The sequence below is a fragment of the Lissotriton helveticus genome, chromosome 3_1, assembly GCF_964261635.1.
Source record: "Lissotriton helveticus chromosome 3_1, aLisHel1.1, whole genome shotgun sequence".
Taxonomy (NCBI): Eukaryota; Metazoa; Chordata; class Amphibia; order Caudata; family Salamandridae; genus Lissotriton; species Lissotriton helveticus.
The window spans coordinates 1,656,656,738-1,656,728,141 of record NC_136061.1 but is presented as its reverse complement, the minus strand read 5'-3'; the positions used below and the strand labels follow the sequence as shown (position 1 = coordinate 1,656,728,141).

The 71,404-nt window shown below is 45.9% G+C and overlaps 1 pseudogene; it reads right to left on the bottom strand.

The window, feature by feature from the left end:
- Positions 1 to 23,653: 23,653 nt before the first annotated feature.
- LOC144824289 (uncharacterized) lies at positions 23,654 to 40,267 on the bottom strand (annotated as a pseudogene).
- Positions 40,268 to 71,404: the final 31,137 nt, after the last annotated feature.

The window sequence follows — 71,404 nt, the reverse complement described above, 5'->3', positions numbered from 1 at the left end:
TGATAGCGCTTCAGAAATTACATGAGACCGACCCCACTGTAGAGACAGCCCATAATCTACGCCTCAAACAATGTGAGGAAACCGAATTCCAAAAGACGCAGGTCAAGCTGCGACTTCAGACCCCTAGGTATACTATTTATGAGCAGGGTGATAAGACGGGCAGACTTCTAGCATGGCTAGATAAGAAAGAAAGGGCACAGAGGACGATTGCACAACTTCGTACTCCGACAGATGAAATAGTCACGACTCCATCAGACATCTCAGACACTTTAGCAGACTATTACGAACAGGTCGATACATCCACCTCGCAAATAACAACGGAGGAGGCCCAGACCTACATTAAAGACATACGAATGCCCTCCATGTCAGATGAGGAAGCCCTGCTCCTGGAATCTGACTTTACAAAGGACGAGGTTTTGGCGGCAGTCCACTCACTGCAATCGGGTAAGGCCATGGGACCCAACGGGATCCCTATTGAATTGTATAAACGTGTCTCTGATTTAACTGTTCCATATCTCCATGCAATGTTCCAAGACAGTCTGAATAGGGGAAAGCTGCCACTAGATCAAAGAATAGCTACTATAATTACTATTCCTAAGCCGGGCAAACCCCCGGACGAATGTACGTCATATCGTCCGATATCCCTACTCAAAGCAGAAGCCAAGATCCTGGCCAAAATGATTGCAAATCGACTGACTCCTCATCTCGAGACACTGATACACCCGGATCAATCTGGGTTCATGCCCAACAGAAGTACTGCTCTAAATTTGCGCCGGATACACGCAGTGTTGGGCCAAATACCGAGTCTCCCAGAGCCCGCAGTTATCCTGTCATTGGATGCTCGGATGGTGGTTGACATGGTGGAATGGCCATATTTATTTGCGGTCCTCCGACACCTCGGCTTTGGGCCTAGGTTTTGTGCGTGGGTGGAGCTACTCTACGCTGAGCCATTGGCGCACGTGGTGGGCAATGGACATATTTCCAGGAATTTTCCACTGAGCCGTGGCACGCGCCAGGGATGCCCGTTGTCGCCCTTGCTCTTTGCGCTGGTTTTGGAGCCGTTGGCTGCTTGGGTCCGATGGGACCCCATGGTTAAGAGCCTCAGTTGGACAGCAACGTGGGAAGACCGCATATCGTTGTATGCGGATGATATCCTTCTCTATTTGACCCTCCCCAGGCGCTCCATAATAGTGCTCCTTAACATTTTTGAGATTTTCGGGCGGGTTTCGGGATACAATATCAATTGGTTTAAGTCGGTCCTGTTTATCCTCAAGGGTCCTCCACCTCGGCTTCCAACGGATTGTCCCTTGAAAATTACTGACGAACCCTTTAAGTATTTAAGAATCTGGGTAACACCTAATCAAAATGCCTTCTTCCGTCATAATCTGGAACCCCCGCTTGATCGTTTTTGGGCAGACGTTAGACATTGGCACTCTCTGCCCCTGACCCTTCTGGGTAGAGCGGCTTTGTACAAAATGATGACTCTACCCCGATTATTGTATGTCCTCGAGAATACCCCTTACCTTGTCGCCCCGAAATATTTTAAGTCATTGATTTCGGGCCTCCTATGGGGCAATAAACCGGCCCATATATCTCGACAAAAACTGGTCAAGAGCTGGTATGATGGGGGGATTGCCCTCCCAGATATCCAGTTGTACTATTGGGCGGCCCAACTAAAGATTATAAATCATTGGCTGCATGCCCCTGAGGGAGAACCGGCATTTAAGGCGGATAGATATGATATAGGTGAGGCGGGTGTGCTTGGCGCACTCTATGATAAAAGAGGCGCCTCAGCCCTGATCGGCCCAACGGCACACACAGTCAAGCTATGGTATGTGGCTCAGGCCCGTCTTAAATGTACGGACATACTTACTCAAATGACGCCGCTTTGGTCGTCGCGTCGGCTGGGCTACCTGCGTAATACTAAAGGCTTTGGAGCATGGGACATGATTGGGATTTCAACCGTTGGGGATCTATGGATACAGGGCAACATTCTGACATTTGAGCAACTTCAGACCCAGTATGACTTAGCCCCCACGGAGCGATTTCGCTATCTGCAAATACACCACGCCCTGGGGTCACTCATCCGGCCTGGTGATGTTGTGCCCGAGTCTACTCCACTTGAGGATAGGCTCCTCAAGGAACACATGCCCAAATAATTGACCTCCTTTGTATATCGTAAGTTAATTAATAATCTACCCGACCCCACCTTGAAACTAAAAGACTCATGGGCCCGTGAGATGGGAGAGTTTGATGAAGCGGATTGGCAGACTGCGCTTTCCTCCCCCTGGGAGGTGGCTATACCCTCCAGACTTAGGCTTGTACAATTGAAAACATTGCATTGTGTCTATTATACTAGGATTACTTTATATACGATTGGGAGAGCCACACACAAATATTGTTTAAGGGGATGTGGGGAGGAGGGGTCATTTTTTTACACCATCTGGGACTGCCCTTTAGTGGCCCCGTATTGGGCGAAGGGCATGAGGACTATGTCACAGGTGGCAAAGGTATCGGTGACTCCGGATCCCAGGTGCTGTTTATTGAATATCTGGGAACCAAATGACTTAACGCACTCTACACAGGATTGGATGACACTGGGCATAATGTATGCTAAAAGGAACCTAGCCAAATTTTGGGGATCCCCAGCGGTGTCTACGGTCAAGGATTGGTGCAGCGATTTAGATTTTGCAATGATGGCGGAATGGGCTGTGTATCTGAACCGGAAGTGTCCACGGAAGTGGGTCCGACTGTGGGGTGCATGGAATGAATACCGGGGTTTTTTGTGTGAGCCGCCAGTGCTGGATAGTGAGGATGATTCGGAGTGAGGGTGGCACGGAACACTGACTCCTTAATATTTTGCTTGGTATTTTTGTTCTCATGATTGTATGTATATTTCTCAGTTATATTCTCGATTTGCATGTTCCAAATGCTGATCATTGCACGCACTTTGTATGATCAATGTATGCCCTTTCTTTTCTTTATAAAATAATAAAAATGGTTTAAAAAAAAAAACTTGAATATATGGTAGGAGAAGGGGGTGTCATCACCCAGACTGGACAGATGAATGTTGTTTGCTGTGAATGTCACTATTAGGATGTTAGATGTACTCTGCGTACAAGCTCATTTTCGTCTCCTTAAAAGGCAGTGCTATCATAGCCTATCAAGTTTCCCCTACCGACAAGCAGGCCGGGTGATAGCATGAGTGGATAGAGCCTGCCCCCCACTGAGTGGTTGTGTGATTAGTAGGGTGGATGTTATGTTATCAATATTTGTACAGTGCACATACACCATAATGGTTTCTTGGTGCTAGGGTAACAGAAGTAGTGCGTGATTGCTACTGGCAGTATATTAATCAAGTTTTTTCCCTTCCAATTGGACTGCAGCAACAGATGACCATCAGACAACATCAGACAAGCTGTCAGATGCAATAAGACCGCCATGAGAGCAACCCCTCAAGTACTTACAAACTTAAAAGGAAGAATTAGCATTACCTTTTAATGTTAGCATTAGTATGCCCATCTAAACCATTTGTCTGTGGATGATAGGCTGCACTTACAGAACGTTCTATTTCTAAGAGCTTTGATAACTCTGAATTAACCTGAAAAAAAAAAATATCTATATATTATATTCTGAAATCTTGGTGAAATATACCTTCCAAATGTGACTGATTAAAAAAAAGATACTATATATGTATAAATATATTTGGCAAGCAAAACAGAAAATATCATCCTTGCATTACCAAAATGTTAGGCCGAGATTAGTCACTCACTTCCTTCACAAACTCCCGGCCTTGATCTGATAGAACCCTTTTCGGACTTCCATGGTGTAGGTACATTTGCAACAGTCTTGAAGCAACCTCAGCTGCAGTCTTTGATTTTAGAGGAAATGCTTTAACCCATTTAGAAAAATAATCTGTTGCAGAGTAGACCAAGAAATTAGTATTTCGGTACTAGCCCAAGACAAAAAGCTGGTGGTGGTTTTCCTGACTATTTTAAAGAATGGAGAGGCCAGTGATCTGTTGCCAACATGGTGCCTTGCTTTCTGGCAGGAAAATTGCCTTTATGAGGTGGACCAAAACCAACAAAAAGTTAATATTTTTAGTTTTCCTAAAAGGTTTTATTCTTTCTTAGAAGCCCATTTCTAAAACAACTCACCAGCGATTGAAGAACAGAGAACAACTGCACTATTGTCCAAATAGATTTCTAAGTGAAGCCTGTCCAACCTGAGCATGTTGTCTAAGTAGGTGTATGAGCATCAGAACAACTGGGATTTATATTTGGACCATGCATTGTTCGATTTACCATCAAAGCCACATGATTGAGTTTTATGTTTCCTTTATTAGCTTCAGTTTGTACAACCAACTGAAAGCGAATATGCAGGCATTATCGCAGAATTTTATTTTAGAAAAGCTGAGTTGCAGAAGCAGAATATTGAGGTTGCCCAGGAAAAGCAGAAAGAAAAATATAAAAAGAGAGTTTCCAAGAAATATAAGCCATGCACCCTCAGAGAAGGAGAGTTAGTGCTTCTGAAAAATTGCAGGCGAACAACCAGAAAAGGAGGCATTTTGGAGCATAACTTTACTGGACCGTACAGTATTGCCGAAATGCAAGGAAAGCGTGTAAAATTACTCAATGCTAGCAACCACCCGTTACGTAGAACTTATAATCTCGACATGTTGAGGCCTTATAAGTCGAGCGTGAAAGGTAATGTATTCAAGGGTATCTATTTTTTAATTAATGAAGACATAGTCAGCCACGGCAAAATTCCGTGATTTGCCCAGAAAAAGAGGCTTGCAGCTGAAAGGAACCAATCCTTCATAACTAGTTTGTTAAATAATCGATTTGCCACATCTAATTATTAGAGATGCACGTGACGCAGCAGTTACCATTCAAAAACACAAAGAGACGCACATGCCGCGTTGCTTAATATTGAGGTTGCCCAGGAAAAGCAGAAAGAAAAATTTAAAAAGAGAGTTTCCAAGAAATATAAACCGTGCACCCTCAGAGAAGGAGAGTTAGTGCTTCTGAAAAATTGCATGCGAACAACGAGAAAAGGAAGCATTTTGGAGCATAACTTTACTGGACCGTACTGTATTGCCGAAATGCAAGGAAAGCGTGTAAAGTTACTCAATGCTAGCAACCACTCGTTACGTAGAACTTATAATCCCGACATGTTGAGGCCTTATAAGTCGAGCGTGAAAGGTACGCTATTCAAGGGTACCTATTTTTTAATTAATTGGACAAAATTGGATGTGTATTGGAATAATGTTCCATTATTATTATGCATGCATTGTTCGCTATGATAGAAGCCACATACCACAACAAAAGGTTCCCCATTCCAACTTATGTACGGCCGAGAAGCAGGATTTCCAAGTGAGGTGGCTGATGATCTTGTATGAAATTGAGATTTTTTTTCGAATTTAAAGAATTGTTAAAATGTTGTTTTTTGTTTTCACAGTCATTACTCCAACCTGAGCATCAGCCCTAGCATCAGTATCAAGGCAGAAGTGCTTAGTAAATGTGTGGTCTGACTTCCAAGTAGCAGCCTTACAGATTTCAGAAACAGGGACATTGTGAAGTGAAGCCACTGTGAAGTGAAGCCAGAGTAGCTGCTTTACTTATAGTAGAGTGCGTCCTAGGCTTACCAAAATAAAGGTTTGTTTGCTTTTTGATAACAAAGCTGAATACATGAAACAATTCACCTAGAAATGGATTGTTTAGAGGTAGATAGACCAGTTTGTCTGAGTCGTTTGTTGCGGTACGTTGGTCTGGTGTTTTGCAGTGTCTTGTGTGCGTGGGTGAGGAGCTTGAAGGTTATCCTCTAGTTGACCGGGAGCCAGTGCAGGTCTCTCAGGTGGCGTGTGATGTAGCTGAGGCGAGGGATGTCGAGGATCAGGCATGCAGAGGTGTTCTGGATGCGTTGGAGCCGTCTTAGGAGTTTGGCCGAGGCTCCTGCGTAGCGGGCGTTTCCATAATCCAACCTGCTGCTGATGAAGGGCCTGGTGGACCGTTCCTCTCGTTTCGGTGGGGATCCACTTGTAGATCCTGCAGAGCATGCAGTAGGTGTTGAAGCAGGAGGAGGAGACGGCGTCGACCTGTTTAGTCATGGAGAGGGTGGAGTTGAGGATGACCCCTAGGTTGCGTGCGTGGTCAGTGGGTGTTTGAGCGGTTCAGTGCGGTCGGCCACCAGGAGTCGTCCCAGGCCGAAGGGGTGGTTCCCAGGATGAGGAACTCCGTCTTATCCGAGTTCAGCTTCAGTCGTCTGTTCCTCATCGATTCAGCGACCGCCTTCATTGCTTCGTGAAGGTTTGTTTTGATGGTGTGGGGGTCCTTGGTGAGGGAGATGATCAGCTGGGTGTCATCGGCGTAGGAGATGATGTTGAGGTCGTAGATGTTAAACAGAGTTAGGCTGAGGGATGAGCCCTGGGGTACGCCGCAGATGATCTCGGTGGCTTCGGAGTGGAAGAGGGAAGAAGGACGCTCTGTGTTCTGCCGGAGAGGTAAGGAGGTGGTCCAGTCCAGGGCCTTCTCTTGGATCTTGGCATTTTATAGGCGTGTTTGTAGTGTAGGCAAGAAAACAAGTACAGGCACAGGGGAATAAAACAAGTCTGGGCAAGAAAGCAAGTTAGGCACAGGGGAAAAATACAAGATTAGCAAAAACAATGCAGGCAGAGCCATGCAGCAGTGTGGGGAGCGACCTGCCTGCGAGCAGGGTCAGAGGTCGCTTCAGAGTATAGATTCCAAAACACTTCTTTAGCTTTCTCCTTATTGTTTTGTAAATTGATGGGAGCTTGTTCTACACTGGTAAAGAAAAGAACACAAAAGTTGTCATTGGTGCTGAAGCTGCCCACATTTTTTTTTGTGAAATTCATTTGTCTCTTTTTGATGGGCATTCCGAAATCCCCTGGTAGGCCTCTGTGGTACCTATGCCCTTAGTACCTAACGTACCATATACAAGGGACTCACAAGGGTAACCGAGTAACCAATCTGGATTGTACCTAATGTACTTGCAATCAATTTAGAGAGGAAGCAGCTCAAGAAATAGTGAAACTCCAGCAAAAAGTGGGGGTAACCATAGTAAGCAGATCCTACTCTCCTGCATAGGTGTCCTGTAATTCAATAGTGGATAGAAAGTCGCCTTGCTGAAGTAGTGGGAACACCTGTTGGAGTGTGACCATGTGATAGTGGTCCGACTGTATGTATAGATTCAGCTGTCTGAATGCACCCACCCAGCAGCAGGTGGTCAGACCTGCATTTATGGATGCAGCATCTATTTTGTGATGCTACGGCTCTTTTAAACTATTACTGGTTAAGTCAGTGTGTACATGTATTCTGCCTGTAGATGGGTGGAATTCTATCCCTGCTGCCAGGACTGGCGGGTGGGGGGGGGGTTGCATTCCAAAGTGTTTGACAGCAAACACAACCATGTTTCCATGCAGCCATTCTAAAGTTAGCATGATCCGCGAGGTTATAATGTGCTTAAGAGTATATGGTCTGGCTGCATCACAGAACAGCATCAGAGAATAGATTCCGAAAGCGGCTGAGGGGTCCTGCTCATGCATGGGCACCCTGTCACAGACAACCAAGCACTTGGCCTTCAGGAATGTTAACCCCTTCGACGCTCATGACGAGCTCAGCTCGTCATGGAGTTTCCATTGACTTCAATGGAAATTACATTGGAGCACAAGCACAGGCTCAGCATCCAAGTGGTTAAGCCCTGCCATAGGTGTGACTGGTGAGTTTATATGTGTCAGTGATAATATGAAACCAGTGAAAGTACACTCGTTTTAAATTATGTTTTTCACGTATGTATCTACAGACTGTAACGATTATGCATCTAAAACCATGAAAAAACTTATGGCTGTATGGAAGAGAAACCAGTGAAAGGACGCCTGGAAGCAATAGTGTTGAGCATAAAAACGTATGATTCTTCTTTTTGTTCACTCAAAATGCACTAGCAAATGTGCACGGTGTCCTGGACTTCCGGGTCCACGTCACTCGTGAGGGCTGTGAGTTTCAGCTTTGCTGGGATGTCGTGTCGGCCTTTTGAGAAGTCTGTGTCCTGAGTTGCAAATACTTTGGTGTCCGGTGGGAGCTTTTGGAAATGCAGTCTGGCGAGATGCTTCTTTGGTGAACGTTTGAACAGGGGAGGTCACTCCTTGACCCCAAGGGAGATTCTTCCGTCTTCTAATCGAAATAGAATGTCGGCGTTCCAGGATTTATGGTGCAGAGCTTCATCCAGGTGTAATCTAAAGTCCTAAGGACTGGGCTCCCATACTTGTACTAAGATAGGGGATTGGATATACTCTGGGGACTCACCGATGGGAGGGTCTTGAGAGAGGGGTGGTCACACCCCTTTCCCTTTGTCCAGTTTCGTGTAAGAGCAGGGGCTGAGTGCACCTGCAACCGGTTTGAAGTGGGGTATGCACAGGGACACCATACAATAAAAATAGTTTGGTGAATTTTTTAGACAGTCTACGCAATCCATGCTTCTGGACTTTACTGAAACCTTCAGGATACACATTACGGCTTACATAATCCAGAAGCTCTCGGTATCCATTTCTATTTTCTGTAGAAGGGTGGAATTCTACCTCCGCCGCTAGGACTGGTGCGGGGAGGGAGGAGCATCCAAAGTGTTTGACAGCAAACACTACATGTTTCCATGCAGCCAAACTAAAGTTAGCATGAACCGCGAGGTTATAATGCACTTCAGAGTATATGGTTTGGCTGCATCACAGAACAGCATCAAAGAATACATTCCGAACGCTGCAGAGGGGTCCTGCTCATGCATGGGTACCCTGTCACAGAAAACCAAGCACTCTGCCTTCAGGATTGGTAAGGCCTTCCATAGGAGTGACTGATTGGTTTATATGTGTCAGTGATAAAATCAAACCAGTGAAAGAACGCTTGTTTTAAATTACGTTTTTCACCTATGTATCTCCAGACTTTAACGATTATGCATCTAAAACCATGAAAAAACTTATCGCTGTATGGAAGAAACCAGTGAAAGACGCTTGGAAGCAATAGCGTAGAGTATAACATTGTATGATTCTTCTTTTTGTTCACTCAAAATGCACCAATCGATAGTTGATGAGCTTGGTTCTAATAACATCTATACTCGGTATAGTATGACTGATGGCATAGGATGTACATGGTTCTTCCTCTTCTAAAGGTCACGGTGCTTTCCAAAAAGGCACCTAATTGGAAAATGCCTCACAATGTTGTAGTGTAGTTCCTATATTCCCAATAGGCTCTGCGCATTGGAATAATATAAACAGCAGTGTAGACGTATGACTGAGGTCGACTAGGTCTCTACTGACTATATTAGACTTAATTAGTTTTGCCAGCTAGCTCAGAGGTCACTAGAAACTTTCTCGAGTAAACAAGGAGGAGTTTAACTTCCCTGGATAGACAAGAAGGGATTAGCTTCTGACAACCATAAACATGACAACTTTGCTCCCTCAGAATAAGAGCGTATCTCTAGAGTCGTGTGAAAACAATAGACAGCTATTTTACTCAGTCAATCGTGCATACTTAGTTTCACCAGAGTGCAGAGAAATAGAGAGACGGGCGTTTTCAATAAAAAGGTGTTATTTATTGAGCAGTCTTCTTTCTCATGCAGGAGAAATGAATTGCCACAATTGCAATACTTATCATAAAGTAAAGTGCGTACAGTAAAAGGCGTATTATAAAATAATACTGTAAAAGCATTGATATGGTTTCTTAGCCATATGATACTTTAAAATGGATAAAATATATACATACATATATACATTGACTAACGAACTCAACTGGTGCTTCTAAATACGCCTACCCCGGTGTACCTGACCTAAGCCTAATACGTGGGAAGGAGTAAGTAAGTTGCAGTTTAAGTTAAGTTGGTTTTGCCAAGAATCTGAGTCAAGAATTCTCTTTAAGGGTTTAGTCAGCTCCGTACCTGGGTAATAGAAAGCAGGAGGTCTGGTATCTCTCTCTCAGGACTCGATATCCCAGCAACCCGTAAGGGCGGCTGAGAACACCGGAGCTGGATTTCTCGGCAGGAGAAAAGACAGCGTCTCTCTCAGTGCGTCAAAAGGGAGGGGCGGCGTCCGTGGGCTCTCGCATCAGCTGGGCTCTCGGGCAAGTAGATAGCCGCTCTGCTCCAAACCACTGTGTGTTTGCTTAAGGCAACGTTGGTATATTTATACCTGAAAGGTGCCGGGTTTGACGTAAGGTTGGACATAAGACGTCAATAAAGATGTCACTAAGAACTGGCCGTTCTTACAGTGCTCACAGGAGTTCTAGGACAAATCAAAACAACAGCATGGGGAATTCCCAGGTTGCTGGAGGTTTGGTTTGTTTAGAGAACTCGTTGTACTTTCTAGGAGTCTGGGGAAGTAGCCTTGCTTAATTTGGACTGCATGGGCTGCGACTAAATATGGATATAATTCTTATGCCTTTATAAGGATATTATTTATTATAACCACATACGGGCATAAATCAGGAATATCGAATTAGGGTCCTAGATAGAAATACAACACCCACTCAACGATCTAATGTCCCTCATTACTTAAAACTAAGCAATAGTAAACATATAATGGTGCATGTGTTTTCCAACCCACCCCAAAATACATAATTTTGCATTTGAAATGGTATATGGTAAATACACGAAAATGAGTGTTGGTACTGTACGCTTTTCAAGCAGTGGTATCATTCAGTTAAAAAAAATGCATATATATAGTAGCTGAATGAATTGCAAAAATTACACATGAAATGGCTCTGAATACAGAAGAGAAGGTCGAGACCATTCCATCACATAATAATACAAAATGCTGTACATGTGCTAGAGGCTGAGGATAAATATTGTCTCTAGAGTTCCTAAAATAGAAGCTCTGTTCTCTAAGAATAGTTCTACTTTAAGCAGAGTACATGTGCCAGAAAAAAGGTAAATATTTTGAAAGGGAAAAAAAAAAAATTCTCTTTCAGGGGAAAAAATAGTTCCAAATGTTTTCAGTAGCTTTTCTTTATCAAAACTGAAGGCCGAATTCAGAGTTCAGGGAACGCTGTGTGCTCGTTTGTTTAGAAAGTTATTCTTTCTGTTCAGGGGAGAACATCATTTCAGACAGACTCGCAAAAAATTGGTCTGCAGCATCAGGTGAAAGTTCGACCAAGTTTGAAAATGCTGTAACAGTGCAGTCGTGAGAATGATTGCTATCATCGATGTCAGGATCAGCAATGCTCACTGAAGGTTGTACCTGTGTGATGCTGCTCTCATCTCGTACTCCACTGCCACATACTCGTAGTAGTGAAGTCTCAACGAATGCCGTCATTAGAATGGGTATCCGCTGGGGACAACACGATGCATGATTCGTTACCGGACCTAGCAAGGTATCTGTATCCATTGGTACTGCTGATGGTAGTGTAAGACAGACGTCCAACACGCATTCTTCTCTGCATAGCATACATCGAAGCACAGGTAAGATGCAATTTTGCCAGATTGGTCTGAATGAAAGAAACCAGGTCATATTCAGATCTCTTAGCCGGGCTAATCCGAGGACTTTAGTTATGCGGTCCCGATAGCGTATAGCTAAGATCGTTTCTTACATCGTTGCTGGAGTCTTGTCTGCGACTTGACTTGCCATATCGGAGCAGAAGAATCAAAAATAAAATTCCTGCTACGAGTCCCAAAAATAGAGGTAGGCCGCCAAAGACAGAATGGACAAAATTGGGAAAAATGCCCAGAACTGTTTCAAATAGTGTTAACAGTCCCGAAAAAATTGTCTTAAATACATGTGCGATGCCACTGGTATCTGACATATTTAGGATTTGGCTCAGCATTTCTACGAAATGCACGGGGCAATTTGTTGATAAAAGGGTATGTATCCCTGCCGTTGTCCTTGCAACTTGCAGATCATACGTTTCTCTGGACGAGGTCAAAGGCACGGTTGTCTGTAAAAGAATAGACTTCATTCTGCTTAAAGTATCAATTCGAATAGAAGAGATATTCAAACGAGGCCATATTGCCGCCTCCATATCAGGATTGCTGTTTGGATACAATACTTGCATACAGCAAGTGACCATGGAACTAACGCTGACGAGATAGGCTTTCCCTGGCACCATGCCACAACAGCTGTGGTTATTTACTAGAATATAGCTCCCGTTAGAAAGCTGTCTAAAGAATGGCTCGATCTGTGTTGCAGGAGTGCCGTGCAGGTGACATGAAAGGTTATTCGAAGACCCTTCGCAGGCTCCATGCAAGTTAATACCTTGACACAGAAGTGTACCGCTTTGTGATCGTTTACAATTTTTACCACTAAGAAATACATTCTTTTTCTTTTCCCTGTAACATCTGTGTGTATAAGGTAATTTCCATGTTGACTTGATGTACCCTTTAAACAACCTTTCATACTGGCCCGCTGGTATATATTCTTGGCAACATTTAAACTGGAAAGCTGTTATCGGAATTGTGATTATTCCGTGTATTATCCATTCAATGACAGGTCTTTCTGACATTGTCAATGGTAATCTCTCAAGTTTTTCAATGCTCAGAATCGTATAGTCTGCTCCTTTTTGTGCCAAACTGATTTGTTTATCGGTAAGGTTAAAGATAGAGAATAATGACGTTGTGTTGATTAAACGCCATGGCACGTAGCCTGAACGCAGATTTTGCAACGTCCAGCCAAGCTGTACAATAGAACGTAATTGGGACTGACCATGTTGTAACATTAGTAAGTCCTGCTCTATTATATCAATAGCAGATGATACAATATTGTCCAGTGAATATATTCTGGAGGACAGAGTCGTTAACCCATTGTCCACAACAGAAAGTGATTTTTCCAAATTAATACGATCAATTTCTCGTATTTTTTCTGCTGTTTCAATTTGCATTACTTTACAAGCTTCGTTGTACGCAGCGTATATACCGGCCGCTATGAAACGTTTTTGACGCTGTTTGCGTGGTCCCAATATGAAATCACGCAAGTCAGCACGGTCTTTAAGTAAAGTCAAGTGTTGCTTAATTTCAGCCAGTGTGGATTTCTGTAGCCATTCGAGTCATAGTTTCCCTACACTGTATGTTGTAACTATCCCTGGATGTTGTCTCTGGGAGTATCTTGGGTCTGGCCTGGTCATTTTGAACCCCTGTATTTTGTTCAGGAATCTATCTTGACAGTTATTTGTGTCTGTGGGCCAGATCAACCATTTGTTCCAATCAGGATGTGTTCTGTTTTGGTATAAAATATGGGATACGTCTATCTCCATATCAGTAGTGCTATTACTATCAGGTATGGGCTTTGGTATAGACGGTTTGTTTAAGTCCTTAATTTTGGCTAGGCCAAGACAGGTAGTCTGTTGAATGGTGTCATTCAAGAATATTAATTGTTCTGGGATCATGCAGGCTCTAAACAATGCTTCTAAACCTTGGACCTGCCATTCTTTTGTACCCCAGATGGTTTTTGTTTCAATGTTATTTTTCCAGAATTTAAAACCAAATGTAATCATTTTTTCATAAAATGTTTCAGAATAAATCAATTTAGTATTTGTCAACATTGTTTTCATTCCTGTCCTATTTAACATTTTAAAATAAAACGTTTCTGCATCACTTGTGTTAAACCCTGAGAAGTATGGGAATTTCTCATAAAACGTTTTTAGCTGCTTTTAGGCTGTGTTGCACAATGTTCCCATTGGTTATAATTAAAAACATTTCTAGGTTGAGCTGATTTATGCAAATAGTGATGTCCAAAGTGATTATAACAGTACATTTCTTCATAATTTGATGAACCCTGTAAGTAAGCATGTTCTGTAAATTTTGCTGACATTACTAAATCTGACATCATATTATTAATATTTTCAAAGTCCCAATCATCAGAGAAAGTACTTGGTTTTACAAAGTCACTTAATGAAACCTTAAACTGGTGTGGCTATTTCAAGAGCTCATAGATTTCATAATACGTTTTGTCCCATGCTACCCCACCGGGTATTGGATTGGCTGTGACGTTCACTGATGATAGTTCTCTTTTCTCGATGTGAGATGACTTGTGAGGCTTTAGGACCAAGTTGATGTTCTGACTTGCTGTGTCCATTGTACTTTATTTTCCTTCAATGAATTCTCCCAAACAAAGAACCATGATGAGCCAAAGCAGGAGGAAAAGTACACCTAACACAATCCAAAATTCAATCCATGGAGAAATCAGATAGGTTTCTTTGAGTTGATGAAAGAGTTCTGTTACTTTTTCTTTGAAAGTTTTTGTTGCTGGCGTTTCTTCAGGCTCGCTTGGATCTTCAGAAAAGTCATCGAAATCGATGAAGTAGCCAGATGCAGTTCTGTCAATTGTTGGAATTGCTTCAGAATTTTCATTTGCTTTTGGATTTTTCTTTGTTTCATTAGCATAGTCTGAGGCTACATCGTTGTAGACTGGTGTTTCTTGACGAACTGTTGCAATTTGGGTTTCAAGAGGCACAAGTTCCATGTCTTTGTTGCATAGTCCTTTTTATTCACTGCAGGTTTATCGAATGTGATTAGTCTCTCAGTTTGTACCTCTTGTATTGTAGCAAATTTTGGTACTCTGCTATTTCTTGGGAGTCCACTGGGCCTACTACTTATTATTGGCCACATGATTGTGGTTTTACCAGGTCGATGGATACAACTCGGTTCTCCTTTTTACCAGCAAGGGGCGGTAGTACAACTGATCTTGTTCCGCTGACAGCTAAAACAGGTACTGCTTTTCTGTAAGAAGGCCCAAATTCCTTCTTTACCGCGATCTTCTCTCTGACCAGATCCCCAATCTTTGTAATCCAGACAGGTCTTGCTGGGACAGGTGGTTTTTCTTCAGTGGCTGTTGGCTGTTGCTTTAACTTTATGTTGCTCAGGCTTTTTCTTGTTTCATTTAAGTCCTGTAAAACAGCCAAACGGTCTTTGATATCAAAGCATTTTTCTTCTACCACTGAAGTCTGACTATCAAGGTCCTGAATATGCATTCTAGTACCGAACAATAGTTCCTACGGACTGAGACATTTTAGAGAATTTCTTGGCAGATTAATAAGACTACGTTGGACACTTGTTAAATGTTGGACCCACCCATCACCTGAACCTAATACCCTCGCCGTTATAGATTGCTTTATGTCCCGGTTTTTTCTTCCCACTACCTCATTTCCCTCAGGATGGAAGGGACAAGAGTACCACAATGCAATGCCCATGCTGGCCATGGCCTCCTTATAAGCCCTAGAGCTAAAAACAGGACCCTGGTCAGAATGTAGCATGCCAATTGCGTATGTGCCGATAAAGACTCGCAAATCTTTTATAAAAGTTCTGGCGTCAGCTGAGCGCTGTGGCCACATCCAAAGGAATCTCGTGCAGAATCCACTGCGACCATGATGTATTTATAGTTGCCATCCCCTTGTAAGGAACCACAGTGGTCCAGGTAAACACAAGCTAATGGTTTATCTGAGATTAGAAGAAGCGTCTGCGCTGGTCGTTTCACTGTTGATACTTTCATTTTTTGGCAAATTTCACATTCTAGAACATAGTTGCTAGTTTGTTTTCTCATGCGCGGCCATCAATATCTCTGTTTTAATAACGATATTGTGGCAGAAACACCAGCATGTGCAGAAGCTAGCCCTTCGTGTGCCGCTATAATTAGTCCTAACCTGTGTTCCATGTTTGGAATTGCCCTATCCCCCACTCCAGGAATTCGAGCAAAAGGAACATTATTCGCATCAGTTATGTATGAGTACTTTACTGGAAAGCCTTTTGGGAGTGATTTTCTATCATCTTTTACTGAAGCACTGACAGCTTGCATTACATCGCTGTCTATTTTTGTTTTTGACTGGGTGATAGCAGCTACGGAAGCCGTTTGCACAGCTGCCTTCGCGGCTTCATCAGCCAATGAATTCTCCGCAACGTGAACGCCATCACGTTGATGACTCAGTGTGTGTATCACATGAGTCTTTTGTAGTTCTTTCTGCAAAAGAACTACTTGTTCCCAAAGCATTTTATGCTTGATTGTGCCACCTTTTGCATCTTTGAAGCCGTTTTGAACCCAGTTCTGCAAGTATTCATTATAAGACTGAAGGCAGTATTATGAATCGCACACTATTAGTGTGGGGAATTTGCGATCGGTATTTTCAAGCGCCATCTTAAATGCTAACAGTTCAGCTCGCTGAGCTGTACAATCTCCTAGAGATTGGGTTTTAGTGACCAGTGGTCTAAATTTTCCTTTGTGCCAACAACCTTTAACAATTGCGCACGCAGCACTATAAGCTTGCTTACCCCCAACTGCGGGTTGTGCTGATCGTCTGTATAAATTATACATCCGTAATGTTCTAGAGGCAGGATTTCGGTCGGCAGAGGACATTCATATTCATATTGGAGAAATTCTTGTGTTTTTAAATTAGGATCAAATTTGTATACTACGTCTGTTGCAGCAAGAGAACTAACCCATTGTATCCATCTAGGATGTAGTGCTTTAGCATTTGGAATGCTTGCCTTTGTCACTGCTTCTAGGGCAGGTATTGGTGTAACGATTATTATTCGTTTACCTTGTGCGAGGGCTCTTTCTTTTGCTACAGCAGTCTGAACCGCAGTTCGAATTTTTTCAGTAGAACTGAATTTAATTTCAACTTGTGTGTACAAGTGTAATTTGGAAGCTATTGGTACCGTTTCTCCCTCATTAGAGGTCAGGTACGTGAATCCGCATCTTCCTGGGATGACTCGGATTAGAAGGTTGCGTATGTTTTCGCGAGTTTGCAATTTAGTTTTGGCTAACATGTCTGTTTGCAATTATCTCAAAATTTCTGTGTGTTTCTGAGTCCAATTGATTGGTTTGAAATCAGGTTTTATTAATTCATAGAGAGGTTTAACCCTCTCTGCATAATTTAGAATGTATGTTCTTCCGAAATTCAGGAAACCTAGTATTGATTGTAAGTTCCTCAGCGTTTTAGGTGCTTGGAGTACAGCACACTTCTCTAAGAAGTTGTCTGCTAGGCTTTTGCCTTCACTTGATAATTCATATCCTAAAAATAGGACAGTTAGATGGGCAATTTGTGACTTTTTAAAGTTGAATTTGTAACCCTCAGCTGCGAACCTAAGTATTATGGTGTTCACCCTTTTTAAGTGAGTATCCAGGTCATCATCTGTGAGATAGATGTCATCGACATAGGATAATGCTTCATCATCATATATTTGTAGTAACTCTGTTACTCTTGCTGAGAATTATCCTGGGCTATTCTTGAATCCCTGTGGGAGTCAACAGAAGTTTTTTTTGACCCCATTATTGAGAACGCGGTCAAATACCTGCTCTCAGTTGCAATGTTTTGACAAAAGAATCCATTAGAGATGTCTAATGTCGTTTTGTATTTTTTGCGCACGATGTTATTCATTAGTGCTGCACTGTGTGAGTTTTGTACTGCAAATGTTTTGCAACATGAGTTAAGGTGTCTGTAGTCCAATACTAGACGATATGAACCATCTGGCTTGGAGACAGGAAACAAAGGATTGTTCATTTGTGAGGTGCATGTTTCAATCACCCCCTGGTATTCGCGTTGATCTAAGATCTCCCTGACTTGCTTTTTAGCTTCTTGTTTAATTGGGTACTGCCTTTGTGCAGTGGGTTGACATTTTAACTGGATTTTGTGAGGAGGAGAGTCCTCATCCCATCCTACATGATTTTTATATAATGCAGGAGCTTGGGCCACTGCCCATTTTCTTGCATATAAGGATTTTTTAAGAATTGAAATATTATTTGAGAAGACAGGCATAATCATTTCTTCGCCATGAGGGCACTCCCTGACAAACTCTGGTGGCCAGTCTTTCTCAGCTAAAAGGATGTCATAGCCTTTCGAAAGGTTATCCCAAAAGAGACCCCTTACTTTCCTAGTCTTATCTCCCTCTATATGCAGTGTTATTTCGTATATTTTATGAGGTTTGCTAACTCTGGTATCTGCAGTTTCCACTTGAATGTATTCATTCGTGTCTACTGTCTCCAGAAGATTCATCAGGATCTTGCGAGCTATGGTCACTTCTGCTGCGCTGTCTAGCATTGTCTGAGCCCATCTCCGTTTTTCAGTTGTGTCCTCAGTATCCTCGGCATGTTTAATTATTTTAATACTGGCTACCTTCTTTCTTGGAAATTGTAATTCTTTACTTTGATGAGCAGGTTCTTTGTCTTTGGACTTGACGTGCTCTTCCTTGTGTTCTGACCGTCCTCTTCTTTCCGATTTCTGTGAGGAAGTCTGAAAAGATCGAGAGGGACGTGTATCAATATCTTGATATCTATCAGGTTTTCTCGGATTATCCCTATTTCTAAGGTTGTATCTTTTCTCAGAGGGCTCCCTCTGGGGAGACTTGTTTCCTCGGTCTGGAGATCTTTCTCTCCATTGAGGAGACCTTCCTCTGGACTGGAATCGTTTTTCTCTGGGAGTGGAATGTTTATTACCATCCCAACTCTTTTTCGGAGTGTTTAGATTATTTTTAATAAACGTTTTTTCAGGATTTTCAGTTAGTTGGGGTTTTACTGGTTTCCCACCCAAACTGTCTCTACCTAGTTCTTCATAGGATTTTTCTATGATTCTGGCAAGTTCAAATTGTTGTTCTGCTATATCTGTTTCTTTCAATTTCTGGAGGTAAGTTATATCCTCCATTGCCAATTGAACTAACTCTCTATATGCCTTTGTTAATTCTTTTATTTTAACTAAGAGTTCTTTGTTTGACATTTTATCAATGTCTGGATGTGGTGTGTAGCTGGCTAGAACCGGCCACGTTGCTCCTGGTCTACCTAGTGGACCGAGCCTGGTGATGTGATTTTTATGTTTTAGGGCGCCTTTAAACCAGAGCAGGTGCTCTTGGTAATTTAATGGGATTTCAACCTCCTCGAAAGGAGTGTATTCATCCGGAGGTTCCTCTATTTTGTAATAGTGGAAGTCGGGTGTCACAGCATTTGCTGCTGGAAAATGTATCCATGAATAGAATACCTCTGTCTGCCGATATTCATGGGCCTCTACCACGAATATGACTGTACCACCTCGCGATGTCAGTCCATTTTCTATAAGTTTAATAGTTATAGTTCTTCTTATGTTGACCGGAATGAATATAGCATTCGGGTCATTTTCTTGGAGACTTATGTCATCCGCTAGGAGTTGAGCTGCTATTCTAGCTCTCTCCGCTTCATCGTCACTTTCTACCATTTTACTGACAGAAAGTTTTGTTGCAGATCAAGTTTCAAGGAAACAAAGATTAGGTGCACAATATTTTGGAACACTGTATCCTTCAACGTTGACTAAACCAAAAACTATACATAGGAATCTCTTCCTACTAAGTTCCGGCGGATTTTAACCTTTTACCCACTCCAGACGTCTTTTGGAGTATTTACGGGAAAAAGGGTTCTGTGTGAAAAAGCACGACTGAGTTACTCTAGTGTCTTGCGTTAGATTATCGCCTTACCAAACGTTGGGCGCCATGTAGTGTAGTTCCTATATTCCCAATAGGCTCTGCGCATTGGAATAATATAAACAGCAGTGTAGACGTAGGACTGAGGTCGACTAAGTCTCTACTGACTATATTAGACTTAATTAATTTTGCCAGCTAGCTCAGATGTCACTAGAAACTTTCTCGAGTAAATAAGGAGGAGTTTAACTTCCCTGGATAGACAAGAAGGGATTAGCTTCTGACAACCATAAACATGACAACTTTTCTCCCTCAGAATAAGAGTGTATCTCTAGAGTCGTGTGAAAACAATAGACAGCTATTTTACTCAGTCAATCGTGCATACTTAGTTTCACCAGAGTGCAGAGAAATAGAGAGACGGGCGTTTTCAATAAAAAGGTGTTATTTATTGAGCAGTCTTCTTTCTCATGCAAGATAAATGAATTGCCACAATTGCAATACTTCTCATAAAGTAAAGTGCGTACAGTAAAAGGAGTATTATAAAATAATACTGTAAAAGCATTGATATGGTTTTTTAGCCATATGATACTTTAAAATGGATAAAATATATACATACATATATACATTGACTAACAAACTCAACTTGTGCTTCTAAATACGCCTACCCCGGTGTACCTGACCTAAGCCTAATACGTGGGAAGGAGTAAGTAAGTTGCAGTTTAGGTTAAGTTGGTTTTGCCAAGAATCTGAGTCAAGAATTCTCTTTAAGGGTTTAGTCAGCTCCGTACCTGGGTAATAGAAAGCAGGAGGTCTGGTATCTCTCTCTCAGGACTCGATATCCCAACAACCCGCAAGGGCGTCTGAGAACACCGGAGCTGGATTTCTCGGCAGGAGAAAAGACAGCGTCTCTCTCAGTGCGTCAAAAGGGAGGGGCGGCGTCCGTGGGCTCTCGCATCAGCTGGGCTCTCGGGCAAGAAGATAGCTGCTCTGCTCCAAACCACTGTGTGTTTGCTTTAGGCAACATTGGTATATTTATACCTGAAAGGTGCCGGGTTTGACGTAAGGTTGGACATAAGACGTCAATAAAGATGTCACTAAGAACTGGCCGTTCTTACAGTGCTCACAGGAGTTCTATGACAAATCAAAACAAAAGCATGGGGAATTCCCAGGTTGCTGGAGGTTTGGTTTGTTTAGAGAACTCGTTGTACTTTCTAGGAGTCTGGGGAAGTAGCCTTGCTTAATTTGGACTGCATGGGCTACGACTAAATATGGATATGATTCTTATGCCTTTATAAGGATATTATTTATTATAACCACATAAGGGCATAAATCAGGAATATCGAATTAGGGTCCCAGATAGAAATACAACCATGTTATTGCATGGCATGGACTGTAAATATAAAGGTGATCAAGGAGTACTCTGTATGTGCGGTCCCTTGGCCTCTTTCAATATCTCCATACAGTCCTGAGGGAGAATCAAATTTCCGGAGATATCTATGTGACCAATGTCTCAACCGAGACTGTGTTCTTAGTTGTTGATGTTACACAGGGCGCATGGGCTGAGGAGACACGGGCCCAGGCTGAGGTGGAGGAGGATACGTTAGAGCAGTAGCCGGCGGAGGAGAACTCTGTGGCGGCAATGGTATTCCTGGTGGGATGTTGTGTCCCATACTTATACTAAGATATACTAAGATATACTTAGATATATAAGATATACTTATACTATATACTTAAATATAGTATATACTTATACTATATACTTAGATATATAAGATATACTTATACTAAGATAGTACTTATACTAAGATACTTATACTAAGATAGGGGGTTAGACATACTCTTTGGACCCACCCTTGGGAGGGTCTGGAGAGAGGGATGGTCACACCCCATTTCCGGTTTGAAGTGGGGTATGCACAGGGACACCATGTGTGCCCCCAGCACTGTCTGTAAAGTGTTCTCAGAATGCCCCCAGAACTGTCTGTAAAGTGTTCTCAGAATGCACACACCCAGCCCCAATACACTATAGTCTGTCTAGGAGGTGATTACACAAGCCTGTGACAGGAAATCTATTGTCCAGGCCTGCCCTGCCGGACTTTTAAAAACGTCTGAAGTTTTTGGTTGCAGACACCGCAGAACTCTTCAACAGAATCTAAATGTAAAATATGTACATTAGCACATCTTAACTGCTATCGTAAAAAGTGTAAACTTAATTTGGGCAATTTGGTACATGTTTCTAAGTGTATTCCGATCCAGTACATAGGACTATTACCGGTTAGGTCAGTGTGTACATGTCTTCTCCCCCACTCGAAGGGTGGAATTCTACCCCCGCCACCAGCACTGATGAGGGGGGGGGGGTAGCATTCCCAAGTGTTTGACAACAAACATGACCATGTTTCCATGTAGCCATTCTAAAGTTCGCATTAAACCGCGGTTATGGTCTGGCTGCATCACAGAACAGCCTCAGAGTAGGGATTCCGAAACACTTTTTTTGCTTTCTCCTTTTTGTTTTGTCAATAGATGGGAGTTTGTTCTACAATGGTAAAGAAAAGAACACAAAAGTTGTCATTGGTGCTGAAGCTGCATTGCTGCAGTAGTGAGAGCACCTGTTGGAGTGTGACCATGTGATAGTGGTGCGACTGTATTATAGATTCTGCTGTCTGAGGTCTACGTTAGTGAGAGTGGAATGACGTCTACCTCTTACTCTACAATTGTAGAATAACCTGTGGATGAGGTTGTTGCCCTTGAAAGAGGAGAAGGAATTCAAGCAAGGTTTCAACACCTTAGCCAAAAAGTTGCTCGATTTATTTCAAAGAGCTGGTTAAGTATGAAGGTTAGACGAACTATGGCCCACCTCTAAATGGCTTGTGCAAGGCGTGACAGCTGAAGGGAGTGTGTCCCATCCTTGTTTCATTAGCAGTGTTTGTAGAACGGAGTGAATAAAGGGCTGCAATTTTGAATGTAAAATCCTCCCAAAATGTACAACTTATTAAAATATCTGGTTCTGGCTGTTGACTTGTGTAAGAATCTGCAAACTGGGGTATTATCTGGGCCATTATCAGTGTCGGCATCTATTCTTGGAATGTTGAGCTGTTGATTCACATGTGCCCTTCTGCCTCCCCCGATACCTGTGGTTGTTTTATGTTAGTATTTAATTACCGTACGCATGGACAACTCTATATTACACTTACTTACTCCATTATTAACCCCTTGTGGGAATAGAATCTAACAATGGAGTTGATGCCCAAGCGGACTAACTAAAAAAGGAGGAGTCATCTTACTCGCGACTTGAAAGACTTCTTCAAAGAAATACAACTTATGATAATCCGGACACTAGATGGCAGGAGTATGCAGAGCATGTAAATCTACAGCTGACATGCGAACACATCTTTACCAAGGAAAGTAACTTTTTCAATAAATACATTTGGTACATTTGAAAACGGCATTAGGTAACCAGGATGTTGCATTTGTTTCAATACATTCGATGTGGATCCATTGGCAGCATTCTTCACATAGTGCCTGTTGGGAAGATAGTGAAAATAAATGTGTTATTCTCTTCGGATTGTATACAGGTCAATAGGTTTTTGATGTGCTAACTTAAATATGTTTACATAGTATGCGAAAAAAACTTTTGGAAAATGCCCTGCCTTGAAATGGTCAACCGGTGCCAGTATTCTTCTGTAACATTGTAAATGCATACTTGTTCCACTTTTCACACTGTCCCCAGTCAGTGGCAAAGTGGTAACGAGACCATTACTAGGAAGGGTGCGTAGTCAGCGAGCCAACACTCAGAAAATCCCCTTTCGAATCCCTCAGTTATCCTGGGATCCACCCTGCATCAGACCCATCAGCACAAGTGTGAAGTTGAGATTTATTGCCGCCACAAACCCCTTACGTACTTATATCAGTTATTTTTTACTTCGTCAACTAGTCATATTGAGGGTATTTACCATAAAGTTTTCCGTAAAAAATTCTGAAGTTTTTTGGTTGCAGATACCGCAGAACTTTTGAACAGACTCTAAATGTAAAATAGATGTACATCTTAACTGCAATGGTAAAAATTGTAAACTTAATTTGAAATATTTGGTACATGTTTCCAAGTTTATTCTGATCCAGTACATAGGACAGTCACAACTGTTCAAAACAAGGCAAGACAACGAACAGACTTTAAAATTCACAAACATAATTGACATATCTTACTATATTTAATACTATGTTCAAAATTTATGCTGTGCCTTTTTATAAAAATTTTCGAACACAAAAAAAAATACCAAATAATCCAAACTTTCTGACAACACTAGGGTATGACACATTTTCTATCATGAAATGTTAAACTCAAACCTGATGACTCCATTAAGTCCATTGCAATTTTGAATCTATACTCCTCCAGAAATGTTTCATTTATTAAAATCTCTGAAACTGGATGCTGACTTATGTAAGAATCTGCAAACTGAAAACAGAGTTAAGAATGTATATGTTATGCAAATGACCAAGCTGAACTTGAATGGACATAAAAACAGTTGTTCTCAATATGATTCGGGTTGGAAAGCCATCATCAGAGGTCTTGGACAAACCGTGTTAGGACCATACTAGTGGTCACAGAAAAAAATCACAGGCGAATATCAATATGCTTCCGACGGGCACTATGGCCTCATTTGGTTGGCATTCACAAGTGTAATCCCTAAAAGCCCTCTTTACTATTTGCAACTATTCCAAAGAAGTAAGCTATTAATGAACATAAAGTAATGAATCTTCAACAAATTTAGGTTTATAATACCATAATGGACGTATCATTACCAGCATGCAAAAAACACCACAATTAGAGTTGTCCTGTTGCTTCTGGTTAGATTCTACCACTAACTGCCATAGCTCATAGTCGGGATGCTTCAGTGCCTGCAGGAAAGCCCTTTAGAGACATACGAATGGTTATGCTAAATATTTCTGTTTGTCTATGAGAACAAAACAATAAATATTTCAGTTTTGTCCGTAATAATGATCAATTTCAAAAAGAAAACTCATATTGACATTTTTATATTTATGCAATATAAAAAGTACTAAATAATTAATGGAAACTTTTTTAGGGAAAGGGTACCTCCAATTTCGCAAAAGTCTTGGTAGGTCCGAAGTTTGTCAATCAGTGAATCATAAACTATTATTGTCTTTGAAAAAGGTTTCAATATCTGAAAAAGTCATATAAAAGAAATTAGATTTTTATTTTTGAGATTTTATTTATTTATTTATTTATTTATTTCCAAGACCTTTATTGCACAGTTTAAAGTGACACAGCATAGAGCCTACAACCCCGAGGGCCGGCTGCGGTACATACAGGCACTTAGTAAGATTCCCTGAGCAACACAGCCATGCAGCCGACATCTCGGAGGTTCGGCGGCGTGGTAGCTAGGTGTGCACAGAATAGTCAAAACCGTGTACCGGATAGTCCAGAGGTCTATGGTATTTTCATTGTAAACAAACATAACAAATCGAAACAGAGGAAACATGTATATGAGCCATTGCAGTCAGCATTCATCGCCACAGAGCATGCACGGCACGGTAGCAACCATTTCCAAACTCACCGAGGGATGACCTGCCTGGTCATAGCCATATCTGTCGTCCGGGAGGTACATAAATCGCCCCTATAGGTATTCCATCGCCCCCACTTCTTATCCCAGACTCCGGGACAACCCCTAGTTTTGTAAACGGATTTTTCTGACAACATGCACACATCCATTGAAGCCACCCACCAAATCAGGAGTGGCTTGCGTGGTGAACCCCACTGCATGGCTATCTCACGCTTTATGAGAAGGAAGCTGAGGTTCACCCAGCGCTGTTCTATCGCTGTTAGGTCAGTGGGGTCCTATATAGTAAGAAGCGCGCATTTGGGAGACAGAGGGACCGGTTTCTTGAGGGCATCAGTCATTTTCAGGACAGCGCGGTTCCAAAGGTCTTGGACTGCCGGGCATTCCCACAAGATATGATAGAAAGTGCCCGTAGAGGCACATTGACGGAGGCAAAGGTCAGATGGACGTCGGCCTATTTTGGCTAAGAGGGGACCCGACATGTAAGTCCTGTGTAATATTTTCAATTGTATCAAGCGGAATCTATGATTAATGGCCTACTCTCGTGGGGACATCAATGCCGACTGCCAGTCCGCGTCCTCCATATTGCCAATGTCAGTCTGCCACTTGGCCCAGGGGAGGTGAAAAGAATTTGGCATGTTGGTGCACAATTTATGGTACGTGTGAGAGATCACCTTAGCTTGAAGGGGTTTGGACAAGAGTCTATCCTCGAGGGGTGAGGACTGTGGTAGGGAGGCGAGGTCTGGGATGTTGGAGAGTATGGCGTGTTTAATTTGGAGGTAGCGGAAGGTCTCAGAAGTCGCCAGGTGGTATGTGTTTTGGAGGTCTTTGAACATCAGTAGTGTGCCCTTGTGGAGTAAGTCGCCAATAGTGGATATGCCTATTGTGTCCCATTTATCAAAGCCACTACAATGACAAAGGGTGCCTAGTCTGTATGAGGTCCAGAGTGGGGTGGATAGCGTGAAGGTGTCAGCCCATCCGAGACGCTTGTTTGCGCGGTGCCATATGGATAGCGTGTGGGACATTTGGCCTATATAACGAGCACAGGAGTGTTTGCCGTATAGAGCTTCGAGGTAACCGCCACAGCTTGTCTGGTATTTTTCCAAGTGGAAGGCAGGGTTTGTAGGTGTGCTGTAGATCCATGAATTGGTGGCGACCAATTGGGTTGCCCAATAGTAGAGACGGATGTTAGGGAGGGCGATACCCCCATCATACCATCCTTGCGTGAGAGAGATGAGGGCAATGCGGGGGGAGCCGCCATCCCACAGAAGGAGGCGGAGGTCGCCTTCGATCAAATTAAAGTAGGAGTCTGGTGTCGGAAATGGACAGTTTTGTAGAGCATAGAGGAACCGAGGGAGCGCAAGCATTTTAAATAGGGCGGCTCTGCCAGGGAGAGAAAGGGGAAGCGACCTCCAATGTGAGATGTCTGTATGGAGTTTATGGAGTGGGCCTTTAAGGTTGCGGTCATGGAACAGGTGGGGGTCCGGGGTGACAAAACTCCCCAAATATTTAAAACCATCGTGGGCAATTTCGACTGAGTAGCCTCTCGGGAGAGGGGGGGGGTGGACCATGGAGAACATATAGCACTGATTTCGACCAGTTAATGGAGAAGCCCGAGTATTTGCCAAAATTAGTAATCACATGTAGCAGACTGTTAAGGGAGGACCTGGGGGAGGAGAGATATACTAGAACGTCGTCTGCGTATAGCGAAATCTTATCGACTATGTCAGCACTCCATCGGAGGCCTCGGATAGAATTATCGGTTCTAATCCAGTGAGCTAGGGGTTCCAGCGTGAGGGTGAACAGCAAAGGGGATAGCGGGCACCCCTGCCTTGTACCTCTGTGAAGGGGAAAGCGCCTGGATTTATGACCGTTGACATAGACCTGCCCCCAGAGATCAGTGTAGAGTAGCCAAACCCACCGTATAAATTTAGGGCCAAAACCAAAACGAGGGAGTACTTCAAAGAGGTAGGACCATTCGATAGAATCGAAGGCAAGTGTTGCGTCTAGGGAAAGGATAACTGCGTCTTCCCGGAGGTGTGGTATCCTACTCATGACATTATGGACACGGCGGAGATTGAGCGCAGTGTTGCGACCTGGGAGGAAGCCCGACTGATCTTCGTGTACCAGGGCGGGGAGAACGGTCATGATTCTAGTGGCTAGGAGCTTGGCAAGGACCTTTACTTCAGCGTTAATGAGAGAGATAGGTCGGTAAGAGCTGCAGTCAGCAGCCGGCTTATTAGGCTTACGGATAACCACGATCGAGGCCAATCTCTGGTCTTGCGGCAAGCAGCCTACGCCGCAGCTGTCCTTGAACATCGCTTTGTGATGCGGAAGGATTTCGCTAGCCATGCCCTTACGGAACTCAATAGGGACGCCATTGGGGCCCATTGCCTTGCCGGAGTTAACAGAGAATAAGGCATTTCGAACTTCCTCCGTTGTGAGGTCAGCCTCGAGCTCCTGCACCTCGGACTCAGAGAGAGTGGGGAGGCTCATTTCGGCTAAGAGTAATTTGGATTCCTCCTCACCATAGTGGGCTCTGGCGGTATAGACCCCCTCCTAGTGGGTGGCAAAAGCCTCTGCTATATCGCTCGGGTCCGTGACAGTAGAGCGGTCTGGAAGGGTTAATTCCGGGATCCAACGGGAGCCTTGCTCTCGTTTCTCAAGCCAGGCGATCATCTTACCCGCTCTGTCCCCCAGCTCATAAACCCGGTGGCGGGTTTTGAGGAGGTTGGCTTGCGCTTTTTCAAGGGCCAGTGCCCTATACTCTATTTGTTTCGCTTGCAGGCGGGCCGATATCTCGTCTGTGGGGTGCGCGTTGTGGAGGGATTCCAGGTTAAGCAAGTCTGCTTCTATATGTAACAATTGTTCAATTTGTTACGGAGGTAACCGGTCTTAAGGGCTAGCGCTGAACCTTTGATTACTGCTTTGTATGCCTGCCATATTGTTGTGGCCGAAGGTACAGACCCCACATTTTCGGCGAAGTAGTACTCGGTGTGTGCAAGCAGGCTATCGTGTATGTCAGGGATTTTTAAGAGCCAGGGCGCGATTATAATGGGACCGCGCACCCTCGGGCGGTGATGTGTGAATTGTATCGTGAGGGGGGAGTGGTCGGAGATCCCTCTGGGGAGCCCCTCCAGATGGCGGAAGAATTGTAAATCAGTAGTGGGTGAGAATAAGTAGTCTATACGAGAGCTGCTATTGTGAGCGTTGGAGTAGTGCGTATAGTAGGACGTGTGAGGGTGAGAGCGGCGCCACAGGTCCTCGAGCCCCATCAAGTGTGCAAAGTTAGATAGGTCTGAACAGGACTTGTGTGAGGGACGGTGGGGGTGTCTGTCTACGGCATCGTCCATTGTCATATTGAAATCCCCCCCAATGAGCAGGGGTCCCTGTGGAAGATCGAGCATTAGGTGTTGTATGGTCTGGAGTGCAGCCGTGCCCAGGGCTGGAGGGATGCAGACTGAAACAATATTCAGTGGTTTGCCTTCCCAGGTGGCCTCTATCGCTGCATACCGACCGAGGGGATCAGCCCGCGTTTTTGTGCATGTCAGGGCCACACTCTTGTGCACCAGAATACCGGTGCCCCTAGATCCGGAGGTGAAACCGGCATGCACAAGCAATTTATAGCCGCCTCGGTTCAGCGCACAGCACACATTACCCATGAGATGCATCTCTTGGAGGAGGACCAGGTCTGGAGAGCAGCGTTTAAGATATTGCATTACCACCCCCCTTTTTATCTTATTGCCAAGACCATTAACGTTCCACGTCATAATGGTCAGGGACGTTATCGAAGAGGGTATCATGGTGGTCTAAACAAGTGAGAATGTGCACGGATGGACGGTGTGTGGTGGATAGGATATCGACCAGAGACAGGAGTTCCAGGGGAGTGGGTCACCCTAGAGTCTGGTAGGGGCCCAGCAAGGCCGAAGTGTGAGTAATAGGTAGACCGTGATGGTGTAAGGTAGCATAGAAGCGGGTCCAACGGCAAAAAGTCGCCGGTAGTAGCATGTGGGGTCGCGGCGCGCTGCTCGTCGCGCTCTACGATCCAGAATCCTCTGCAATGAATAAGCAAGAACAGAGACCATAATAGTCTCGACTTCAACTTCCCAACATTTCCCATCCCTCCCAGTCCCTCCCGCCCTGCTGTCACCCCCCCCAACAACCCCCCACCCTGCGTCCTTGCCCGCGGACTTAGAACTATCCACTCCCCAACTAGGCAGAGTGCCTGTCGCCCCCCCCCCGAACATTAGAGAGGAGTGTGGAGAGCCAAGGGTGCCCTCATCGGCCAATAGTAGGATGAAGTTATCTAGTGCAAGTAAACAACTAACATAAACAAAAGCATTCACATGGTAGAAGTCATTGATAAGTTTTAGACGGGAGCTGGTCCAGTGCCCGGGGTCTCATGGTGACTAGTGTGAGCGGAGGGACCACACCAGAGAGCGCCGCTCAGTCTATCATTGAGGAATCAGCAAACCACTTGATAGGGGGAAGCAATATATAGAACCAGTTCCGATGACTGCAGGCTTACCGACCAGTACTCCACAGCACCTGTGAAACGACCCCCGGGGCCAAGTGCCCTCCCTCATTGTGGGCTCCGAGAGGGTGACCCTCTCACAAGCAGGAGGAGTTCAACAGCGATATGACTAGGTCGAGCAACAACAACGGGTATGGGGACCCAGTGGAGGAAAAACCACAAAGGATACATAGAAGTCGGAACGTGGATGAGGTAGGAAGTGGATTGTGCTTCAGGCCAGTGAGATTCTGAGGAAGATGGTCTGATGTACACTGTCAGTCTGATAGCGGAGTCAGACCGCCATAGTGGAGAGCATAGCAGCTCGTAGAGGAGCGGCTGAACTGTTCAATCCAATTTGGGTTGTTCGGCGTTACCCTTCCTGCACAGTGTCCACGAACAGGTCTTGACTTTCCGGCGGCGCCTCCTCGTTGGAGCGATCAGAGGACCCCCTGTGTCGGTGATGAGTGGAGTTCGATTGTCTCCATCCCTCGAGCCAGTCCCAGACATCAGCAGGAGATTAGAAAAACCAGGTCTTACCCTCCGCTGCAACGCGGAGTTTCGCGGGGAATAACATAGCGTACTTGATGGATTGTGCCCGGAGTGCCTTCTTCACCTCGAGGAAGCTGCGCCGTCGGGCCTGCACCTTCACGGTGAAATCTGGAAAGATCATGATGTGTGCATTGTCTATTCGCAAAGGTGGTCCCGCACGTGCTGTTTGGAGGATGACATCTCGGTCTCGGAAGTTGAAGACACGGGCCGCCACGATGGGGCGGGGAGGAGCGCCCGGCTTCGGCTGGCCCCCAGGAACTCTGTGGGCCCGTTCTATGGAGAAATAGTTGGAAAGGTTCTTCGGTTGGAGGTGTTGGAGGATCAATTTCTCCACAAAGAGGTCTGTGGCCGGCTCCTCAAGGCGCTCGGGAACACCAAGGATGCGGAGGTTATTGCATCGGGCGCGTCCCTCATAGTCATCCAGGAGCACCTCCATCTGGCGTTGCTGTTTCTGCAGATGGGCCACCTGTTGCTGTAGTGTGGAGGTGTCATCGACGAGAGCAAGAGTTTTAACCTCAATGTCTTTCACCTTGGAGTCCATGTTTCGAAGGTCGGCACGTAGCAGCGTCACCTCCAAGTTCACTGAATCAATCCGGGTTTCGAGTGAAGAGCGGACCCCTGCGATTGCCTCCATAACGTCGTCCAATGTAGGGGAAGACTTCCCTTGCGGATGGGGGGTTGTCGGCTTGAGGGTGGCATCTGGAGGCACATCTTTGGGGTCCCCCCTGGAGCCCCACGACAGTTTATTGATTTGCCTTTGGTTGGGGGGTCGAGTACCTTTGTTGGAGGCCATCGTTGTTGCGGTCCCAGCTGGAGGATGTGGCGAGGGAGGCATGGGGGCAATCCTGATGGAATAGAGGAGGGTGGGGGGGGGGAGGAGGAGCCCCTCACTGAGAAACTTGGGGGAGGCGAAGGAGCGTGGTCTGCGCTCGCAAAGCTGTGGTCGAGGAGGGGGTCGCAGCTTCCAAGGTCCGACTGGCAGTGCCCCGTGGAGCAAGATGTTGGTGAGGAGTAGGGAATCAGGAGGACCCCCCACCACAGAGGCGACAGGCTGAGCGTGGGCCAGCAGCAGGCGTCCAGTCAGGTCAATCACGGGGGCCGCCTCGGAGCTTCCAGTAGTCTGTCCAGCCGATCGTTGAAGCCATGGTATGCAGGAGTCGAGGGGGTGGGGAGGAAGGGTAGCGTCTCACCAGGCCTCAGGAAGTCCACTTACGGCGTCACGGCTGGCCCCCCCGGTGCAGCAACTCGTCCCCGTCGGGATCCTCCGGGTCTGGGCCAGAGGTAGGCCGTCAGTTGTGGAGCGAGACCGGGTGCCTCGGCGTGGGGCAAGTCCAAAGAAATCAGAGCCAGGAGTATGTTCTTGTTGCCGGCACTAGGCCCAAGCCGGGGACTCGCCTAGACGTTGGAGCCGGGCGGGTGGGGGAGGCCGATACGGGTCGTCCCTCACATCACCCGCGGGAGCCAGTGGCCCGAAACTGGGCTGGAGCTGCTGGGAATCACTTCTGTGACACTCGACCAGGTTATTAGGAGGCGCCGGAGATAAGGCGCGGGCCGGAGCCGCTCTGTAGTGGGCACTCGGGCACTGCTTAAGCGGCGGCCGCCATCCTGGGCCGATGGGCTCCGGCCGTCGAGACCCGTTCACGGCGATGCCGGCTGGTCAGGAGGCTCCAGAGGTCAGCCGGGGGCCACAGAAGGAGTGCAGACAGATGGTTGATCGACCCCGGGCCAGGCAACAGCACTAGCGGAGGTTTGGAGGTCGTTTGGCCGTATGGGCTGAGGAGCCGCCTCAGAGCACGACCATTCTCCTCGGCAGCTAGCCACGCCCCCTCTATTATTGAGATTTTAAATGTTATGCTAGAGATGTCTGCTCTTGATGCATTGAAAAACAAAATCATTTAAAAAAATGACTGTTAAAATTGATTTTTAAAAAATGTCGGCGCTTCAAACTATTACAACCAGTCATATCTTTCATCAATAACTTTAAAAACGGACTGATAAATGTTGAAAAAACTTGCACTTACCAAAAATATCCAATGAACACCAGTATTTGTCGGGCAAAAAACAGTTTCCATTTTCTCATACGGTACCTGTAGAGTAGGATTAGTTACTTACCTGTAATCCTAGTTCTCTTCCAGGGGTATCCTCATCAAAGTCATAAGCATTAGAATATTCCCGCCCATGCACGGGACCCCGGAAAGAATATATTATATGTGCCCCACATATATATAGACATATATATATAAATAAAAATAAGCAATTGCAGCCAAATAAAACAATAGAGCTGGAATATGCCGTGAAGAATTTCCACAATACAGTGTATTTTGCATTAGAAACATGAGAAACAACACCAATGCTTGTTTAGAAACTGTTTTAATGCTTAGAAAACAGTAGAAATTCTCATAACACACTGTAAGCATATACAGCTCCCAGGCTGCATTGCAAAATCCCAGTCTAAAAAGACTGAAAAGCTAACCTGTAGCTGAATGTACTAAAACTGACGCTGTGCCTTTAAGGCACCTCAGCCCCTAGCTTCCCATCATGCCTCAGGGGTTACAGTTAGGTCAGTTGTTCTTTTCGGAGACTGAAAACCAAACCATGGTAAAAACTGGTTAAAAACCATCTCCTATGTAATAAACAAAGTCCTTTGCCCGGGGAGGCGGGAGGGTTGCTTATGACTTTGATGAGGATACCCCTGGAAGAGAACTAGGATTACAGGTAAGTAACTAATCCTTCTCTTCCAGGGGATCCTCATCAATAGTCATAAGCATTAGAATAGAGTAGCGAGCCTCACCTCATCCCTGCGGGCAAAGGAATCAACAGATAACATTCATATCCGTAGGCCCAAAAATAGGCCTTATTCTACCCAAATAGGTTTCTCAAGGAGGCTTGCCCTACTTGAGAATCCGCTCTGGAATCAGACTCTAGGCAATAATGCCTTGTAAAGGTATGGACTGATTTCCATGTCGCAGCCTTGCATATTTCAGACATAGGAATGTCATGCAAAAAAGCTATTGTGGCTGCTTTCCCTCTAGTGGAATGAGCTTTGGGTGATTGCAACAAAGGTTTGCCAGCCAGCTGGTATGCTAGTTTGATACAAGAGACAATCCATCTGGAGATGGATCTTTTGGCTGCTGCAAACCCGGTCCTCATAGCACCATAATTGACAAAGAGTTGGTCTGTCTTTCTGGTATCCTTAGTTTTTTCTAGGTAAAACTTTAGCACCCGTTTAAGATCTAACGAGTGCAACAACCTCTCAGCTGGGGTCGATGGGTTAGGAAAGAACGAAGGACGGGTAATCGTTTGATTTATATGAAAATCCGATACCACCTTTGGAAGAAAAGATGGGTGAGCCCTCATTACTACTCTGTTGTGGTGAAACACAGTGTAAGGTTCCTTGGTGCAGATTGCTTGTATCTCGCTAACCCTGCGCGCAGAGGTTATTGCCACCAAGAAGGCCGCCTTCCAAGTGAGATGCTGCAAGGAGGCCTTGTGTATAGGCTCAAACGGTGTAGACATCAGCCTGGAGAGAACCAGGTTCAACTCCCAGGGAGGAGAAGGATTTCTCACAGGGGGATAGACCTTCTTTAATCCCTGAAGGAAATCTTTCACCACTGGGACTTGAAAAAATGATGTTTGTGCAGGTGATTTTCTGTACGCTACTATGGCGGATAGATGAACCCTAATAGAAGCGTATTTCAACCCTGATGTCGCTAAGTATAGGAGGTATGGAAGAACTACCTCTTCTTGTCCTTTGGTGGGATCAAAGCCATGGTCCTTACACCAAATGAAAAATCGTTTCCACTTGAACGCATAAGACGCCCTTGTGGAAGGTCTCTTTGCCTCTCTTAAAATATTCATACATTCCGGAGGCAGATTTAAGTGTCCATATTGCAAGACCTCAGGAGCCATGCAGTCAGGTTCAGCGACAGGAGGTTGGGATGCAGGATCCTCCCGTTCATCTTGCTCAGCAGGTCTGGCCTGCACGGAAGACGTCTGTGTGGACACAGCGACAGATGTAACAGGTCTGGATACCACCATTGTCGCGGCCAATCCGGAGCAATTAGGATCATGTCCATGCTCGATCTGATGAGCTTGGCCACCACCTTCGGAATCAGTGCCAGAGGGGGAAAAGCATAAGCGAACATTTCTGTCCACTCCAGCAGGAGAGCGTTCCCTTGCGTCCCTGGCCGGTGGAACCTGGACGCGAAGGCGTGGCATTTGGCGTTTTCGTCGTCCGCAAATAAGTCTATGTCTGGACGACCCCAGCAACGGAAGAGTTCTTCGACTACTTCGTCGTGTAGCACCCAGTCTGGCTGATCTTCGAAGTGCCTGCTGAGTGCGTCCGCTTTTGCGTTTAGCACGCCTGGAAGGTGCACTGCCACCACCGACAGTCCCCGAGCCAGAAGCCAGTGCCAGATTGTCTGGGCCTCCAGAGACAGAGGGCGAGATCGAGTTCCTCCCTGCTTGTTCAGATAGAACATAGTTGTAGTGTTGTCCGTCTGAACCAGGATTTTGTCCGTTGATATTGCTGGAAAGAACGCTTTGAGCGCCAGATGAACTGCTCGAAGCTCCAGCATGTTGATGTGGTATGTCTGAAGGTTGGTCGACCAGCGACCCTGAATCTGAAGATGACCCATGTGAGCACCCCAGCCTTCTAGAGATGCGTCCGTTACCACAGACAGCGAAGGAAGAGGTTGCTGAAAAGGGACTCCCTGCAGGACATTCCGAGGGCGAGTCCACCACTTTATTGAGGTCAGTGCTTCTTGAGACAGGATGATTCGATCCTCCCAATCTCCAGTCGCTTGGTCCCACTGATCCTCCACAGACTCTTGTAGAGGTCGCATCCTCAACCTGGCGTTCGGTATTAGGAAGATGCAGGACGCCATGGAGCCCAAAAGAGACGCTACTTCTCGCACCTTTGGACGAGGAAACTGAAGTAACTTTTTGCATTTTTGCCCCATGGAAGACAGTCTCTCCTGCGAAGGAAACGCTCTTCCTAACTTTGTGTCTAGAACTGCACCCAGATAGTGGATAGTTTGCGTGGGCTGCAGGACTGATTTCTCTGTGTTCACGTGGAGGCCGAGCCTGTGTAGTTGCTGGAGACACAGGTGACAGTCTTTGGTGGCTTGACGAGGGGACGGACTCTTCAGGAGCCAGTCGTCTAGATATGGGTACACAAAGAGACCTTTTTTGTGTAGACACGCCGCTACCACTGCCATGCACTTGGTGAAGACCCTTGGTGCGGATTTGAGCCCGAAAGGAAGCACTTTGAACTGGTAATGCTTGGTCCCTACCAGGAACCTCAAGTACTTTCGATGACCTGGTGTAATAGGAATGTGGAAGTACGCGTCTTGTAAATCCACCGAACACATCCAATCTCCGATTTGTAGATGAGGACATATTTGGTGGAGTGCCAACATGCGAAACTTCTCTTTGACCACCCCTTTGTTGAGGAGTCGAAGATCCAAAATCGGTCTGAATTTGCCTTCTTGATCTCTTTTGGGGACAAGGAAATATCTTGAGTACACTCCTTTCCCCCTTTGGGAAAAGGGTACCTCTTCGATTGCGTTTTTCTTTAAGAGGACGCTCACTTCCCTTTTGAGGAGCTCTAGTTGGTACGAGCGAGACTTTTTTGGAGGAATCGGTTGTGGTTTCTTCCGGAAACGTAGCGCATATCCATTGCGCAGTATATTCAGCACCCACCGATCTTTTGTGATGCTGACCCACTCTGCCAGGTGTTGTGCAGCACTTCCTCCCACTGGAGTGGGTAACGGCGCCAGAGGAAGCCACTGCTCAGGCCTTGCCTCCTCTAGGCGTGGTAGAGGACTGATTATGTCCGCCTCTGCCTCTGCTCGACCTTCCTCCTCTGTATTGCGGCTTTCCTTGTGGCTTGTTTTGAGACCATTGAGGGGTTTGAACCCTCTGTTGGCCTCCCCGGTTCTTGTTGGTCTTGAAGCGTCGTTTGAACGGCGCTTTCTGTTTTTCCAGAGCCACTGCCTTTACTGTGTCTAACTCAGTCTTCATACGGGCCATTTCCTGATCGGCATGCTCCCCGAAGAGTGAAGATCCGGAAAAAGGTAGATTGAGGATGCGCTGCTGGGCATCTGGTTTGAGTCCAGTTAAACGCAGCCAAAAGGATCTCCTCGCACATATCCCATGTGAGTAGTTATGTCCTGCTAGAAGGGCGTTATCCGCTGATGAACTAATCATTTGGTTTGCCACCAAACAGCCCTCCGTCACTGTCTCCTCAAAGTCCTTCTGGTCTTCCTTGGGCAATTTCCCTTTGAATCATTCCATGGAGTCCCATAGGGCTCTATCTTACCTTCCCAGAAGGGCTGATGCACTAGAGACTTTCAGGGATGAAGCTGCTGTGCTGCATACCTTGCGTCCCCAAGAATCTTGCGTCTTGCTGTCTTTGTCAGGAGGAACTGACGAAGAAGGAGCGACTGTGTGATTCTTCCTAGCTGAGGCTACTATAACTGAGTCCGCCGCAGGCTCTCCTTTAACAAAGATAGGATCTGAGTCGGCCGGCCTATATTTCTTTTGGATACGTGCCGGTACTGCCCTGATCGTTGCTGGCGTGAGGAAAACCTCTTTGATTGGGTCCATTATCCCTGGAACCAATGGGAGCAAAGGCCGTGTATATGATTTGTGATGAAGGGTCTCAAAAATCACAGTAGCGGACACCTCTGGAGTAGCCATCTCTATATTAAGTTTGTGAGCACCCCTTTGCAAGACGTCCAGATACGTGTTGACGTCGTCAAGCGGGGAAGCTCTTGATCGAGGACTGTCTGCCAGCGTTGGAGAGTAATCCCCTTTAGAAGATCTAGATGAAGAAGAAGATGAGGATGATGGAGTTCTTCTTCTCCTGTGGTGAGAATTCCCCTTCCTCACTGGTGTCCTAGGTCGTTCCTCCCTTCGAGGAGAACGTCTCGATCTCTCAGTCCGTAACTCCTTTCTCGGTGTTTGAGATCTGGGTTGTTCCCTTGGCGATCGGGAGACCCTGGGGGTATGCGATCTGTCCGCTCTTCTCTCTCGTGAGCGTGATCGATGAATGGCAGGACTCTGTCCATCTACCTCTTCTGCCAGCTGCTGAAGAGGGGACCTGTGGACTGGACTCAAGTACCTTTGTAGTCTCTCCGTTGCTCCAGAATCCTTCCATTTACTCAACGGACCATACCATCTTGGCGAGAGTCTTGCCTGTGTGATGTACCGCCGCTGGGGACTCTTTTGCACCGGACTCCTACTCCTAGAAGAGGACCTCGATGAACCAGAGGCACTTAAGGAGGAATGGAGCGAAGCAGATTGTGTCACTAGGACTGTTGAAGGCACTGAAGGAGATCTCCGTCTCACCGGTGTTGGAGGACGCCTCAAAAGCCTTTCCCTCGACGTCGAACGCCTCTGCGGAGTCGACGGAGTGATCACCTTCGACGTTGAATGCTTCGACGTTGACCTGTGGCCCCTCGACGTCGATCGGCGGTGACGAGCCGACGACGGAGTCTTCTCCCTCGACGTCGAACGGCGTCGTTCTGCCGTCGACGGAGGTCTCGCCGTCGAACGGCGTTGCCCTGCCGTCGACGGAGGTCTCGACGTCGAACGGCGTTGCCCTGCCGTCGACGGAGGTCTCGACGTCGACCGACCTTGGTCTGTCAGCAACGGAGAAGTCAATCGACGTTGTCCTGTCGTCGACGATGCCTTCGACGTTGACCTGACATGCGACGTCGAGCACCGACGTGCCGTCGATGACGATCCCTTCCTCGACGGCGAGCGTCCGAGGGGGTTCCTACTCCTCGACGCCGAGCGCCTCCGTGGAGACGTCGGCGGAGGTGTCACACTTTTAGAAGCCTGTCGACGTTGAGACGACGGTGGGTGTGATCTGTGCCTCGACGCCGATCGTCGCCTGGTTGACGACGGCGGAGGCGATTTAAATCTTGACGCCGATCTTCTCGTCGACGGCGATCTCGTGGCTTCTCTCGACGCCGATCGTCGCCTAGTTGACGACGGCGGATCTTTCTTCGTCGTCGGTGAACTCTTCGACGACGACTCCCTCATCGACACCGGTCCCGACGTCGACGGAGCTTTTTCTCTCGAACTGTCCATCAGATGTCGTTTTTTCAGCGCCGAGCCCGGCGCTGAGGTTGATGGACGCTCTGACTTGCCTTTGGAGGGAGTTCTGGGTCTCTTTGAACTCTTCCTCTCTGTAGATCTTCCTCTCATGGATCTCGGGGCCAGACCAAAGAGCCTGTTCCTCTCTCTGTCTTTAAGAGTCCTGTCAGACAGATTTTTACAATGGGAACAGTCTTTAGGATCATGATCCTCTGGCAAACATAAAATACAGACCTCATGAGAGTCTGTTCTTGCCTTCTTGTGGCCACAAGCAGGGCAATCATCAAATAATGAGGGCATCCTGACAGGAAAACCTCTCAAAAAATCGACTGCTAAGCAGCTATTTACTTGACCCTGATGTTAAAAGTCAAAGTAAATCAAAAAATTGTTCTCTAGAAGATTTTCTGACTGAAAAAGGCAGAAAAGTGTGGAGCTGTGTATCCAGGGTCCTTCCTGAAGGAGCCGGAAAGAACAACTGACCTAACTGTAACCCCTGAGGCATGATGGGAAGCTAGGGGCTGAGGTGCCTTAAAGGCACAGCGTCAGTTTTAGTACATTCAGCTACAGGTTAGCTTTTCAGTCTTTTTAGACTGGGATTTTGCAATGCAGCCTGGGAGCTGTATATGCTTACAGTGTGTTATGAGAATTCCTACTGTTTTCTAAGCATTAAAACAGTTTCTAAACAAGCATTGGTGTTGTTTCTCATGTTTCTAATGCAAAATACACTGTATTGTGGAAATTCTTCACGGCATATTCCAGCTCTATTGTTTTATTTGGCTGCAATTGCTTATTTTTATATATATATATATATATTTATATATATATGTCTATATATATGTGGGGCACATATAATATATTGTTTCCGGGGTCCCGCGCATGGGCGGGAATATTCTAATGCTTATGACTATTGATGAGGATCCCCTGGAAGAGAATAAAAAGTGCTCATGGATAACTTGAAGTGAAATCCAACATTCATACGATTACACTTACAAAAATTCAAAGATGTGAATGTCGATTCAATCAAAATTGGAAGTGGACAAAATTCACTTGGAAGACATGTTACATTTTTAATACTCTTAAAAACGTTACTCTAGGTCTATTTTACACTCCAACATTAATTCAATAAATCACAAATTTGTAATAATCCTCAAAACCAGTAAGAGTGTAAAAGTCAAATAAGAGATATAAATATTTACCCGAAAAACAGATGAACGATAATTGCCCGGGAATATAGAGGACGACACTGTTGCAGAAATTGCTAAACACTAAGGTTAAGATAAAAGGATTTCATTACACACATTGATAAATAATAATTTTTTTGGCTATGTCTGTCTGTGTTATTGATGAAAATATACTTACATTTGTTCTTGACATACATATTTTGCTAAGGTACGCATCGATTACCTATAAAAAAAATGAAAACACATGAGCTTTACTAGAGGAACTACCGTGTACATCCTAAGCCATTAGCCATGCTATACTGAGTTTACATGTTATAGAAACCAACCTCATCAACAATCCATTGGTTTGTTTTCAGTGAACAAAAAAAAGAATCATACAATTTGACGCTCAACACTATTGCTTTCAAGCGTCCTTTCACTGGTTTCTTCCATACATCCAAAACTTTTTTCATGGATTTAGATGGAAGAGATGCTGGAGGTGGAAGAGATGCTGGAGGTGGAAGAGATGCTGGAGGTGGAAGACATGCTGGAGATGGAAGAGATGCTGGAGATGGAAGAGATGCTGGAGATTCATGATTGGCCATGCTTTCTGCAAAAAATGTTTGGAAGGTTTACAAAAAAATCATAAAAAAAACAAAACAGACTACTCAAACATCCTACCACAAACCTTACTCAAACAAACATAGGTATTCATCAATCCCTTTCATAAAATACTGTACTTTACAAAACATATCTTGTGGAGAAACTCTAAGTCACGTTATCTTGCTCAACCTAGTACCTTTTCATCTATTAAGGAGACATTTACACAAGGTAATGGAACATTATTACCATACACATCCAAATTTTGTCCCATTACTTAAAAAAAAGGTACCCTTCAATAGATTACCTTTCACGCTCGACTTATAAGGCCTCAACATGTCGAGATTATAAATTCTACGTAAAGGCATGTTGCTAGCATTGAGTAACTTTACACGTTTTCCTTGCATTTCGGCAATACGGTACGGTCCAGTAAAGTTATGCTCCAAAATGCCTCCTTTCCTCGTTGTTCGCCTGCAATTTTTGCAGAAGCACTAACTCTCCTTCTCTGAAGGTGCACAGCTTATATTTCTTTGAAACTCTCTTTTTATATTTTTCTTTCTGCTTTTCCTGGGCAACCTCAATATTCTGTTTTGTCTGCTTCTGCAACTCTGCTTTTCTAATTTTCTTTTCTGCGATAATGCCTGCATATTCGCTTTCAGTTGGTAGTACAAACTCAAGCTAACAAAGGAAACATACAACTCAATCACTAATTTTTACCATTTAAAAATATATATTCCATAAAAATGAAGAAAACAACTATCATATTTTTAAAGAAATGTTGTGTTATAATAAATGTTATGTTATGCAAAAAACATGAAAATTAGAACAGCGAAAATAGATTTATTGTTTATAAAAAGTTAAAAAGTATCCACCAACTAAATGTATGTATAATTACATAACATAAATTTGCAGATTAAAATATACATTGGAGTAATGACTGAAAACAAAAAACAACATTTTAACAATTCTTTACATTGGAAACAAAATCACAATTTCATACCAGATCATCAGCCATCTCACTAGGAAATCTTGCTTTGTGGGAGTACATAAGTTGAAAGGGGGAAACTTTTGTTGTAGTATGTGGCTTCGATCGTAAAGCGAGCAATGCATGGTCCAAATATAGATCCCAGTCGTTCTGATGCTCATTCACGTACTTAGACAACGTGCTGTAAAATTAAAAAAGATTACCATGTGGCATGATTGTTACTGGCAGTATATTAATTAAGTTTTTTTGCCCTTACAATTGGACTGCAGCGAAAGATGAGCGTCAGACCACATCAGACAAGCTGTCAGATGCGATAAGACCGGCATGAGAGCAACCCTTCCAGTACTTACAAACTTTAAAAAAAGAACAAGTAGCATTACCTTTTAATGCTAGCATTAGTACGCTCATCTAAACCATTTGTCTGTGGATGATAGGCTGCACTTACAGAAAGTTCTATTTCTAAGAGCTTTGATAACTCTGAATTAACCTGAAAAAAAAATATCTATATATTAGATTCAGAAAATTTGGTGAAATATACCTTTCAAATGTGACTGATTAAAAAAAGATACTATATATGTATAAATATATTTGGCAAGCAAAATAGAAAATATCATCCTTGCTTTATCAAAATGTTAGGCCGAGATTGGTCACTCACTTCATTCACAAACTCCCGGGCCTTGATCAGATAGAACCCTTTTTGGACTTCCATGGCGTAAGTACATTTGCAACAGTCTTGAAGCTACCTCGGCTGCAGTATTTGATTTTAGAGGAAATGCCTCAACCCATTTAGAAAAATAATCTGTTGCAGTCAGAATACATTTGTATCCTGTAGGAGTGGTAGGTAAAGGTCCCATCAAATCCACTCCTACAAGTTCCCAAGCTTCTTCCACCTGTTAATATACACAATAATACTGTAAAAAAAAAAAATAATGTTGCAATAAGAATGGATCATTTTATACAAGTATCACACATGTTTAATTCATTTATTAGAATCATACCTAATGAGCTGAAAGATAATAATGCAAAACGTAAGGAATTTAGAACATACTTTGATTGGTTTTAATTCTGAGTAAATCTGGAGGGCTGGTTGTTCCCTTTGGCAAACATCACACTCTTTGATATAAAAATAGAAAATAAAGATATCTCAAGGACAATTTAAAGACATGTCTCCAAATAAACAAATTCAAAATAACGTTTTCACTTTGTATCTCAAGTGCAGACGGAGTACATGCAAAAAGCATACCCTCTGAAGTAACATATCTTTGAAAACAGTGTTTATGTTTATCCACACAATGGCACAATGGATACATCACAGAAACCCTCTCTACATTAAAGAATCTCTCTAAATCTAAATTCTTTAAAAACTTATGAATTATTCAACATTAAAAAGATCATAGGATGGGACAACAGACCCATGATCAAAAGAATATTATGACATTTAAAATATGAGACAATTAAATGACAAATATATGGGTTCAAAAAAATTGCCTATAAGACTATCACAATGGAGAATTATATTTTAATAAAAAAATTATTTATAGAAGCACGAAAAATTCTAACTCACCCATTGTTCGATTTAAATTGTCATATTTGGCCAATAAAATCAGGAGGAAATGCTTTTTTTGTTTTGTTCATACCGGAATGCCCACCAATAAGAGACAAATGAAATTCAGAAAAAAAAATGTGGGCAGCTTCAGCACCAATGACAACTTTAGTGTTCTTATCTTTACCAGTGTAGAACAAGCTCCCATCTATTGACAAAACAAAAAACTGAAAAAAGATAAAACAAAAAAGTGTTTCAGTAACTATGCATGTCAAAAAGTACCGTAACGGGGGCGTGGCCAAGATGGCAGCCTGAGGAGACGTGTTTTGCGGAGGCTCCTCGTCCCAATCCCCCGACCACCCTTAACAGCCCACCCTCATATCATATGAACCTCTAGACAACTGCCAGACGCTAGCGCACCAACGGCGGAGAGCCTGGGGGCACCGGCGGACGGCTGGAGAGGGTGCAGACCTCGCTCGGTGGAGGAGGCGGCCATCCCGCCTCTAGGGGCGCCATCGGCGCAGGAGCCGCGGAGCAGTGGCGCGGCCGTGAAACTCCCCGGCGGGTCGACTTTCTGCCGAAAAGAAGAGAATAAGGGCGGCGTGGAGCAGCGGCCCTGCAGCGAGCCGCGGGAACGCGGACCGGAGCGCCGGAGGCGCAGCGAGACGGCCGGCGAGACTTCCTGAGGCCCCGGCTTGGGCCTACCCAGACCCGGAGGGGGCGACCGCAAACGCAAGTGAGTGGCGGGAGCAGCTGGTGGCGGGGGCGGCGACTCGGGGGCCGGCCAATCGAGCCCCCGGTGCGGAGCGGACCCGAGCCCAGCACCTCACAGCCGCGATTGAGGGAGAGGCGCCACGAGGCCCAACCGAACAGGACCAGCCCCGGAGAGCGGAGGACTCGGCTGGGAGGGCCTGCAGCGTGGGCTAGCGCCAGGGCCTGGTGAGGGTGCTCCAGCGCTAGGAATCAACCTGAGGAGCTCGTGCCGGGGGGAGTGAGGCCTGGGCCCAGCGAAGCGGACGCCAGCCGCACGGCGGCATTGACCCACAAAGCCCTCCCCGGGTGGCGGTCTGGAGCCTCGAGGGACCGACACTGAGGGGCTGGAAAGGAAGGCCCACGCACCGCTGCGCCGCGGAACCCCTTGCTGGAGGCCTCGGAGCGGAGGGGCTGGGACCCTCGGGGACAGCGGAGACCGGGGCCAGGCGGGCAGAAGCGTGGATCCTGGTGCCCTGAGTGGGCCACGCGCCGAGGAGGCGCAAGGTAGCGACATCTGCGATCGTCCATCACCCGCCTCATAGACGGCCACTTTGCCCACGACGACCCTTACCCTCTTGGGCCCTCCATCGTGGGCGGCATCGCTGGTGCTTGAGACGCGGCCAAGCCGACAGCTGGACTCCCAACGGCCTAGAACATGGCTTCCTCTAGCCGCAAAGGTAACCGCACCATCACTGACTTGCTAACTAAAGGTTCCTCCAAGGCAGACAAAAGCCCCGATAAGCCACCTCAACCTAACCCGCCTAAGGGGAGAGTCCCAGACGAAGGGGAAACTCCGGCGACCAAGGCGTTCATGGAGGCCCTCTTCACCTCTCTCAAAGAGGACATTCATGCGCTTAGACAGGAGATGGCGGGAGACTACAAAGAACTGCGCCGTGAAGTCGACGACCTCGGTGAACGGGTAGCTGCGTCCGAGCTCACTGTGCAAGCCAGAAGCAAGGAAGTGGACCTATTACAACAGGAAATCATCAGACTTCATGAGCAACAACTGGACCACCAAACTCACACGGAGGACCTGGAGAACCGCTCAAGACGCAACAACATCCGCGTTCGCAATGTACCATCTAAAGCGGAGGGGGACGACATAGCGACTTACCTGCGGTCCTTATTCCGTGAGGTGCTGGACGAAGGTGAGGACTTTGAGATCCGCATCGACAGAGCCCACCGGGTGGGCCTGGCCCGCCGGGCGTCGGCCCCCCCACCGGACATTCTGGCCTTCCTCCCGGATTACCCCCTCAAGGAACGCATTTTGAAAGCTGCCCGATTGAAGCAACCTCTTCGGTTTCAGGGCCACTCAGTGGAGCTCTTCCAGGACTTGTCGGCTATCACCCTGCAGAAAAGACGGGAGTTCAGGGTCGCTACCACTTTCCTGCGCGACAAAGGGGTCCCGTACTCTTGGGGGCACCCCTTTCGACTGATCTTCAAATGGAACGGAACCCTTCACCAGCTCCGATCCCTGCGTGACGCCTGCGCCCTACTGGGCATCCAGCGGGAGGAAGACTCACCGGGGGATGACACTGGGGGGCAGTCCTCTGGGATCCAGTCGGGGCCCTCGCAATTGTCCGGCGATGGCTGGCAGACGATACGACGCAGACGGTCCTCCAGGAAAGGCCTCAAACCGAATCCAGAGACTGTGGCGCAGGAACAAGCGGCTGCGATCAAGGAGGTTTCCAAGGACACCAATGCTGCCTCCTGAACTGACTGAGACGAAGGTGTTTTTCAGCTAAGTTACAGCGCCCAGTTGGGGGTGGGGGGGCGTTGGGACGGGGGCCTCGGGCCGCCACTGACACGCTTTCCCTACATTGGACATCTTACTACGGGCCTGAACTGAGGTTGTATAGGCCTGGGACAATGGTTATCAGTTGGGGTGTTATAGTTGGGGTTGGGGGGGGAACAGGGAGGGTAGGGGAGGCAGGACAGGGGAGGGAGTTGGGGGGTGGGCTCCGGTGTGTTCATTCTTCTCAGGCAGCGGGGACGAGGGTGCGGGGTAGCTTCGGACAAGGACGGAAGGGAGAAAGGTCAAGGGACATACCACCTCATGGCTGACGAACCTATCCTGATTCTTACTTTAAATGTCAAAGGGCTCAATAACCCAATCAAGAGAAGGGCAGTGCTCTCCTATTTGGAGAACTCCGGGGCGGCAGTGTGCCTTCTCCAGGAGACACACCTGTTGGCCAAAGACTGGCACCGCATGAGGTCCAGGGCGTTCCCGACCCAGTTCTATTCTTCCACTATGGAGAAGAAAGCAGGGGTGGCCCTTTTCTTTGCTAGGCACTTCAAAGGGCAGATGGGGGACAAAGTGGCAGAAATTAAGGGCAGACTGCTGGCTCACACAGTCCTTCTTGGCAATCTACACTTCACGATAGGGTCCATCTACGCCCCCAACACCAAACAGGAAACATTTCTTACGGGGGCACTCTCGGAAGTCCTATGTACGGATGCAAGACACATATTAATAGGCGGGGACATAAACCTGGTCATGGACAACGAGAGGGATAGATCAGGTAGGAGGTTCGGTTATTCAGGGGCTCTCTCCACGGAGGGGAAGCGCTGGCTCACCGACAGGGGATTCCAGGACACATGGCGGGTACTTCATCTCACGGCCCCGGGGTACACCTTTTACTCACATGTGCACCGAACTTATGCCAGACTTGATCACTTCCTCGGGTCTGCCTCCGTGGCCCCCATGGTACGGGACATGGAGGTTGCGCCGGCGGCTCTATCAGATCATGACGCGATACTCATACGCTTACAGGTGCCGCGCATGCAATCACACAAAGGCAAATGGCGCCTCAGGGAGAATCTGCTTTCCCGCAAGGGGGTCATTCAATAACTATCCTAAAGCATCACGGATTATCTAACTCTCAACGACACGGGGGAGGTGGCCACGATAGCAGTCTGGGGGTCACTCAAGGCGGTGGTCAGGGGGGAGCTCATCGCGCTCTCGGCGTTAGACAATAAAGAACGTAAAGAACGACGCCAGGAGCTATCGGCGCAAGTACTGGAGCTGGAACGGGTGCACAGCCGGACGGGGGCCCCCAGAATCTGGCGCAAGCTAAAGGCCGCCAGGGCGCAACTCGCGAGCCTCGATTTGGATCGGGCAGAATACGCTACGCTTCGTCTCAAGCACACTTATTATGTGGGTGGGGATAGGACTGGTCGTTTGCTTGCCAGTAAACTTAAGGCGAAAATCGTCAGGTCCAAGATCCCAGTTATTCACGAGGCCGGTGGAGGGGAACTCCGAGACGACAAGCGCATAGCGGAGGAGTTTAGGTCATTCTACGCCGACCTCTACAAAGCGGACGCAGTGTCTGACACCGAGGAGGGCATGGCATACTTAAACGAAGCCCAGGTGACGGCCCTTAACGAGGCCAGCGCCCAAGCTCTAGATGCTCCAATACGACTGGATGAGGTGATCTCAGCCATAACGCGTCTCAAACCGCTTAAAGCGCCAGGCCCAGACGGCTTTTCCGCGGGCTTTTATAAATCCTTCTGCCCTCTCTTAGCACCTGTGTTGACAAAACTATTCAACTCTTTTCAGGGCCCGGGATCAATCGCACAAGATATGCTAGAGGCGGACATTATAGTTTTGCCTAAGCCGGGCAAGGACGCAACTCAATGCGCAGCATACCGGCCAATCTCACTCCTCAACCTCGATCTAAAGCTCTTCACAGGGATCCTGGCCGCGAGACTAGGGCCCTGTCTCCCGGGTATAATAGAACCTGATCAGGCGGGCTTTATACCTGCCCGTCAATGCGCAGACAACACCAAACGCCTAATGCACGTGATTGACAAAACGCACTTCAACGGTACTGATGCGGCTCTTCTATCGGTCGACGCCGAAAAAGCGTTCGACCGGGTGGATTGGATCCATCTAGACAGGACGCTGGCGAGATTTGGCATGGGGGACAGGTTTAGGGCCTGGGTGGCAAGCTGCTACGCGGCACCTCAAGCAACGATCAGGGTGAACATGTTCCAGACCCTTTGCCATCCGGCGGGGCACGAGGCAGGGCTGCCCGCTCTCGCCACTGCTCTTCGCCCTCTACGTCGAGCCATTCGCCCAACACATACGGGACAGCCATACCATCAAGGGTGTCACCTTTGGGGGCGAGGAACAAACCATTAGCTTATACGCGGACGACATCCTGGTTGCCGTGGAGGACCCCAGGGTCTCGATCCCTGCCTTTATGGAGGAGATCGAGCGATTCGGGAGGGTGTCGGGCTTTAAAATGAACATCGGAAAATCAGTGATTCTTCCTCTGTGGAGTAATGCCCGTCAAGCCAACAGGGGCTTGCTACAGCTAGGAGGTCTGTCCACGCACATGTCCCTCCCGTACCTGGGAATCGATCTGACGCCTACTACGGCTCAGACAGTGGAACTGAACTACACCAAGCTCCACTCACGCATCAAAAGTGATATTCAAAGATGGCGGCTGCAGCCGCTGTCCTGGCTAGGCCGGGTGGCAGCGGTCAAAATGTCCCTGCTACCGAAGGTACTATACCTCTTTCAGACCATCCCGGTCACCCCTCCTATAGGTATGATTAAAAAGCTGCAAGACGCTATACAGCAATACATCTGGGCCGGTAAGCGCCCTAGGTTGCGGCGCGATTTGCTGTCGTGTGCCCCGACGGAGGGAGGGCTGGGAGTTCCTGACCTACAGCGCTATTTCCAAGCCTCGCAGTTGCGCTACCTCTTGGAGTGGTCTAGGCCAACCTCGGAAAAGCGCTGGCTGTTTCAAGACAGGGCAATGGCGGGAATGCCGCTCTGGGGATTCCCCTTCCTGGCATGCCCAGATAGACCGGCATACATTAATAGGTCGCCTATTACTAGGACTCTCCTCCAGGTGTGGAACAAGGTGGCGGTGTCCTTCCCATCGCCGATGACGCCTCTGTTTGACAATCCGGCTCCTTCTCGCAATGGCGCCGTTCGGAGTGTAAATCGGCCGGCCACTTGTTTGACTTACAGGGCTTCATGACCCTAGAGCTGCTTTATTGGCTCACACGCGCAGACGTCGCCCCACATGTGGGCCGACCCCTCAAGCCCTATGAGAAATGGCTTATAACCAAGTCTACAGATAAACGGACGATCACTGAACTGTACAAGTTGTTGACCCCCCCCCCCACCGGCGACCAGATCAGCGGGGCAGAGACGCTGGGAACGTGAGTTAGGCCGCGCGCTCTCGGACAAGGAATGGCAGGACATCTACTACCGGGCGCACCGCACGGCCCGCAACGTGGCCAGTCAGAAATCGGCGGTTAAGGTGGCCTACTACTGGCACCTGACCCCTGAGAGACTACACCGGAGCAACCCTAGTCGATATCCTCTGTGTTGGAGGGGGTCTGGGCAAACTGGGACTATGCTTCACCTGCTATGGGACTGCCCGGAGGTGCAGGGTTACTGGGAGGAAGTCCTTAGAGACATAGACAAGTATTTTGAGACGGAGATTCCCCGCATACGCAATTCTGGGCCTGCCCAATAAAATCACCTTCCCACTTAAGTCTATCAGGGGGAGACAGATGGGGTTGGCACTGGGAGCAGCGACACAACACATCCTTTCCCTATGGGGCACTTCTAGGAAACCCATGCATACCGGCTGGCTCCATCGGTTATGGTATATCATGGGGATGGAGCGGATACAGGCCTCTCTCACACAAACCACTGACACATTTAAGGACACCTGGTCGCCTCTGATCTCCTTGCTATCCTACGAATTTCACAAACTTACATTCCCAAAATACCTCAGAGTCCTCAGATTAGCGGACGAGTTCCTCAAACCACCATGAGATGAATTTTAGGCGAGACATCATGGGTCCTTCCGACCCCCGGACACCAGCAACGCAGAACACACCGGGGAGGGTGGGTGGGAGGGGGGGAGTTCGGTGTTCGGGGCAGTTGGGGTTCTGGGAGGTATAGAGGGGGGACTTGCTTTAGGAGTCCGACTTCGCTCTACTTCGAAGGGGCTTGCCCCCCATCAGCACACATGGACACACGATACCCACTATCAAAGGCCAGACTATAGTGTTCAGTTACGATTGGTGGGTTGTCATGAGCATATATGGTTATGTCTGTCCAATGATTGCATTGTTTTGTCCTCATGAAAATAAAATAAATTTGATCCATAAAAAAGTACCGTAACTATGCATGTCAAAAAGAATTACAAGAACTGAGAACATGCCTTTTCTCAACCAGCCTTAACACATTGCAATGAAAATTATAGTACCTTCAATGGTGAATTTTTTAGACAGTCTACGCAATCCATGCTTCTGGACTTCACTGAAACCTTCTGGATACACATTACGGCTTACATAATCCAGAAGCTCTTGGTACTTAGTGGCATCCATTTCTATTTAAAATAATAATAAACAGTAAAAAAAAGTTACGAGAATAGCATCATATATGCAAGTACCCAATTGTACATGCTCACATTGTATTATAAAGCCATAAATAACTATATATGTGAGTGAATACACTAATACTATAACAACTGTTCCCCCGTCTTCACCCCTCACTCCGCCCACGTACTTTAAGCGAGGGACGGCCACGTGGCGCAGCACTTCACAATAAGCTACAGGGAACAGGAGAAGCACTAGTTACCACCAGCCCAAAAAACAAAATGCATCACAGACATGCACGATTTTTGTGAAAACTGGCCGCTTCAGCAGCGAGGCCTACACATGGAACGGCCACCTAGCGCAGCACTACACAATCGGCCAGGGGGAGATTAAGTGATTTGCCCCAAACACGGCCAGTGCTGTGGTCTGGTTGTGCACGTGCTGTCATGGGTGTATGAAGAGAAGATGCAGAATGCGGGGACCAGGTCTCAGGAGTCGTGGAGGAAAAGAACGGAAGAACAAGCAGCTATCTCGGAGCATTACTTACTGATGGACAGAATAGAAACTGCAGAATGCGGGGGCCTGGGGTGTGAAATGGGGAGAACAACTCAAAGTCATTGGGATACAGTGGCGGGTTCCATACTTACCCCTCTTGAGGAAAATTGAATTTTGCCCTGCTATGTGTCCCCTACGTGTTCCCCATCATGTTGTAAATATGCATGATCTCTATGCATTTTCCCTCCATGGCCGAAAATAAAGACGCATTTACAGTTGCGTCCAACGTTAGTATGTCAGCTATCCAGTCCTCCGTGAAAGCCACGTGAATTAGGCTTTTAGGCCTATGTTGCCAACGTCTTTACATGGTGCACGTTAAATCATCGAGATGCACCCGTTTCTAAGGTCCCACAGGGCCCCGGACACAAGATCCAGGCCTCAAACCTCCTGTAACGCTCCGAGAGATGCAGCCCCGCCCGCATCCCTGACCCTTCCCTTACTTCCTGCCAAGACAACGCGGTGCCCGGCTCGGCCTGGCCTGCGTGCCAAGAATATATTATGCCTACAGTTATCTGTTCAGCTCCCCGGATTCACATTCCTAGCTAACGAACAGCATAAACATATCCATCTACAGTCTAGTCTTTCTGTCTCCATGCAAGTGATTTACTAAATTAGTATCCATAGAAGATCCGTAGCCCACGCAATACATAAAGAAATATATGCATATACTAGCCTTTAGTGACAAGTAGCTTTTGCCCTGATGACTTTTAGAATCAAGCAACATGTACTCTAAACACAAGATATCAGATACGCTATAGGTACAGGTCGTTCTGACATCCCAGACTTCAGTCTCCTCTACTAGTGCTAGAAGTCAGCGCCCCTCAACCCTCCCCAGTTACACGTCATGACTCGTTTTGCGCGCACCAGTAGGTTAAAGGTTCCAGCTGCCCATGAAACCCCCTCCATGTGTCCACCCACCTATGACACTTCTGTGACGTCTACATCACACACCTCCGTGCACGCCCTGTGCACGCCTTCTTTTACGCCCATATGTTCTTATCTTTTCTTTTTCACTTGTTACGCCTACTGTATTCAATGCAACTGTACAGTTCTACTATATATATTGTATGATGTTAATGAAATGTTGAATATCCCTTCCTGAACCTTAGTAGGTGATGGAACCCGATGTCCATTGGCTCGAGCCACTTAATTAAAGCCCGTATGACTCAGATACCACGGACTCTGCCTCTCATTTATTGAGCTATTCTTATAATCATTTAATGCATAGAGAAATAGTCCCGGTAATTTATTTATTTACCACACTCTCGTCTGCTTGGATCTCACAATTTTACCCGAGGATGTGATAAGAGCGGTAATGGCTGCCATAAAACTATCTGCTGCCATTGTTTGTGTACTAGATTGATTTTCACCCACCACGGATTATCTGACTACCCAGACAAAATTTCAAATTCGACCTAAGGCTAACCTGACATCCGGTACCTGACATGAGGTGTGTCTCTAGCACTCTTACCCAATTCCCTTCCCATTAATGTTTCTCACCTGTTATGTGTGTGTGGTGGATCCACATCACTCCTATATGACCAGGGTGCTACTGAGAGGCCGGTGTATGTTCTCCCTGACCGAACTCTTGAGCCCATGAAGTTTCAGAACATTAGACTGCTTACCAAGCTTCCATTCCTAGGAAAGATGTCTCAACACAAATTCTTGACCCCCTTTCTAACTTCAAACTATTAAACACCTTTCTAGGAAGCTTTCTACCCAAATGAAGCACAGAACAGAGTCCCTTTAAATACTCAATGACGTTCCATATATTTAAGATGAGGGCAGCACCTGTTATCTTGAGCTTCTAAACCAATCCCTAACTCTATCATGACCATAACCAGTCTGGCCTCCAGAATGGGAAACATTCCAATGTCAATAATAAGTTCCAATACTTTCTAATGCCTGAATTGGAGTTTGAAAAATCTGACTTTTACAAAACAGAAAAGTTACCACAAAACTCTCAAGTACCACAAGGAACAATTCTTTGTCCTGAACCTTTCGTATTCTTCAGTTCGAGACACTAGGGAATATGCTGCATATCTACAACACTGTTTACCAATAAGCCAATGACACTCGTCTCCACCATATAACTTCTATGCCATAAAAACACAAGCACCCCCTAAAAAACCCTTTGAACTAGATGAACTCATTGTTTAGAGTAGAGGGGTTGTAGGAGAATGGGTAATGCGATACTGGAGTAGACACTGCCCTCGTATGAATAGGCGGTATAACATTACAGGACATACTCTTGGTACCGAAAAAGAGCATACCTAATAGACTTTACAGTAGTCAAATAGTGTGGTATTAGATGTTCAGAATGCAACAAACCACTGAATTAATCTAACATCACTTCTATTGCCTTTATCCCAATACACTGCAATAAAGGGCTGAACTCACAGGAAATAGCTTTACAATATGGGTGTGAGAGGTGTGATTGGCACGAGAGGATAAATTGACTTGCCCATCGTACCATACTATTACATGCGAGTGCGAGGAAGCACATTACATTCACTTTGGCGTGAGAGGCCTGCACAGGGGACGGCCATGTGGTGCAGCAGTAATTAATTAGTCACGGGAAGATAAACTGACTGTAGGAGAGTAGAGTCTGCTTTCCTATGGTCACCCAATTTTTTGCTTTTTGCTTCACTGGTTTTTGACTTAATGTGGCTGTGGGCCTGCTAATCAGACCCACAGCCCTGCTGTTCTCTCTCTAAATTCACACCATGTACTTTAGGTACATCACCAATTGGGATTTGGGTCACTCTTATGAGTCCCTGTACAGTGTACTATAGGTACCCAGGGCATAGGTGCACCCAAGGCCTACCAGGGGCTGCAGCATATCTTTTGCCACCCCTGGCTGGCCATCCAAACTGACACAACTGGCTGATCACTCAGTTGGGGCAAGGTTGTGTAATCACCCCTTGCTTAGATATAGTATTCCTATGTCTAACCTTATATCTGGACACATATACACCTATAAGGCACTCCTATGGCAGGCCTTAACAATCCTAATTCTAGCACATTTAAAGACGAAGTAGTGGCCCAAATGTTTCTGAATCTTTCCCCAGACGAACAGCGACTGGTGGGTATGTACATGATCCCCTGAAACAAATATACAATACATATTCCGATGTTGTTGGAATACACTCAGTGTGTTAAAATACCCCTCACACACCAAAAGGGCCCTTGGTGTCATGCTTCATCATCGGGGTCTTCCCGCCCCTGCTGCGGGACGGGGCAGTGCTGCGACAAGCGGCTACGCCGGAGCACCTTTTAATTGTGAGTACTATGTGAGTGATGATGGAGTGAGTGTCAGTGAGGTCAGGAGTGATAGACAGTGAAATTAAAAGATACCTGGCCTGGTGTTTAGAAAAAATTATTTAATAGGCCCTGGCTGGTATCGTTAAAAGGGGTGAGGCGGAGGGCAAGATCGGGTTACTAGTCTTGCTCTCCTGTGTGGGTCAACATGTTTCGGGGCGACATGCCCCTTCGTCAGGACCGGGTTGTATAGATCCCCCTGTCACTCACTAATGCGCTCCCACAGATAGAGAGTGTTGTGTATGATCAATGTGTATAAATAATTTAAATACACGTGAAAAAAGCTCGGTCAGTAATACTGATGATGTAAGCCTGCAAGGATAAGAACACAGGATTTTAGAAAGAGCGCGGATCCCAATGCGCTTTACTAATGAATACCTGTAAGGAATGAAAATACACATAGGGGAAGAAAACACACTTTAGGCTGTTACATGTCACGCCAAAGATTTCTTGGGAGGACCAGGTTTGCCGAATATGGAAAGACAAAATATATAGAACTGTGGAGAAAAGCATTCATGGGCTTATTGCCTGGCAGGCCAAGGATTTCCTGGAAGGGCCAGGTGACTACACAGGGTGAAAATGGGAAGGAATAAACACACATAAATATATATATACACACACACAACAATATAAAGCATCAAAAACTAGCAGTGAGATGCTTATTCAATTTTGATACATACTTATTGAATGAGGAGACAATGCCCCATGAGCCAAGCTGGGCGAAGGGTATAGAGGGTCCAACTGTGGGGAGAAATGGAGAAATAATGCCAGGACCTAGATTAGCTATTTACACTGAATGGATTAGGGTAGTGTATTCCAGGTCAGGACTGTCGGCTATGCCGTACTTACTCAACCCCCACACCTCAGTGCTTCCTCCTTCGTCAGTGGCTTCCGTGGTAATGGTAAGCCAGGGCAGGGCGGGTCTTTTATAGTCTGGCAGAGGCTTGTTAACAGAGCCTTAATTGATTAACTCGAAACCGATGTGCGCGTTCGGTCGAGTAGTTGGGACGTGGGACCAGAGCGGCCATTGTTAAATGTCCGAGGTCGGCTGGGCTGGGGTAGATTTTAGCAAGGATCTGTTGCATTTCTCTTAAGGTAGGTAGTAGTAGGCGGAGGGTGTTGATAAGATGGTAAGGTACACCCTAAGTCCGCTCTGATGCTTGTATCGGCGTGTACGTCGACAAATGCGCCTGCGCGGTGGAGTGTATTCACTCCGCGCATGCGCAGTGTTGCTGCATTGTGAGTATCTTGCCGCGCATGCGCGGGAGAGAGGTGTTCCTCCGCGCTGCTCGTCAGGAGCCAGGGGAGATTCTTGGTATTGAACACACGGAGGGACGCATAAGATGCCAGGCATAAATTATTGTTAGAGTGGAACATGTCTAATTATCATATGTCTATGCAGGCAATGTCGTACACAGGTCAAAACACATATTCTCAAATCATGTTCCTCTTATTAATAGGTAGGAAAATGAAGGGGCTCTTATTAGGTTGCAGCTGTTCAGAGGAAATAACTCTTATTTTTTGCACACAGTTTAAGAAAAAATAAAATAAAAATTAGAGATTATCATACATATTTACACGTCATGTCGGCCAGCACCACCTTGCAGGTTACTGTGATTGCTGGTCGGACACGATGGTGTTAAGTTTTACATTGGTACTGTATTCAAGTCCCGAACTGTGAACAGGCATTGGTTTAATCATGCCTTAAATTGCGACCAAGGAATATCATCGTTTAATCCTGTGAGATGCGTGCCCAAGCGATAGACCCAACGTTGCTCTTTCGCAAGAAGGTCCTTATCACTCCCGTAGGCTTCTATGACTGTCCATTGCAGGTCATCTACACTGTGACCCATTGTGGCATAGTGGGTGGCCATTCTTGTGGTAGTTTTTTTGCAACGTACGTTGCTACGATGTTCGCCCATTCGTATCTTGACCGGTCGTGTGGTCATGCCAATGTACTCCTTCTTACACGGGCAAGTGATCAAATAGACCAAGTTCCGGCTGTTGCAATTGGTAAAGGAACGTTGTTCCCATGTGGATTTGTTGGAAAAAGTTATATTACGACTTTTTCTTGTGTATTGACAAGATGTGCACGAGCCACATGGGTGGTGCCCTCCAATGGTTGAAATAGCAGAGGGTCTCTCGTTAGTGAGTTGTTTAGGTCTCGTGTGGACCAGCAGGTCCTTCAGGTTCTTACCACGCCTGTGTGCAAACATTGGTTTTGGGAAATCTAGTTTCCCGCAATTTAAAATTTTCCAGTGTCTGTTCACAATTTTTGTGATCTGGTTCGAATTGGTGTTGTACGTTGTGACACAAATCGGGCGTTGGTCTTGTTCTTTTTCTGCTGTAGTTTCCAATAGGGCATCTCGGTTGTTGTTCCGTGCTCTCTTAAAACCCTTGTTGACTACCTTGCTAGGATAGTTCCTGTTACTGAGCTTAGTTTTCAAATCAGCTGCTTGGGTTTTGAAGTCTTGGATAGCGCTGCAATTACGCCTAAGGCGAAGGAACTGGCCGTAGGGTAAATTGTCGCGTAGATGTCGTGGATGGAAGCTACTATATAGCAACAGACTGTTTTTAGCCGTGGGCTTGAAATGAGTACATGTCTCTAGTTTGCCATTAGAGGGGTAGATATTCAAATCAAGAAAAACTAGGTTTTCATTAGAGGCTGTGTGGGTGAACTTGAGGAACCGATCTTGTTGGTTCAGCCAAGTCATGAATTGAACCACAGAGTCTTGATCACCCCTCCAGATGACTAACACGTCATCTATGTATCTTTTCCATGCGACCACATGGTTCTTATAGGGGTTCTGGTCGTTCAGGATTCTGGTGGCTTCGAGATGGTGCACATAGAGCCCTGCTAGACTCGGCGCACAGGTGCTGCCCATACTCGTTCCGTGTTTTTGTAGGTAGTATGTGTTTTCATACATGAAGAAATTCTTTTTTAGGGTCAAGGAGATGCATTCTAGGACCACTTGCCTCGGGGTGTGGTACGCCCATGGGGTTGAGAACAGGACTTCCTCAATAATTTCTAGAGTCTCTTGGTGGGGGAGCCTCTAATGAAAACCTAGTTTTTCTTGATTTGAATATCTACCCCTTGCTATTTCAACCATTGGAGGGCACCACCCATGTGGCTCGTGCACATCTTGTCAATACACAAGAAAAAGTCGTAATATAACTTTTTCCAACAAATCCACATGGGAACAACGTTCCTTTACCAATTGCAACAGCCGGAACTTGGTCTATTTGATCACTTGCCCGTGTAAGAAGGAGTACATTGGCATGACCACACGACCGGTCAAGATACGAATGGGCGAACATCGTAGCAACGTACGTTGCAAAAAAACTACCACAAGAATGGCCACCCACTATGCCACAATGGGTCACAGTGTAGATGCCCTGCAATGGACAGTCATAGAAGCCTACGGGAGTGATAAGGACCTTCTTGCGAAAGAGCAACGTTGGGTCTATCGCTTGGGCACGCATCTCACAGGATTAAACGATGATATTCCTTGGTCGCAATTTAAGGCATGATTAAACCAATGCCTGTTCACAGTTCGGGACTTGAATACAGTACCAATGTAAAACTTAACACCATCGTGTCCGACCAGCAATCACAGTAACCTGCAAGGTGGTGCTGGCCGACATGACGTGTAAATATGTATGATAATCTCTAATTTTTATTTAATTTTTTCTTAAACTGTGTGCAAAAAATAAGAGTTATTTCCTCTGAACAGCTGCAACCTAATAAGAGCCCCTTCATTTTCCTACCTATTAATAAGAGGAACATGATTTGAGAATATGTGTTTTGACCTGTGTACGACATTGCCTGCATAGACATATGATAATTAGACATGTTCCACTCTAACAATAATTTATGCCTGGCATCTTATGCGTCCCTCCGTGTGTTCAATACCAAGAATCTCCCCTGGCTCCTGACGAGCAGCGCGGAGGAACACCTCTCTCCCGCGCATGCGCGGCAAGATACTCACAATGCAGCAACACTGCGCATGCGCGGAGTGAATACACTCCACCGCGCAGGCGCATTTGTCGACGTACACGCCGATACAAGCATCAGAGCGGACTTAGGGTGTACCTTACCATCTTATCAACACCCTCCGCCTACTACTACCTACCTTAAGAGAAATGCAACAGATCCTTGCTAAAATCTACCCCAGCCCAGCCGACCTCGGACATTTAACAATGGCCGCTCTGGTCCCACGTCCCAACTACTCGACCGAACGCGCACATCGGTTTCGAGTTAATCAATTAAGGCTCTGTTAACAAGCCTCTGCCAGACTATAAAAGACCCGCCCTGCCCTGGCTTACCATTACCACGGAAGCCACTGACGAAGGAGGAAGCACTGAGGTGTGGGGGTTGAGTAAGTACGGCATAGCCGACAGTCCTGACCTGGAATACACTACCCTAATCCATTCAGTGTAAATAGCTAATCTAGGTCCTGGCATTATTTCTCCATTTCTCCCCACAGTTGGACCCTCTATACCCTTCGCCCAGCTTGGCTCATGGGGCATTGTCTCCTCATTCAATAAGTATGTATCAAAATTGAATAAGCATCTCACTGCTAGTTTTTGATGCTTTATATTGTTGTGTGTGTGTATATATATATTTATGTGTGTTTATTCCTTCCCATTTTCACCCTGTGTAGTCACCTGGCCCTTCCAGGAAATCCTTGGCCTGCCAGGCAATAAGCCCATGAATGCTTTTCTCCACAGTTCTATATATTTTGTCTTTCCATATTCGGAAAACCTGGTCCTCCCAAGAAATCTTTGGCGTGACATGTAACAGCCTAAAGTGTGTTTTCTTCCCCTATGTGTATTTTCATTCCTTACAGGTATTCATTAGTAAAGCGCATTGGGATCCGCGCTCTTTCTAAAATCCTGTGTTCTTATCCTTGCAGGCTTACATCATCAGTATTACTGACCGAGCTTTTTTCACGTGTATTTAAATTATTTATACACATTGATCAAACACAACACTCTCTATCTGTGGGAGCGCATTAGTGAGTGACAGGGGGATCTATACAACCCGGTCCTGACGAAGGGGCATGTCGCCCCGAAACATGTTGACCCACACAGGAGAGCAAGACTAGTAACCCGATCTTGCCCTCCGCCTCACCCCTTTTAACGATACCAGCCAGTGCCTATTAAATAATTTTTTCTAAACACCAGGCCAGGTATCTTTTAATTTCACTGTCTATCACTCCTGACCTCACTGACACTCACTCCATCATCACTCACATAGTACTCACAATTAAAAGGTGCTCCGGCGTAGCCGCTTGTCGCAGCACTGCCCCGTCCCGCAGCAGGGGCGGGAAGACCCCGATGATGAAGCATGACACCAAGGGCCCTTTTGGTGTGTGAGGGGTATTTTAACACACTGAGTGTATTCCAACAACATCGGAATATGTATTGTATATTTGTTTCAGGTGGTCTCTGTTGATTATTTAAGCGTTCATAAGAGGAGGATTAGCCCACCGCGGTGCCTTGTTGCACCACCTCTTCACTCCCTTTTTTGATATTTTTGAGTTATGTACATGATCCAACACCTCATTACACTGTACGAAAGTCAGCATTCTGACCCAGGTCCTCTATATAATGTATTGGACGAGTTACTCCTAAACAGATGGAAAGGCCTAGGTACCGATTTGATTAATGTCATTTTAGAACAACGCCACAAATACAGAACGTTCCTGACTCCACATTTCGTTCCTGTTCCACCCCCAGTAAGGAAGACATTTTACATAGACAGACAGAATCCCTTGTGAGAAGTCCATCCTGTTCGGACAACGGGAGGTGAGCTCGAACGAGTATTTGTTTACACCCCTTTAACGAAAATAGAACTACTGGAAATGAAAAAGTTAGTGCCCTGTCACGATAAAGATCCAGCAGGGTTCCACCGTGAATTAAAAGACATGCTCCGCATGGGAGAATACACGTATCCCGATATCATTAAAATGTTAAAGGTCCTGTTGCCTGCGGGCATATATGAAAAACTTAAAGAAAAAGAATGGGAGGTGGGAGAGAAAAAGATTGACTGGGCAGAATTAGAGAACGAAGATAAAACACGAGTTCCTGGTACCGGTCTCGGGGAAAAAGCCAAAGCATTGCCAGAGTTGTTAATACAAGTCTTGCCAAGATTACTAACCACGAAAAAGGAAGACTGGGATGCCATCTCAGCCTGTAAACAGAAACAAGACGAAGACACTAGTGATTTTTATTCCAGATTTGAGAAATGTTTCATTATTAATAGCGGCTTGAAAACAAGTAGTGAATCGTATCCACATCTTTTTGTTACCAAATTAGTAGAGAATTCCTTAGCACAAGTTAAAAATCGAGTACTGAAAGTTGAGAGTACCTGGCAAGCTAATACCCCGTCCCAAATGTTACAAATGTTACAGTATCACCAGAACCGAATCAGAGAAGAGCAAGAACACGAAAGGAGACGTATGAAAGACACGAAAATGAAAGTACTAGTTGCACAGTCTGTTCCGGTGGATAGTCAGAAAAGGGGTACGACTCAGACCAGTCATCCTGCGGCTCCCGTAAAAGGGACATGCAATTACTGTAAACAGCCAGGTCACTATATAAACGAATGTGCCGTTCTGAAACACAACATAGCTACTGGTAAGACGAAAGAAAGACCGCGTCCTCCTAGACAGGAACATGTTCCACAAAATACGCAACCACCGCAGAACGCACAACAGACAGTAGCAGTACCGCAGCCTATAGCTGCCACACAACAAGTTACACAGCAGATGTACCAGTACGCACAGTCAGATTATCCAGATTATCAGCAGTATTCATGAAACAGCCTGGAGAGGGAGGTTGGCTTGCCTCTCATCGAGGTTCCTGTAGATCAAGAGGGTCCCTATGTACACAGCCAGGTATTAGGGAAAGACAGAAAATTTCTGATTGATACAGGGGCAAGTAGAACTACCATCAGTCATGACGAGGTTCCAGGGGCCCCTCTCCTAGGCTCAAGAAATGTTTCCCTGGGATTTTCAGGAAAGCCTATTGTTAATGAGATATCGAAACCAGTTTCCCTAGAAGTTGGTCCATTGTCCCGAACTACAGACTTGTTACTTACGAAATCATGTCCAGAAAACTTACTTGGTATTAAAACATTGAAAGAACTGGGAGCAGTGATTTGTTGTTCTCCGGAAGGAGTGAGATTGTTTTTACGTGATTTTAAAGGACATTATGTGTTAAGAGATTTTGATCCAAGATTACTGAATGTACCACAGCATTTATGGGCGCAAGGTCCTACTGATGTAGGTTGTATGCACATTACACCATACCGTGTCACTCTGAAACAGGGAATTGTACTACCACGAATCCGACAATACAAGTTGCCACCTGAGGCTGTAGCAGCCTTATCGGAAATCATTGACGAGCTCATTGCTCAAGGAGTAGTTGTAGAAACTGACTCCAATGTATGTAATTCCCCTATCATTCCGATCCTTAAACGTACGGACCCAAATGCACCTCCAGTCTATCGATTAGTGATTGACCTTCGAGAACTTAATAAATGTATCATACCCCAGTACCCAGTGGTTCCAGATATCTCTTCCCTATTGACTGCCATTGATTCAGAAGCTGCGTTCTTTACTGTCATCGATCTCAAGAACGCTTTCTTTAGTGTCCCCATCCATCCGGACAGCCAGTTCCTTTTCGGATTCTGTTTAAATGGACGAAGCTATAAATTTACACGTGCACCTCAAGGGTTCACAGAAAGTCCTAGTATTTACAGTCAAGCACTTAAACAACAACTAGATAGTATTCACATGCCGACTGACACTGCCCTGCTTCAGTACGTTGATGACCTATTGATTACAGCCCGTACAGAACGTGACTGCGAACGTGCGTCACTGACAGTCTTGTATTTTCTGGCAGATATGGGGCACAAGGTGTCCCCTTCGAAACTGCAATTCTGTGTCCAGCAAGTGGTGTACCTTGGACACTTGCTGTCCAAGAGGGGTAGACAGCTGACACCTGACCGTATCCAGTTAATTGCACATCTTCCACAGCCCAAGACACAGAAGGAGGTACGAGCTTTTATCGGCCTCACTTCTTACTGCAGACAATGGATCCCTCAGTACGCATATCTAGCCAAGCCACTGATACAGTTGACAACACAGGAGGCAGCGACATCGACTGTCCTCCCTTGGACCCAGGAACATACACTTGTTTTCGAAGAATTAAAGAAAGCTTTATGTCAAGCACCTGTTTTAGCGACGCCATGCTACAGCAAACCTTTTACACTTTTTGTCACTGAACGCGATGGTACAGCATTATCTGTTCTCACACAAGATCAAGCAGGACAACACAAGCCTTGTGCTTATTTTTCTAGCACATTGGATCCAGTAGCCCAGGCTTTGCCTGCGTGCCTCAAATCAGTTGCAGCCACAGCTTTAGCTATCAGACAAAGTGATTCCATAGTGTTAGGACACCCCCTGACAGTACAGGTTCCACACTCCGTGGAAGTTCTTTTAAACCGAACACAGACTCAGCACTTGACCATAGCACGATTGACAGGATATGAACTGACACTGTTTCAGCCACACATAGGGATCAGACGCTGCAACATATTAAACCCTGCTACACTGTTACCCTCGATTACCTCAAACCCTACAACACATGACTGTGTGGAAGTTATTAACACCATAACGAAGACAAGACAAGACTTGACGGACATTGCATTACCTGACCCAGACCTGACACTTTATGTGGATGGTTCATGTATGAGAACAAGTACAGGAGAGTTAGTGGAAGCATATGCAGTGACTACTGAAACTGAAGTTATAGAAACACATCGTATTGACACCCTGTCTGCCCAAGCAGCAGAGCTCATCGCTCTGACCCAAGCCTGCCTACGAGCCAAGAACCTGAAAGTAAACATATATACAGATTCACGTTATGCATTCGGAGTCGTTCACGACTTTGGAGTCCTCTGGCAAGAAAGAGGTTTTATGACCTCTCATGGAGCCAAGATTCAGCATGGCCCCCTCATTCAAGCTCTGTTAGAAGCAATACATTTACCTACAGCTATAGCCATCATGAAGTGCAAAGCACATACGAGAGTCACTGACACCATTTCCCAGGGTAACGACCTGGCAGATCGAACAGCCAAGCTTACAGCTCAGATTCCAGAGATTCCAGCTGACACGACAAATACAGACGTTTCAGTCCTGACGACTTGCATGACAGTCAAGGATCCTACACAAGATGTACTAGACATACAGACACATGCTACTCCAGACGAAATCAGGAAATGGACTGAACAAGGAGGGGTCCAGACAGATCAGGGATGGTTGACGAAGGGAAAAGCCACATGGTTTCTCCCCGACTCTATGGTTCAAGTCATCATTAATACAGCACATAGTCCAGCACACTTAGGAGAAAAAGCCATGTTAGACAGCATCCAGAACCTCTGGTTTAACAAGCATTTACGAGCAGCAGCGAAGCAGAAAGTGCGTACCTGCATGATCTGTTGTCAGTTCAATCCAGGTAAGGGTGTTCCTGTGGAACAAGGTGGATTTCATCCTCCTGACCATCCTTTTGAAGTCCTCCAGATGGATTATATCCAGATGGATCGGTGTCGAGGATTCAAGTATGTCCTCGTAGTTGTATGCGCTCTGTCCAGATGGACAGAAGCATATCCAGTCTCAGATTATACTGCCGTGACCACTGCCAAGCAGCTGGTTCGTGAGTTTTTCCCTCGATATGGTTTGCCCCGTGTCATGTATTCAGATAATGGACAGCCATTCTCGTCCGAACTCATGAAACAGGTATCACTTCTGTTAGGGTACCAGTGGAAATTCCACTGCGTACGACACCCCGAGGCAGCTGGCCTCGTCGAGCGACACAATCAAACTCTGAAAACACGATTAGCGAAGGTCTGTGCAGAAAAAGGTGTAGATTGGATGGTAGCCCTGCCGGTTGCCCTCTTTTATATGCGAATGGTCGCCCATTCTAGATCTGGTTTGTCACCGTATGAAATTGTTTTTGGTCGTCCCCCAAACATGTGGGGTACACCTATGCCTCGTAAAATCACCGATGTTGACAGTAATATGCTGACAGATTATCTGGCTTCCTTGATGTCTGCACTACTCTCTTGTCGTTCACAGGTCGCGGCTGCCTTCCCGGACAACACCCAGGTGAAACCGCACGAGGTCGTTCCTGGAGATCTAGTCCTGGTTCGAAATTTTGATCGCTCAAGCCCTCTGGAGCCCCGCTGGAAGGAGCCAAAACTTGTTCTGATGACCACAAGGACCGCCGTAAAGCTAGAAGGAAGAAAAGGCTGGCTCCATTCCAGTCATATCAAGCGCTTCCATGGACCGTGTCCAAAGACTTTTTTCAAGGACTGCCCCGATACTGACTCTAAACTTCCTCTGTTAGAGAAAACTCCGCAGCAGGAGTATAAAATCAAACTGAGGTCTAGTAAGTCAGACAACGTTTAATTGTTTAAGTCCCCCTCGGGTGAATCGGTTAGACAGGTTTCTGACATGTATGAGATAGACCCACATAGTGAGAGAGATAGACGAAACTTCAAGAAAACGAAATATTGTAAAAATCTCCGAAGCAAATGCATCGTTACATTATTGTTTATGTTTATTCTGAGTCTTACGATCACATGTATAAGTTGTATGTTATATGTATTTTTTCCTCCTCTCGGTTCACATTTACACCTTTCCTCTAATGATACTGTAGAGCACACATTTAGTGAACTACCCCCTCACGAGTTATCCTATCGACTTGCAATGCGCAACAATACTGATCAGCTACACCAGAATCCAGGCGCCTGGACTCGGTCCGGCTGGCTCTGGAGTGTAATATCTGCATGGGGATGGAGAGTACTGTCATTCCTGGGAGTAGTAGTAATGATCATATTCAGTTGTTGTCTCTGTTTACAATGTGGCCCAGCGATTTACGGCTGGTGCGCCACAGCCTGTATTCTACGTCCTCAATCCCATACCGAAATGATAAAAGACGAGCGAATGATGCTGTATGAACAGATAGATGGCCTCATGAATATTAATGTTTCCTGAAGGGAACGTAGGGAACAAGGAGGGAATGAGGAAAATTGAATTTTGCCCTGCTATGTGTCCCCTACGTGTTCCCCATCATGGTGTAAATATGCATGATCTCTATGCATTTTCCCTCCATGGCCGAAAATAAAGACGCATTTACAGTTGCGTCCAACGTTAGTATGTCAGCTATCCAGTCCTCCGTGAAAGCCACGTGAATTAGGCTTTTAGGCCTATGTTGCCAACGTCTTTACATGGTGCACGTTAAATCATCGAGATGCACCCGTTTCTAAGGTCCCACAGGGCCCCGGACACAAGATCCAGGCCTCAAACCTCCTGTAACGCTCCGAGAGATGCAGCCCCGCCCGCATCCCTGACCCTTCCCTTACTTCCTGCCAAGACAACGCGGTGCCCGGCTCGGCCTGGCCTGCGTGCCAAGAATATATTATGCCTACAGTTATCTGTTCAGCTCCCCGGATTCACATTCCTAGCTAACGAACAGCATAAACATATCCATCTACAGTCTAGTCTTTCTGTCTCCATGCAAGTGATTTACTGAATTAGTATCCATAGAAGATCCGTAGCCCACGCAATACATAAAGAAATATATGCATATACTAGCCTTTAGTGACAAGTAGCTTTTGCCCTGATGACTTTTAGAATCAAGCAACATGTACTCTAAACACAAGATATCAGATACGCTATAGGTACAGGTCGTTCTGACATCCCAGATTTCAGTCTCCTCTACTAGTGCTAGAAGTCAGCGCCCCTCAACCCTCCCCAGTTACACGTCATGACTCGTTTTGCGCGCACCAGTAGGTTAAAGGTTCCAGCTGCCCATGAAACCCCCTCCATGTGTCCACCCACCTATGACACTTCTGTGACGTCTACATCACACACCTCCGTGCACGCCCTGTGTACGCCTTCTTTTACGCCCATATGTTCTTATCTTTTCTTTTTCACTTGTTACGCCTACTGTATTCAATGCAACTGTACAGTTCTACTATATATATTGTATGATGTTAATGAAATGTTGAATATCCCTTCCTGAACCTTAGTAGGTGATGGAACCCGATGTCCATTGGCTCGAGCCACTTAATTAAAGCCCGTATGACTCAGATACCACGGACTCTGCCTCTCATTTATTGAGCTATTCTTATAATCATTTAATGCATAGAGAAATAGTCCCGGTAATTTATTTATTTACCACATAATGGCGCCCGAATAGGGACCCTCCCCTTCCCCACGCGCCGGCGATGTAACGCAGGCCCCCTGACCCCTTCTACAGCCGTGACGGACCCCTACTGTGCACCTGCAGGTTTTCCTGCTAAACTCCCTCAGGCCCACGGAGGAGACGGAGGCTGCGGTCCAGCATCCAGACGAGGCGGTGAGGAATGCGGAGAGTCCCGACCAGAGCCCAAGCCGAGAGAGCAAGGTCCGAGGTATCCGGAGGCCCACCTGTTTCCGAAGCCCGAAGCGCATGCGTAGTGCGTAGCAGTAGCCAGACGTCGTAGCAGTCCGGTCCAGTGTCGAGTTTCCAAGGCCTTCAGTTCTGCTTCCCGGTGAGTACCATCGCTGGGAACGCATCTAGACGGCTGCATTAAGTTGTGCCCGGTCCAGACGGGTCTGGGTACACAGATCCGGTCCAGACGTGTTCACCTAGGTGGATACGGTATGACGTGTCTCTTTATGAGACCGGTATGTTCTGTACTGTCTTAGCAGTGCATCCAGTAATTCTGTTTTCTAGTATAGTCTCTCGAGATTTCCAGTATTATGTTTTCTATGTACTAGGTAATATCTGTTCGAACTGTTTTTAATGTGTTTTGATGTCGTGGTATGATTGATTTGTTTGCTATTCATTACTGTGTTCATTGTATGTTCAAATATGCCTCTGTTTTCAAAGTTACGTCAGATAGGAACCAGAAAAGGGATACTCGAAGAATCAGTTCCCGTCCCACCTAGGGACAGTCCTGGACATTTCATGTATCATAAACATGGCTTAGATGCCATACTGTACTTAGACTTATGGGTAGACTATACCAAGAATTTGGAAGAGAAATATAGATGGCCTGTTTCAGGAACCTGGGATGCTGAGTGCATCATGAGAGTAGAGGAAGCATTATGGAAAAAGAAAGCCAGACAATCCCAGAAAGATGCCATAGAATTGTGGCGTAAAGAATCACATAAAAGAACAGAAAAAGAATTCAGGAAAGCAGAACTAAGTAGGGATGCATCAGAAAAAGCCCAAGAAAGGGAACTACTAGAAGAAGGTGAACGAGTTAGAGCAGAACAGTTAGACAGACAAAGAAATGCCCTTATTAAAGGCATGTATCCCCTTCTTGCCGAGGGCCTGCCGAAGGCGACCCCGGAAACACTCTGTAATTTACCGCCACCATTGGTCCCGACTAAGCTACGTCATAAACCGACCGCAGCTGAAATTTTCCTTTCTTCCTATTTAGACGACACTGTCCCAGAATATACAAATCCGAATCCTCCTCCGCCTGCTCAACCTTACAACCCTGTTATTAACGCGATTACTGTTCCTCCAGCCACTGGTCCTGGAAATCCTTTTAATCCGCCAGTAACCCAGGACCAGCCTACATTACGTATGCCTACTTTACCAGTCACACTACCAACAGCGACGGCACACCCAGTATTAGTTGATGATTCTATTTCAGGAGGAGCGGGGGGAGGTATTCCTATCACCCCGCCTCAAGTAAAACGAATGACGCTGAGAGACGCAGCATTACAACGCACGCCAAAAGTAGCTACATACGCAGCCCTCAAACAATACCTTACTGATTGTAGATATGACCCAGTGCCAGGCGAAGATCAGATGATATTATATTCCATACGTCTACGACGAGTTACAAACTATTTGACAATCATACCAGAAATGAGGGAACATTTAGACAACATATATCATTTCATCAGAACAAGGGAAAGACCAGAAAGTATTCACGAGGCTATGGCACACAGGAAGGTCGAGACTCAAAATATGATCTTGCAGTTTTTGATAAATTGTTTAATAAGAGAACAAGACCATCCAGGTAAAAACAAAGACGAGATGAAAGTCCTGATAAAATGGAGTGACAACATAGCAGACGGGAAACACAGTAAACAAGGTTGTATAGAATCCATGTATAGAAAGATTCGTAAGGAAATTCTAGGCATACACGAAAGGGAGAAAGCAACGAGAGAAACCGAGAAAGAGAATGACACCTCAGACGAAGAGGTAGACACAGAGAACCCAGATAGAATAGCGTACGTAGGTAGGACGAGACCTTTTGACAGACCCACACGCCTAGAATGTAAGAAACCTTTTCTTCCTCCCGTACCAGAACAGTGTTCTCTTGAGCATTTATTCCAAGCTACCGATAGAGTTTTGAAACAACGAATAGGTTACAGTGAGCTTAGTACCATGCATGAACAGGAACTAGCCCGATCAGCAGTTCAATGGACTAGTAATTCTAGCACATTTAAAGACGAAGTAGTGGCCCAAATGTTTCTGAATCTTTCCCCAGACGAACAGCGACTGGTGGGTATGTACATGATCCAACACCTCATTACACTGTACGAAAGTCAGCATTCTGACCCAGGTCCTCTATATAATGTATTGGACGAGTTACTCCTAAACAGATGGAAAGGCCTAGGTACCGATTTGATTAATGTCATTTTAGAACAACGCCACAAATACAGAACGTTCCTGACTCCACATTTCGTTCCTGTTCCACCCCCAGTAAGGAAGACATTTTACATAGACAGACAGAATCCCTTGTGAGAAGTCCATCCTGTTCGGACAACGGGAGGTGAGCTCGAACGAGTATTTGTTTACACCCCTTTAACGAAAATAGAACTACTGGAAATGAAAAAGTTAGTGCCCTGTCACGATAAAGATCCAGCAGGGTTCCACCGTGAATTAAAAGACATGCTCCGCATGGGAGAATACACGTATCCCGATATCATTAAAATGTTAAAGGTCCTGTTGCCTGCGGGCATATATGAAAAACTTAAAGAAAAAGAATGGGAGGTGGGAGAGAAAAAGATTGACTGGGCAGAATTAGAGAACGAAGATAAAACACGAGTTCCTGGTACCGGTCTCGGGGAAAAAGCCAAAGCATTGCCAGAGTTGTTAATACAAGTCTTGCCAAGATTACTAACCACGAAAAAGGAAGACTGGGATGCCATCTCAGCCTGTAAACAGAAACAAGACGAAGACACTAGTGATTTTTATTCCAGATTTGAGAAATGTTTCATTATTAATAGCGGCTTGAAAACAAGTAGTGAATCGTATCCACATCTTTTTGTTACCAAATTAGTAGAGAATTCCTTAGCACAAGTTAAAAATCGAGTACTGAAAGTTGAGAGTGCCTGGCAAGCTAATACCCCGTCCCAAATGTTACAAATGTTACAGTATCACCAGAACCGAATCAGAGAAGAGCAAGAACACGAAAGGAGACGTATGAAAGACACGAAAATGAAAGTACTAGTTGCACAGTCTGTTCCGGTGGATAGTCAGAAAAGGGGTACGACTCAGACCAGTCATCCTGCGGCTCCCGTAAAAGGGACATGCAATTACTGTAAACAGCCAGGTCACTATATAAACGAATGTGCCGTTCTGAAACACAACATAGCTACTGGTAAGACGAAAGAAAGACCGCGTCCTCCTAGACAGGAACATGTTCCACAAAATACGCAACCACCGCAGAACGCACAACAGACAGTAGCAGTACCGCAGCCTATAGCTGCCACACAACAAGTTACACAGCAGATGTACCAGTACGCACAGTCAGATTATCCAGATTATCAGCAGTATTCATGAAACAGCCTGGAGAGGGAGGTTGGCTTGCCTCTCATCGAGGTTCCTGTAGATCAAGAGGGTCCCTATGTACACAGCCAGGTATTAGGGAAAGACAGAAAATTTCTGATTGATACAGGGGCAAGTAGAACTACCATCAGTCATGACGAGGTTCCAGGGGCCCCTCTCTCAGGCTCAAGAAATGTTTCCCTGGGATTTTCAGGAAAGCCTATTGTTAATGAGATATCGAAACCAGTTTCCCTAGAAGTTGGTCCATTGTCCCGAACTACAGACTTGTTACTTACGAAATCATGTCCAGAAAACTTACTTGGTATTAAAACATTGAAAGAACTGGGAGCAGTGATTTGTTGTTCTCCGGAAGGAGTGAGATTGTTTTTACGTGATTTTAAAGGACATTATGTGTTAAGAGATTTTGATCCAAGATTACTGAATGTACCACAGCATTTATGGGCGCAAGGTCCTACTGATGTAGGTTGTATGCACATTACACCATACCGTGTCACTCTGAAACAGGGAATTGTACTACCACGAATCCGACAATACAAGTTGCCACCTGAGGCTGTAGCAGCCTTATCGGAAATCATTGACGAGCTCATTGCTCAAGGAGTAGTTGTAGAAACTGACTCCAATGTATGTAATTCCCCTATCATTCCGATCCTTAAACGTACGGACCCAAATGCACCTCCAGTCTATCGATTAGTGATTGACCTTCGAGAACTTAATAAATGTATCATACCCCAGTACCCAGTGGTTCCAGATATCTCTTCCCTATTGACTGCCATTGATTCCGAAGCTGCGTTCTTTACTGTCATCGATCTCAAGAACGCTTTCTTTAGTGTCCCCATCCATCCGGACAGCCAGTTCCTTTTCGGATTCTGTTTAAATGGACGAAGCTATAAATTTACACGTGCACCTCAAGGGTTCACAGAAAGTCCTAGTATTTACAGTCAAGCACTTAAACGACAACTAAATAGTATTCACATGCCGACTGACACTGCCCTGCTTCAGTACGTTGATGACCTATTGATTACAGCCCGTACAGAACGTGACTGCGAACGTGCGTCACTGACAGTCTTGTATTTTCTGGCAGATATGGGGCACAAGGTGTCCCCTTCGAAACTGCAATTCTGTGTCCAGCAAGTGGTGTACCTTGGTCACTTGCTGTCCAAGAGGGGTAGACAGCTGACACCTGACCGTATCCAGTTAATTGCACATCTTCCACAGCCCAAGACACAGAAGGAGGTACGAGCTTTTATCGGCCTCACTTCTTACTGCAGACAATGGATCCCTCAGTACGCATATCTAGCCAAGCCACTGATACAGTTGACAACACAGGAGGCAGCGACATCGACTGTCCTCCCTTGGACCCAGGAACATACACTTGTTTTCGAAGAATTAAAGAAAGCTTTATGTCAAGCACCTGTTTTAGCGACGCCATGCTACAGCAAACCTTTTACACTTTTTGTCACTGAACGCGATGGTACAGCATTATCTGTTCTCACACAAGATCAAGCAGGACAACACAAGCCTTGTGCTTATTTTTCTAGCACATTGGATCCAGTAGCCCAGGCTTTGCCTGCGTGCCTCAAATCAGTTGCAGCCACAGCTTTAGCTATCAGACAAAGTGATTCCATAGTGTTAGGACACCCCCTGACAGTACAGGTTCCACACTCCGTGGAAGTTCTTTTAAACCGAACACAGACTCAGCACTTGACCATAGCACGATTGACAGGATATGAACTGACACTGTTTCAGCCACACATAGAGATCAGACGCTGCAACATATTAAACCCTGCTACACTGTTACCCTCGATTACCTCAAACCCTACAACACATGACTGTGTGGAAGTTATTAACACCATAACGAAGCCAAGACAAGACTTGACGGACATTGCATTACCTGACCCAGACCTGACACTTTATGTGGATGGTTCATGTATGAGAACAAGTACAGGAGAGTTAGTGGAAGCATATGCAGTGACTACTGAAACTGAAGTTATAGAAACACATCGTATTGACACCCTGTCTGCCCAAGCAGCAGAGCTCATCGCTCTGACCCAAGCCTGCCTACGAGCCAAGAACCTGAAAGTAAACATATATACAGATTCACGTTATGCATTCGGAGTCGTTCACGACTTTGGAGTCCTCTGGCAAGAAAGAGGTTTTATGACC